This window comes from Prionailurus bengalensis, chromosome B2 (genome assembly GCF_016509475.1).
Source record: "Prionailurus bengalensis isolate Pbe53 chromosome B2, Fcat_Pben_1.1_paternal_pri, whole genome shotgun sequence".
Lineage (NCBI taxonomy): Eukaryota > Metazoa > Chordata > Mammalia > Carnivora > Felidae > Prionailurus > Prionailurus bengalensis.
The window spans coordinates 123,665,617-123,737,705 of NC_057349.1; the positions used below are offsets into that span (position 1 = coordinate 123,665,617).

The following is a 72,089-nucleotide window of genomic DNA, read 5'->3' on the forward strand; positions in this document are numbered from 1 at the left end:
ATTTTCCAAGAGCAACTCACATTGCTTTCAATAACATAGATTGAAAATGAAGTTGTGGGGCACCTGGGTGGCTCAGTCGGTTGGGCATCCAACTTCGGCTCAGGTCATGATCTCGAGGTCTGTGAGTTTGAGCCCCGCGTCGGGCTCTGTGCTGACAGCTCAGAGCCTGGAGCCTGTTTCCGATTCTGTGTCTCCCTCTCTCTCTGCTCCTCCCCTGTTCATGCTCTGTCTCTCTCTGTCTCAAAAATAAATAAACGTTAAAAATAAAAAAAAAAAAGAAAATGAAGTTGCTAAAAGTAAAAATGTTGATGATTTAATAAATATATTTGCAGAAATGAGCCAGAAGAGTCTTACAATCAATCAAGCTATCACACTAATGAAGCCTTAATTATTATATTATAAAGATTATGACACCAAAGATATTTTCTTCAGTTTGTAAGTTTATACTGTTACCTATGTATCACAATTACCCCTACTTATGGACTGAATTGTATCCCCCTGCCAAATCCATATGTTGAAGTCCTAACCTATGTGACTCTATTTGGAGACAGGGCCATTAAAGAGGTAATTAAGGTTAAGTAGGGTGATGAGGGCTGGGCTCTAATCCTGTAAGACTAGTATCCTTATGAGAAGACACTAGACATCTCTCTCACTCTGTGTGTGTGTGGGTGTGCGTGTGCATGTGTGCATGCAGAAGAAAGGTTATGTGAGACATGGCAAGAAGGCAGCTGTGTGCCAGCCAGGAAGAGGTATCTTATCAGAAACCCTGACAGCACCTTGATCATACTTAAGACTTCTAGCCTCCACAGCTGTGAGAAAATAAATTTCTGGGTTGCATAAGCAACCCAGTCTGTAGAGTTCTGTTAAGGCAGCCTGAGATAATATGCCCGTATACATTTTATAAATAATAAAATATTTTAAAGGAAAAGCCTTCATATTTTAGTACCTTTAATGGCATTTTCCCCTTGCTTTCGAACAAAGGGCTCCACATTTTCATTTTGCACTGGGTCCTGAATTATACAGCTGGCTTTTCTCTGAGTTGAAGTCACACTTTGTGCATCTCCCAAGGGTTTCAAAATGGTTCTTCTCTCTGCTTCCTCTCTCCCCACATCAGCTTCTCCTGGTCGCATATAGCCCAACAAGGCCATTTTCATCCTGACTATATGACCTTTTGTCAAGTGTTCAACAATAACCCATTAATTCTGCCTCAGAGCCCTGACTCTCCATTTCTGAGAGAAAGAATATAATTGGCTTAGCCCAATTTATGGATTGTTTGGTCTCGTATTGGTTGTCCATCTGTTCCAACTGGCTGGGGCCACGCACACGTACCTGGCTGGCCTGGCCTACATTTGCAGGGTCTAGGTGGCCGGCAATTTCAAAGGAAGTGCTGTGGGCTGGGCTTGTGTTCTCAATTGAGGCAATTAAAATGCTTACATGGAGGCTAACCTGGCCTCACTTCCAGGCTTAACTTATTTTTCCAAGGGTGTTCAGAATCTCCACTCCTAAACATAACCAACCACAGTTTATAAAGGAAAAGCAGAAACCAGTACTGTGTTCTGAGAAGTATTTCAGGGTTGCGTGGCTCAGCTCTCATTGACAAAAAACACATTAAGAGTAGGATTAGATAGAGGGGCACCTGGGTGGCCCCACTGGTTAAGCATCTGCCTTGCACTCAGGTCATGATCTCCCAGTTTGTGAGTTTGAGCCCCATGTTAGGCTCTGGGCTGACAACTCGGAGCCTGGAGCCTGCTTCAGAGTCTGTGTCTCCCTCTCTCTCTGCCCCTCCCCTGCTCATGTTCTCCCTAGATAAATAAACATTAAAAAAAAACAAATTAAAAAAAAAGAATAGAATTAGGTGGAGATTTTCAACAGAATAATGCAATGTCCATGCATTTGAGGATCCTCTAAATTTATTTAACATGGATTTTTTTTGCTAACTCATTTCACATTAAACTGTGTGTAAAAAAATTAAACAGAAAATGTATAAATAAAGGTAGCAACATAAAATATTTTCCAGTGAGATAAATTTTAATAACATTTTCTGGCAAGATTCATATTTATCATTTAAAAGATGTGGTAAAATCACAGGGCACCTGGGTGGCTCAGTTGGTGAAGTGTCAACTCTTAATCTTAGCTCGGGTCATGAGCTCACGACGGTTTGTGGGATTGAGTCCCGCGTGGGGCTCTGTGCTGACAGGGTGGAGCCTGCTTGGGATTCTCTGTTTCCCTCTCTCTCTGCCCCTTCCCTGCTTGTGCACATGCTCTCAAGATAAATAAGCATTAAAAATTTGCAGTAAAACCAAGAGTTTCTATACATTTCCAGAAGCAAACCTGAAAGATTCTGTTGAAATCAAAGGACAAATTAAAATCACTGATTACAGGGGCGCCTGGGTGGCGCAGTCGGTTAAGCGTCCGACTTCAGCCAGGTCACGATCTCGCGGTCCGTGAGTTCGAGCCCCGCATCAGGCTCTGGGCTGATGGCTCGGAGCCTGGAGCCTGTTTCCGATTCTGTGTCTCCCTCTCTCTCTGCCCCTCCCCCGTTCATGCTCTGTCTCTCTCTGTCCCCAAAATAAATAAACTTTGAAAAAAAAAAATCACTGATTACAAAATATTTGAATATAGCAGCACCTTAGTTACTTGGAATTCAGGCTTATGTACAGCTCCTACGATCTGGAACACAGCGATGGAACAAAGTTCCCCGAAGTGTTGAGACAGCTCTTGCAAAACCAGTGCACGGAAGCTCATTTGCTTTAATTGCAGAAGAGGGACCCAGGCAGAGCCTTTTCACCTTACTTTATACGATTCTGAATAACTTTGACGGTCTGGTTTGGCAGACCACAGCAGAGTAAAACAACAATTTTTTAGGGGAGAAGAAATGAGTGAACGAAAGGCAGATCTGCTGCCCAAACACAAAGTGTTTATTGACATCAGAGAGGAAACTGAAAAGGAGAAACTGTAAAATGTGTCGTGTGGAGACATTCGGTACACACGTATTTGACCTACCATTCTTGCATACATTTAATGAGCACGCATTTAATAATGCCTGTTGTTAGCCTTTTGCTACGCTAGGTGCCCAGGACACAGAGATTGAAATCTCGGCGCCTGCCCTCAAGGGTTTATAATCTAGCGGAAAGGTTGACAGATATAAAGGCAGTGATGATACAGTATGGAGAATGGTTAAGGGCTAGATAGAACTGAAGCCTGGGTGACGGGCCAGAACGCGTTTAAAATATTACAGGCACGACGCAATGAAGCCCTAATTGAGACAGCAGCAGTGGAAATGCAGAAATGTGTACGATGTGAAAGATCAAGAAGGTAGACTTTCCAGGTCAGGATGACTGATTGGATCTGAGGGATGAGGGAGAAGGAAACGTCAGGGATGTCTCTCAGATTTCTGGCTGCTCCAGTCTCTCTAGGGGGCTTCCTCTTATTAGGGCTGACATTTTAAAAGAAGACTTGGGAGGGGCGCCTGGGTGGCTCAGTCGGTTAAGCATCCGGCTTTGGCTCGGGTCATGATGTCACGGTTTGTGGGTTCGAGCCCGCCATTGGGCTCTGTGCTGACAGTTCAGAGCCCGGAGCCTGTTTCAGATTCTGTGTCTCCCTCTCTCTATGCCCCTCCCCAACTCATGTTCTGTCTCCCTCTGTCTCAAAAATAAATAAACATTTAAAAAATAAAAAAAAAAAAATAAAAGAAGACTTGGGAGTCACTGGCAAAAGGTCAGAGAAGTGTGAAATCCATTTAGCAGTGATTTTTTTCTGTTGGGGAATAAAACACCCCATTCTAAATGAACGGTATGCAGAGAAGTCCTTGTAAGTTCCTTGAGGGCAGGGCACATGCCATTTATCCTTGTATCCCCAGTGCCCAAATATGGTGGATGCTTAATGGTAATTTATTTATTTGACTTATAGAAACCAATTAAAATCACTTTGACCTTTTCTAATCATCTCCCTTGAGGGAGTCGGATAAGACTGAGGAAATTTATAGAGGTCTTTTGTCCTTGAGCAGATAGCTATTGGCTTCAGACGTATTTCTTCTCTTTCAAACAGAATTTTTCTTAAGGGAATCGAAAGGTCCATGTTGTCTCATTGGATCAGATCTTCTGAAGATCCTGACAAGCAGCCTTTCCATCTCCTCAGGTTTCCCGAGGCTTTTACAAAAATCTCGGACACTAGTTGGCTCCCTGACACTGACACTGTGAGGTACAGAGGGGGGCAGGCCGTGGCATCTCAGGGAACTGGGGGTGGCCTTGTGTACTCCCAGGCACTGTATGCTTACAGGTTTAGGGACGGGTGTGCAGAAGCCTGTCATTCCCTAAAAGAAAGGAGGCCTTATTCAGCCGACCTCAGAGACCGAAAGGTCCCCTGGAACCTTCCTTACCCCCAGAAGTTTCCCCAGGGGTTTCTGTTCAGAAAAGAAGCTCATCTCTGAGAGGCAACTTTGGAAACAATGAAGTCAAGATGCACTTAAAAGAGAAGCTCAGAATTGGGTCAGATTAGGATGAAGGGAAGAAATACTCCAGATGCATTATGAAGCTTCTCTGAAAAGAACTGTTTTCATGAGTTTAATCACTGACATCTACTGAAGCAATGTTATTTTTTCATTTGAATGTTTAATTTTGAAAGCTAAGCTTGAGAAATAGAAGCATTTTATCCTTTATCAAATAGCTGTGAGTCACGGCTGATATGTCTGAAAAAATCAGCTATAAAATCTCAGTTGGCTTTGAAGCAGGAACAAAAACAAAATAAAACAAGAATCAAATCGCACAAGGGAACCCAGCTTCCAAAAACACTCCCAAGAATGCTCACCCGTGCCTATGGAATATAACATTCTATCAGATGCCAAATGTGTGAATTTACATAGATGTTGTCATTATAAAATCTGTGGTTGGATGAGCATCGTGCCTCAAGGGCACTGGTATTTAAACGAAAGCCACACTGGGCAGTGGGTGTTCTCGGTCCAGTTTTGTGTCCCTTGGTTGCAGAAGGCATGTTTTTAAAAATTTCTTTTGAATCTTCCTAAAGCAGCCATGATTTTCTGCAAGCCTGAAAGTTGTTCCGTGTTACTGGCTAGTTGCCTAGAAAGCCTCCTTGGAGGTGAGCCTTTCCCATTCCAGCCACCTCTTTGTGGGGAGATCATTCTGGATGCATTTAGCTGGAGGGGAGCCACCAAGGAAAAGGTGCACAGCCTAGCTCCCGGGGTGGGGCAGAGGGAGGCCATGGAGGGACAGGGCGCTCATCACCCCAGCCAGGGGGCAGGCAACCGGGAGAAGACGTGGTCAGCCCAAAGCCAGCCCTGGGAGCAGGTGTGGCCTGGAAATAGGCAGGCAGAGGAGGTGGGTGGGGGGCGGCAGGATACGGGTGGGCAGCCCCGAACCTAGTGACTAACCCCATTCCATTTCTGAATGCGAGGCCACGGTCACTGCTCACGCACTCTCCTGTTAGGAACCATCCTTGCCCTCAGCAGAGGGTGATGAAGACATGACAGGCTTTCCTCTGGGAAGCCCGTGGGATCAGAACGAGCCATTTTTGGATACAAATGTCAGTGGCTTTGCCTGCGGCAGTTCACGGAAGACATAATTGCTGTGAGCTGCCTCCCTCCACCCCTCTTCCTGCACTCAGCCACCCACCTCCCCTGAAGCTGATCACAGACTCCAGGGAGCAGAGGGAAGGGCAGGCGGTAGAGGCTGCTCCTTCTGGTTCTTTCCCACTCCCTCAGCGGGAGGCTCTGACGTTTCCAGAATTCAGACCCCAGAGCTGAGCGGGACTCTAGTGGGCAGAGGGGAGACCGTCTCCCATGGATGTGAAGGCCGCGCGGGCAGTTCTGGAAGTGAGGGCAGTGTGTGAACCAAACCCCAGAGCCTTCTCTGTCAACCACGTGCTGAGTTTATGCATTCTGAGGGAAATTCTGGGCTTCTCTGAAATGTGGCCAGGGGAAGAGAAGGCGTCTCCAAGTTTAATTCTTGGGTGCTGCCTTCTATACCTCCTTTGGAAATACAGACTCAACGCAGAGAGATTTATGTTTACCAACTACCCCCATCAGATATGTGGGGTCTTTACTAAATCCTCATAAACTTTGTAACTTTAATAATTCGTTTCTAGCATATCTACCACCTAGCCTCAACTGGTATTTAACAGGCAGACTTCTTGAAGGGCAGGACACTGGCTTATGCAGTTGTATATTCTTAATAATTTCAGATTCTGTACAAACCGAACGTGGCTTTTGTAAGTGAGCATCGTTCTATTAAAATACTGAGCATTAAAATACTCAGAAAATTCATCCCACTGACAACTAGAGTTTACTTTGATCCTTGTGGGTTTTTTTTTTTTTTTTTTTTTTTTAAGGCTTTATGCCCAGCATGGAGCCCAATTACAGGGCTTGAACTCATGGCCCTGAGATCAAGAGTCCCATGCTTAACAGACTGAGCCACCCAGGCACCCTTACTTTGTTGTTGTTGTTTTAAATAATTTAAAGCATAAGTGTTCACAAGGTTGTAAATGCTTCTTTTTTGTGACTGAGTTGAAGAGCTATCATAATTCTATGGTCATAGACTCTACTATTGCCTAATTTTAGGCTAGTCCACAGCTCAGGGGACTACTCACCTTCAGCAGTATTCATCTGGTTTTATTCCCTTATTTCAAATACAAATACGTTTTTGACTGTTCCTGTCTGATCTTATATACTGTGCCTGTACTCATAACATGAGTGGAAAGATACCATTAATTTAATTTTCATCATTCCATCCTAATTACTTTTTCTATGAGGCTTTGGTCTTTAAAATTCAATAGCCTACAGGCCTCTCTGTTCCTGAGGGTGGTGCTGATAACAGAGAAAGTAAATGTGCTCCTAATAAAATTTCCACACTTTTCTTTTTAAAGTGTCACAAGTAATACATGTCCATGATGAAAATGAAGAAGCATGTAAGCAGAAAGAAAAACTATGCACTTATATGTATTTATAAATATAAATTTTTAAGGATGTCCATGTATATTTGTAAAAATGTGATGCTTTTCATCACTTTTTAATATTTTCCTGTTTAACATGAACACGTGTCTATTCTAACGGCTGCCCAATTTTGTCTTGTATGGATGTAATACAACTAATTTAATTAATCTCTTATTGTTGGAGATTCAAATTATTTAAAAAAATTTGCTATGGCAGGGGCGCCTGGGTGGCTCAGTCGGTTAAGCGTCCGACTTCGGCTCAGGTCTCGATCTCGCGGTCCGTGAGTTCGAGCCCCGCGTCGGGCTCTGGGCTGATGGCTCAGAGCCTGGAGCCTGTTTCCGATTCTGTGTCTCCCTCTCTCTCTGCCCCTCCCCCGTTCATGCTCTGTCTCTCTCTGTCTCAAAAATAAATAAACGTTAAAAAAAAATTTTTAAAAAATTTGCTATGGTAATGAACATCGTGTTGCTACATTCTTGTGCATTTGCTCGAGTATTTTTGGAGGATAAATGGACCCTAATTTTCTTTTTGATCGTACTCCCCTCATGGCCTTAACTTGTCCCCTTTCAATGGGACCTGATTGTGCCAACACAGAAGATGGTACTGCCTCTACTGGATTCTTCATATTAGTTCCTTGACCTTGATTCTTCATTTTAGTTGCTTTATCTCCAGAAATGTCTCATTTTGGGTTTTTTATTCCTTTGCTAGAGATTATATGGAGCTTGGTCAAAGTTACAGTTAAAATTTCTCTGTTGCCTCCTGTCTCTCAACATTGTTCCTCTGCTCTCTATTTCTTTTAAGTTTACTTATTTTCGAAAAGAGGGAGAGAGAGAAAGAGTATGAACGAGGGAAGGGCAGAGAGAGAGGGAGAGAGAGAATCCCAAGCAGGCCCCGTGCTGCCAGTGTGGAGCCCTGTGTGTGGCTCGAACCCACGGACCGTGAGATCATAACCTGAGCTGAAACCAAGAGTCAGATGCTTAACTGACTCTTGCCACCCAGGTGACCCCCTCTGCTCTCTCTAAGTGCCCGCATTTCCCGAGATTCTATCCTTGGTTTCCCTTTGCAGCCCACACACCTCCTCAGCCAATTCTTCCCCTCATTCTAATTTGTGAGAAGGGTTAATTCTTGAGTTCTAGCCTTTCCCCCAATTCTTCAACATATACTCCCAACCACCACCTTGGCATCTCCATATGTACAGGTATCTTAAAGTTAGTATTCCCCAGACTAAACTCATGCTTTACTCCAAAATCCTAGCAAAACAAAAACAAATACAAAATAAAAAATAAAAGCAGCCCCTCCCCTCTAAAACCCAAACAACTCACTTTCTCCTTCCATGCTCTCTCTTTTAAAGTAAAGGTGCCCCTTATTCACCATCACACAGTCATCCAGATTCAGTCAATTGGCATTTATTGGTTGCATCAAATCATGTCACTCTCCTGCATAAAACTCTCTAGCGGCTTCCCACTGTCATTAAAATGTTCCCCAAACTCCTTACGGCCACCACAAGGCTCCTGGTCTTTACCTGCCCCCACCCTCATCTCCTTCCAGGCCCCTCCAGGTTCACTACACCCTGGCTGCCTTCTTTTTGACCTTCCCTTCCAAGTGCAAGTGTTTGTACATCTCAGAGACTTAGCACTTGCCCTCCCCTCAGCCAAGAACTCTTTTCTGTATTGTGCCATTCGTGTTATAACTAAAAGCTTATTGCTAAACCCAAGATCACCTATTCTATGTTTTCTTCCGGAGGTTTTATAGTTTTGCATTTTTAAAGTTAGGTCCATGATCCATTTTAATTTTTGTGAAGATCTCTGTCTAGAATCTTTTTTTTTTTTTGCATACAAATATCTAATTGTTTCAATGCCATTTGTTGAATATATTATCCTTTCTCCATTGATCACTTTTATGTCTTGATCAAAGATCCGTTGATATATTTGAATGGGTCTTTTTTTGGGCACTAATTCATATAATTCTTTAAAAAAAATTTTTTTTAATGTTTATTTATTTTTGCGACAGAGAGAGACAGAGCATGAGCAGGGGAGGGGCAGAGAGAGAGGGAGACACAGAATCTGAAGCAGGCTCCAGGCTCAGAGCTGTCAGCACAGAGCCCAACACTGGGCTCGAACTCATGAACTGGGAGATCATGACCTGAACCGAAGTTGGACGCTTAACCGGCTGAGCCACCCAGGCGCCCCACTAATTCATATAATTCTTAAGATTCATATGTCCCATCAGGAAATATTTATTGAGCAACTATTATATGATAGACACTGTTGTAGGTGCTGGAAGCATATCAGTAAAAATTAAATAAATAAATAAATAAATATCCTAGCATTAAAAAAATCCCTGCCTTCATGGAGTTTGTATTCTAGAAGTCAAGTAATATATAACATATGAGAATATTTTTATTTTATTTATTTAATTTTTTAAGTTTTTTATTTCATTATTTATTTTTAAGTTTGTTTATTTTGAGAGAGAGTGACAGAGCAAGAGAGAGAAAGAGAGAGAGCATGTGCCTGTGGGAAAGGGCAGAGACAGAGAGAGGAGGAGAGAGAATCCCAAGCAGTCTCCACACCATCAGCATGGAGTCCACTGAGGGCTCAGTCCACAAACCCATGAGATCATGACCTGAGCTGAAATCAAGAGTCAGACACTCAACTGACTGAGCCCCCGACGGGCCCCCGAGAATAGTTTTAGTTATTCACATTTCTTTCCCAAGTAAGTACAGCACGCGCTTAAATGCCTGTATCTCCGTTTATATTTCTCAAAGCATTTGTTCATCACAAATTTGAGCTAAGTGCTGCTCCCTGTGCAAGGTGCTGGGTATTTGCAGATGTGCCCTTCCCTCCCGCCTCTCATTCCGTGCTCATTTCTTCTATCTGTTGGAAAAGCACAATGCAGTTAACCCTTGAACAACCCCAGCGTTAGGGGCACCAGCTCCCTGCACAGTTGAAAATCCAAGTACAACTTTTGATCCTCCCAAAATGTAACTGCTAATAGCCTACCATTGATTAGAGGCCTTACCAATAACATAAGCAGTTGATGAACACGTATTTTGAATGTTCTATGCATTGTATACTGTATTCTTACAACAAAGTAAGCTAGAGGAAAGAAAATGTTATTAATATCACAAGGAAAATACATTTACACTACTGTACTCTATTTACTGAAAAAAATATGAATCTAAGTGGACTCATACAGTTCAGACCTGTGTTGTTCAAGGGTCAAATGTAATATAATTTTTAGATTTAGGCATATCTGAGATGTCGAGTGCAGTAAGACATGAAATACAGGCTGAATTATACTTCACGGCTCACTGTGATATTTCCAGCACAGAAACTCCATTCCAATGTTAATGGCCTTGGGGTTTTCTGGATAACTGGGATGAGAACAGATACTATTTATTCAGATTGAAGGGTCATATAGACAATGTCTTCAAAATGTGAATTGCTCTTTCTTGATCACTTATTTGTACTTCACGGATATATATCTGTCCTAGTAATATCTAGTCCTCGTCCAGGAGTCAGAAAGAGATTTACAGAAACAAGTTGCCTTCTAAGCCTTGTTTGTGTATAATAATCTTCTGACAACCCAAAAACCTAAGAAAAAAAAAATAATGAAAGAGGCTTGCTAAGCAGGAGAGCAGTGAAAAGGGAAAATTAAAAAAAAGATGACATTTCTAGGCTCAACCTAATTTGGGGGAAAAGTGAAGGCTCAGAACCGTCTGTCTGGCTGAGAATTTCTAAGCTCCTAAGTATCACATTGAAGGAAAGCTTGGTTCCCCTTAGCTACACAAAAAAGGCACGTGTATGGCGATTTTTGGAAAAGAATGAGTTACTAGCTAGTGAACTACTTAGAAGAAAAAGGAGAAAAGAAATGGAGCAAATAAAGATGATTCTAAATATTGTTTTTTCATAGTAGATATTTGGAAGGTGGAAGAGACCTTAGAGACCATCTCTTCCAAACCCTTAGTTCCACGGAGGAATTCCCTCTGCAGAAGTCTTAGCAGCAACGAGCCTGTGTTGGAACGTTTCCTGTAACAGGGAACTTAGTGCTTCATCTGGTCAAGAATTAAGAGCTGCCCATTAATTATGGAAAGCAGTGAACTGAGTTCTAACTTGTAGCAACTCCCAGACAGGTGTTTTAATTCCATTCTCTGAAGCCACAAATGCATGTCTAATGTCCTCATTCATAGGAGGTCCTTTGCATATGGCAGCAATCTAGGCTTCACTAAGTTCTGGATTCCCCCCACCCTTCCCCTTATGTCCTGCCTACTATGCCCCACCCTTCCCCTTATGTCCTTCCCCTTATGTCCTGCCTACTATGAGATGTTTTCTGTTGGTTAAAGACTTTGTTAAAACACGATGCTCGGAATGAACATATGTTCCAGAATTTTGAGGGTTTAAACGATGGAGGTTTCTAAGAAGAAAGATCAACAAATGTCTTTATTGTACTTCTGTTAAATTTTGGGGGGGAGTAAAGTTAAATGTTTAAAGTTTATCATTATGCCTGAATTAAAGGTGTTCCACTTATAGGTGTTGTTGAGCCTCTGACTCATGACCTCAGGGTGGAGAGTTCAAGCCCTGCACTGGGTTTGAAGATTACAGGAAAACAACAACAACAACAAACAGTCTGTAACTTCACAAATCTATCACTTTGGAAGCTGGTGGCAACAAGCTGGCAGGAAATATGGGACTTAGGAAAAGCAAACACACTCTATTTGCTAATGATCACTAAACATTTGTAACCAAGGTAAGCTTATTACAGAAAGGAGGAGTTAGCTCAAGTGTAAGGGCAGAGCATTTAAAAATCCTAACCTTCTTTCTTGCATGCTAAAATAAGTTAACAGAGATCAACTATTAGCTGCTACAGAAGGAAGGGAATTGTTCACACTATGTGATTTTTGTCAGAGTGACTGCTTGACTGCCTGCCTGTCCGAGATTTTATTACTTATTAACTCATGATTCCCAGTGAGTAGGAGAAGGCGCTTGGATTTCTAAGGTTTGTGTGAGGCTGGTGTCCTCATTTTTCTGCCAGGGCTCTGGTATTCGCTCTTTGAATAATGGCAGTTCTCAGCAAAGCCAAGGTTTTCCACGCATGCCCTTCACTGTGCACACCCAATTAACGAACGGTTAATTTCTGGTTTCAGATTTTGGACATAATCAAAACGTTGGATACTGAGAAGCTTGGTAAACAGAATATGACCGTACGTGTACTTGTTTCTGACTTCCAAGGGAGGACGTCTAACAGCTCTCAGCTTCCAAATGCCTGGACCAATGGCACAAAGCTGACACTGATTATGGAACCCATGAGAATGCACAAAATTCAGGAACGCTGGGGGTCTGTTATTGGTTTTTTTTTTTTAAACAAAATATTCATACATTAGTGTTTGTGGAACATATATACTCAGTTTAAAGGAGAATAACCAAAGAAATACCCAGTTTCTTCCCATGTTTAAAGAGAACATTGGGGCGCCTGGGTGGCTCAGTCGGTTAAGCGTCCGACTTCGGCTCAGGTCACGATCTCACGGTCCGTGAGTTCGAGCCCCGTGTCGGGCTCTGGGCTGATGGCTCAGAGCCTGGAGCCTGCTTCTGATTCTGTGCCTCCCTCTCTCTCTGCCCCTCCCCTGTTCATGCTCTGTCTCTCTCTGTCTCAAAAATAAATAAACGTTAAAAAAAAAAATTAAAAAAAAAAAAGAGAACATTGAACCAATTCCACCAAAGCTCTGTGAGCCCCATGTGCACCCCCAGTCCGCGGGGGAACTGTGGTCCTGCACTTCCACGTTAATCATTTCCTTGCCTTGCTTTTCTTTTCTTTTCTTTTCTTTTCTTTTCTTTTCTTTCCTTTCTTCCTTCCATCCTCCCTTCCTTCCTTCCTTTCTTTTTTTTAAGCCCTACCCCAACCTGGGGTTTGAACTCCCCTCCCTGAGATCAAGAGTCGCAGGCTTTCCCTGCTGAGCCAGCCAGGCTCACCCCGTCTTTGCCTTTCTTTATATACTTTTTACCACATATATATGAATAGTGTTTAATTTTGTAAGTTTTGGGACTTTATGTAGATGGATTTATCCTCTGTATAGTCTTCTAGGAATCACTGTTTTTTTTTTTTAATTTTTTTTTTTAACATTTATTTATTTTTGAGACAGAGAGAGAGCATGAACAGGGGAGGGTCAGAGAGAGAGGGAGACACAGAATCTGAAACAGGCTCCAGGCTCTGAACTGTCAGCCCAGAGCCCGACACGGGGCTCGAACCCACCGACCGCGAGATCATGACCTGAGCCGAAGTCAGACGCTTAACCGACTGAGCCACCCAGGCGCCCCTAGGAATCACTGTTTTTGTTCAACATGTTTGTGAGAATCATTCATGTTTCATGCATAGGTATACTTGATTCCTTTTCATTGCTTTCTCCTGATGATAAATATTAGTGTTTCTTCAAGGTTTCTTTTTTTTTTCTTCAATGAATAATACTTCTATGCAAATTTTTGCATACGTCTCCTGGCGCTCTGTCCATTGCTGACATTTATCAAGCACTTATTTTTGCGTCAGGCACTGTTCCAAGCACTTTCAATGTATTGATTTATTTAAACCTTCCACAACCCTATGTGGTAGGTATAATTATTATCCTCATTTCACAGATGAGGGAATTTGGTCCAAAGAGGTTAAGTAACCTGCCTGAGGTGAGAAGCCTGAGAAGAGACAGGGCTGGACTTTGGACCGAGCTTCTTAGCTACAGAGTCTATCCTAGTCAGTACAACATCCTGATCCTTGTGCTAATCAATCACTCAGGTAATTTGAAAAATTCTAGGGTTTTGTTTTGTTTTTGTTTTCATTTGTTCACGTGTATCTTTGTTAGTCAAATTGTTAGTAAGATGAGTCCATTGTTAGTCAATTTTGTTAGTAAATTCTTTTAGAAGCACAAAGTCAACGAATTTAATAAAGACCCCATGCCTCCCTTTTGGGGGTTGGGATTAAAATTCTCATTGTTTCTCTCCCCCTGAAGTATCTGCATTTTGAATCAATTTCAGAATGGGGAAGAATGTACTTCACGAAAAGAAAGATTACTATGTAAACTATCTTCACTGTATGAGGCTTTGAAGACCAGTGGCTAATTTATATGTCCCACAGATATCAGTTTCAGTGGCAGGCAAATGGTGGATGGTATTTATTCCCATCAGTGTTCATTATCTCAATGGCCTGCGTATGAAAACATAAACATGAGCCATGTGTACGTCTTCTGAGTTGGTGGGAAGCCTCCAAGTACCACCTAATCCAGAAAATAACAGGTTGAGAATTCAAAAGAAATCTGCTGAGGAAGTAAGGGAGAAAATACATTTGCTTCCAAATTTAGCAAAGAGTCAGAGACAGGTCTTAGAAACATGGACAGTCATTCCTGAGGACAGAAGGAGCCTCCCTCTACCTGCACAAAGACAGCATAACACAACAGCCCTCACCTCTTTCTGAAGCCTCGGATGTAGCAATATGAACCTTAACCTGGCATCTTTACTGGCATTCAGAAAGGAAAATCAACTGGAAAATCTGTTGCAGGCTAAAACTAGCAAAGCAAGAAAGAAATCTCGCAGCTTCTACAGGTAAAGGAGACTGGAGAAATATCAGTGAGAAACATGCGTGTTTATCCAGGCTTAATAGTGCAAGCAAGGTTGTCTTCAACCACTTTCACCGAAGGTCCTGAAGACTTCAGGAAGAGAGTGGTAGGAGCCAAGCGCAGAGGAGCCCAATACCTCAAAGGGCAGATAAATGACCACCTAATAATCAACCAGCCGCTCTGCAGAGGTAGTGATTTTCAGGAAATGACATTTTGGAAAGGTTCAGTTATCTCTAAAGGACTCACGGCACTTTGCTCTTAACAACTCCAATTTTTGGTTGCTGTTTGAGTAAAACAATTTTAAAGCGTTAAATTTAGAAAAAAGAGTTCACAATCTGCCATTTCAACAGTTTCTAGTTTGATTAAGACTGATGCTTCATAAAGGTAATCCAAGCATAGTTAAAATAAGATTGTTATATTTTTTGAGTGAAAAGAGCAAGTTATAAAAGAGTTCAATATGATCCCTCTTTTTGGGAAAAGCATATACCTATAAACATGGAGAGTATCTGGAAAATTCTACACCAAGATTCATCAACCTAGGCACTATTGACATTCTGTACAAGAGAACTCTCTGCTCCAGGGGACTCCCCTGTGCATGGGAGGAAAGTTAGCAGTATTCCCGGCTTCTCCCCTGCCCCTGACATTAACAGCACCTTCCCCCTGAGTCCTGAGGATCAAAAATGTCTCCAGCCATTGCCAAATGTCCCCTGGGGGGTGAAATCATTCCCAGGTGAGCGTCATTTCTCTACCTTAATGTGTTTACAGCAGTTAGACCCGGGATGGTAGATCATAGGTAACTTTTATCCTTCTCCCCTTTATTTCTAGTGACTGCACACTGAATATGTGTATTTATCTTCTATAGTGAAAAATAAGAACTACCATTAAAATACCTTTCACCATGGCACTCTTTGGTAAAAAAATTACGGGCACATGCTTTGGAGCAAGGTCTTTGGAAAAAAAGAAAAAAAAAGACATAAAGCTAGAAGATTTATGGAAGATTTCATGAAGGGAACCACAAAGAAAATAGAGAAAAACAGTTCTTCCAAGAATTCTTCTGCAAAAATTCATCTCCAGACAGGAGGGTGGTAATGTGTGGGCCAGAAAGAATTTGATTTGTGATCTGGGTATACTGATTCACGCTGATGGAGCTCTTTCTTCAATGTTCTCATTAGATTTACCATGCTGGACAGACTTGCGCTCTGGGCTGTACAACTCGTTTTTCTCTGCATTAATTTCCTTGAGTTGAGCTCAGCCCGGGAGCACCAGATCTTTCCCATGTTGTCAGCTGAGGGGTAAGTGTCCCTCTTCACGTCCTTCCTTCCCATACACATGATGTGGCACTAGATTTCACTCACTTTGTAGCAGGTGTATTTTCATTCACCCAATTTAGAATTTATGGCGTGCGGAAATAGAGCCTCTAGTTGTTTTCACGAGGAAAACTTACCCAATGTGGAAGAGGTAGAAGCAACACAATTTTTAAAATGCTCACTACTTCTGACACGCTTAGGATGGCAAGAGATGGTGTAAACGCTACTCAGAATTAGATTCCCTTTTATAAAACCATTGACGATTTCACTCTGAAGGCATAAAGGAGGGAGCAAGTTAATGATTGTGCTTTTAGGTAAGAAAAACAGGGTGAGGCAAACTTTGCCTTGGAGTTGAAATAGTCATGTCTAAATGGCCTTTCTGGAGCCGAGCACACGCTCTGGCAGTTAACAGTAAGTACACAGTGCTCCCTACACACCAGACACTGTTCTAGGTGCTTCTATGGTCCCCTCTTTTCATCTCAAAACAGCCCTAAGGGAGTTGTTATCCTGATTTCATAGACGAGGACACTGTAGGACACAGCAGGTACTCAAATAAATCTTCTGTGAATAAAACCAATAAGCCAAGCCATCATCAATCACTTTGTTCTTTTTCTGCTTTTAATAACGACTCATTCTTTCCTACTCCTGAAACTCTTTTACAGTTAGTGTTAGAAATTTGGTCTTCAAAACCAGCAGAATCATGTCTACAGGGGTTGAGAGGAACAGGACACTCTAGTTAATAGGATTATGGTCTAAATTAAATCATGAGCTCAGAAACTGTTTGGATTTGTGGGCAATCTCAAAAGACCACGACTCCAGAACTCACCTCTCCTCCCAGGGTTGTCTGCCTGTGCCAAAAATATAAATAGGCAAATATGGATGATACCTGTTTTCCTGCGAGAGCATCAGTGGATTAGGAGTTCATGATTAAAACAAATATTTATTAAGGTAAAATAATATGATATTGCTGTTCCTCAGGTCAAAAACTGTCAAATGTCTATAATTTTATATGGTTCAACTTCAGAGATTCTGTCATATTTTAATGCATTGGCTGCAGAGTTTAATTTTCTAGGTGAATGGTAAAGGAGAGGAAACTGGTTACTGGAAATTAACTAGGTTGGTAGTGTTTTATAGTATATTTTATTTTTCTTACAGTAAATTGTGTCAAATTTTAATACGTTCTCCTTTACATATTTATTTAACTTCTTTCTTTTGTATATCCTTGTTTGTTTATTGATTTTAAAATTATGTAGATAGGGGATAGTCATTCATACATATTCCAAGGAACCTTTGAGGCATTGCTCATTCAAATAGAATATTTCATATTATAATAGTAACGTAGTGTTTCAGCTGCTAAACATGTTTCAATTTATAGACTACGTAAATATCTTTTTAAGGGCACATTTCCAAGGGCACCTGGGTGACTTAATTGGTTAAGTGCTCAACTCTTGACCTCAACTCAGGTCGTAATCTCAGGGTCATGAGTTCAAGCCCTGCGCTGGGCTCTGCACTAGATGTGAAACCTGATTAAAAAAAAAAAAAGAAAGAAAAAGAATAAAAAAGAAAAAGAGAAAAGGCACATTTCTAGAAATTCTATCACAAAAGGTGGCATTTTCTTTCAGGTTAGTCCCCTACTAAAAAGTGCCTATTAAGTTACTGAGAGGACATTTTCTGACTACAAAATCATAACAATTTATCTTTACTCTCCAGGAGTTCTCACAAAATATGAATATGGCCACTTAAAGTAGCCGAAAGCGTGTAATTTCAAGGTCTGTGCCTGATTTGCTCACTCTGAACTCAGATTATTACGACTGAATAGGGGGTTGGTGTCCTTAAATGTGACCAACTGACCACCAACTTAGTGGTATTTGTATGTTTTCAGTACTTCCTCGCTCTGACAATAATCCAAATTCTAAAAGAAGAGTCATATTTATAAAATGAATGGTCTTCATGAGATATTTTTCTACAGTGCTATATGCTTGTCAAGTGCCCGGAAAAATAATTGCAGAAGGAGGCTTGTTACACAATAATAAACAGAGAGGCCATACATAGCACACTCACCTGCAGGAATTCTTTATCCGATTTGGCAAACATTTTTGAATGCACACAAAAAATGAGCCGGCCACTGCATTCCAGATACCGGCCCCCCCATCACTATAAGAGACCCCCATGCATGACCCAACTCCCTTATGAGGCAGGATGAAACCAGTCCTGTGAGAGCAGAGAAGAAATAAGTACTTCTCACTGACAAATCTGAGTCACATTTCTTTTAGCCCGCATACTTTATTTTTCAGTCCCTTATACGTTTGCACCCATGTGCCTTGTAACAGTAGGGGTGTGGCAAAGGGAAGTTTGGGTGTCAGTCTTCCATCTGCACATAGAGTCCCCATTCCTCCATAAATTTCAGGAGGTCGGTTTCGTTGTCTTCCGACGGCTTGTCTGGAGCCTGCTCCTCATACAGTCTAGACAAAAGGCCCTCCTCCACGAGCTCCTTGGACTCAGGCTGCTTGCCTCCCTCTGAGCCATGTTCAAAGCCAGGGAAGGACGGTATGCACAGCCTGCCGGTCCGAGGGTCCCAATCCACCAGTGTGGTCGACGGCTCTTCCTCTCGCTCCTCTTCTGTGCCCACGTGCTCCTGCAGCAACTGGTCCAGGTGTCGGAGCTGAGGGGCATACGAATACAGTGGTGCCTGGGGGCTCACATCTGCCAAAGCAGCCTGTTGCTCAAAGAACGTTCCTTGTAGGGACACCTTTTCCTGCAAATTGAGCTCAGGGCCGCCAGGCCCCACACAAACGTCTGCAGCTCTGACATCATATTCGTATTCAACAACTGCCTTCTCGGTGGGTATTGCTCTGCCTGGTGACCCTTGCTGGGTTAGGGAAGTGCCCTGGGTGCTTTCCCCAGAGTCACAGGAAATGTCCACCAGATGTGAAGCATACCCTAAGTGTTTCACCTCCATTTCCGCCTGACGCGGCCGCTGGTCCCCGCCGGGCTCATCCCCGTCCGACCCGTCGTCGCTTTTTTCCACTACGTGTCTCATATCCTTATGAGAAATTTTAGAATCCTCCAAAATATTGAGGGTGATAAAATTAATCACAATTTTTTCAGCAGGTACAAAGAATCTTTTGTCAAATTCATTTCCATAAATCAAAATCTATAAAGAGAGAAGAGAATGGTTTTCACCTTTTCACTTGAGAAAGACATGAAAAACAGCTGTTAAGTAGAACTTATACTGTCATCAGATAGTTTTAAAGACCTATTCTTACCCACTCATGGAAGTGAAAGTTATTCTTGGAATAAACAGAAAGCCTCATCCATGGAGGCAAGAGACCCAAGACACGAAAAAGGCATTGGAAGTGAAAAGTGGCTCCCTGGGTGAGTGTTTATCCGTCCCAAGGATCAGGGTGAGGGAGTTCAGGGGAATTATTTAATTTCTTGAGTCTCAGTTGTTAATTCTGTAAAATCTGGATTTCTGCCACGTGAGAAGTGGTGAGGACCGAGTGAGCTAGTTTTGAAACTGCTTTGTTAATTATGGGTGATGACGTATTTCTTAGTTAGCTATGGTTCCCCAGGTTACCAGCCCTGTGTTGGATATACTCCGGACATGAGATGTGGGCGGGCATGAAAACTGCATGTAAAAAAAGAAATACGCACATGAGTAGGGATGGTTTTACTCATTCCCCGGATACCACTCTAATCACGGTATAATGAAGCCAAAAAGGGAAATTCATCTGCCTGTTTATGGCAGATAGAGAAGCTCTAAATCGTGTCAGGGAAACTGGTTTGAGATTAAAATTGTGCTGGGGCTATGTGGAAGGTGACTGTTTAGATGGCAAGTCACGAATTATGTGACAATCCTCATTGTCCACCCCATGAAGTGATTCCATTCAACACTACAAAATATGACATTCAGGGGCGCCTGGGTGGCTCAGTGGGTTGAGCATCCAACTCTTGATTTTGGCTCAGGTCATGATCCCAGGGTTGTGGGATTGAGCCCCATGTTGGGCTCTGCACTGAGCTTGGAGCCTGCTTAAGGTCCCCCACCTCTCTCCCTCTGCCCTTCCCCGACTCCCTTGAATGCAAGCGCGCGCACTCTCTCTCTCTTAAAAAAAAAGACAAAATACGACATTCAGCCTCATTCCTTTACAAAATTTTGGTTCCAGAAAGCCACTTGTGATCAATTCTCTTATGAATTTTCCTCCCAGGAAGGGTCTCCCTGTGCCATTAGGAAGCTAGCTCTAAAGCCTAAAAGCAGGCAGAATAATAGAAACGTTTAAATGCCAAACTAACAGCTTGCATTGCGTACATGGATGCATTGTGCATATGTGAACATATATTTTAATAACAGGCAAAGAACCCATTTTCTCATTGAAATATGCCCAGCCCTTCAGAACCCTTCAGTGCGCAGTCCAGAAGCATAAGGGTTACTCCTTCTTCTTCTATTTTCTTGCTCTCCTTGCTGTGAATGATTGTCCTGGCCGTTTTCCTCCTATGTTTTCCACTCCATGCCTGTCTCTGGCCCTACATCCCACCCTCCTCTTTTAGACTCTCCCCTTGGCTCCCCTGGACAACTGCCACAGTCTCCTAGCTGCTCTTCTTGTTTCCAGTCTTACTCCCTCCAAAGCTGTCTGAGACCCACCATCCAGTTGGGTCTAGAACCCGATATTGACCATGAAGCTTCCTACTCAAAACCCCACAGAGATTTCTCCTTGCCAGCAGAATGTAAAATCGAAGCCCCTTAGAATAACATCCCGATTCTCCTGCCCCCCGGCCCTAACACCCCCTCTCCACTTTCGCTTCTGTAGCTCCTCATCAGCAACCGTACGGTTCAGCAAGACCATGTGGTTTTCCAAACATCTGCTCACCTTGGTCCCTGCTGGTTTCTCTGCCAGCAGTAAGTGCCCTCTTACTCCCCTTTCATAACCAAGGCAGGGCATAAAGCTTCTTCTGGACCCAATGTGGGGTTCAGTGCCCTGCCTGTGTCCCCAGAGTCCTCAGTGCCTGCTTTCATCTTAACCTTCACATATCATTTTGAAGTTCGAGTCCTCAACTGAACTTGAACGTCTGGAAGGGCATAGATCGTGACTTAATTTATTTGTGTACCTCAAGACCCGGTCTAATCTGCTCATTAAACCTAAAATCTTTGTCAAAGCTGAGGAATCTTTCTCTTTCGTTATGTTAGTGAGTTAACCTAGTGCCAAAGTGTTTCTTTTTTAATTAATTAACTCTTTAAACTCACCCTGCTTATCAAAGGAATGTGTCTGTTCTAGAGCCTCATTTTCTACTCTGCTGAAAGTGAGTGGTTATAATGACTCCCGTCACACTGAGCACTCACCAAATTTGCTGGGTGTTTCTCTTTGCCAACATGGATATATCTGTACATGGAGTAGCCCATCACAGAAAAAATAAACACGGCAACAGATATGGGCAAAACATACCAGAAGATGATTTTAACCTTCAATGCTGATGTTTGATCTGTAAAAAAAAGAAGAGGGATAGATAGTTGTGATGCGGTATGGTGGGAAAACATTGGCAATGTCATGAGGCTTTGCGCCGGTTACTTACACTTAGGAATTCAGTCTTATTTATTAATTGAGAAGCTTGAACTAAACGTGATAAGGGGTTTCAGAATTCTTACTCTTTGACAATAGCTGGTCTTAGGGAATCATCTGGACTTACGGATGCCTTAACAACCCCATCAGCCGACATTCCAACATTTTATGTCTGGCTATGAGATCGATGCTGGGTCTTATATATCTGAAGCTAAGTGTGTCTAACATTCAGACAACTCATACACTTTAAGCCAACCCACAAAACCCTCTTGATAGGATCCCATTAAGCTGCCCCACTTTTCCATGTACTCATTGGACTCAATCTTTTCCATAGACTCAGCAGAAGACAGGAATGTATGGCATCGCCTTGTGTGTTATTAATAGAACCATCCTCGAGTGGGTTGGCTAGACTTTCTGGGTAGGGAGCTTGGGATATGTGTAGGGAGGTGGCTGAGCTGCTGTGTGTGAGGATGGGCAGTTACTCCTTTCCAGGTCCTGTTGCACTGTCGGTTCATGATGGATGAAAGTCCAGAGGGGACTGGAAAGACCTGGTGAATAGCTTTTGAGAAAGCAGTCCTGGCCCACCATCAATCAGACTATACAGTTGTGAATAGGGCTTATTGTGACTCACTTATATTTGTTGCACTCCTGTAGAATACTAGAAGTTGTGATGGATATTTTTCTGTCCCCAGTTGGCTAATCCATGGTACCCAGCTCTTTGGTGAGATATTCTAGATGTTTCTGTGAAGGCATTTTTAGGTGTTATTAGCATTTAAATTAATAGACTTGAGTAAAGCAGATTAATGTAAAGATGAAATCTTTATCATGTGGGTGGGCCTTATCCAATCAGTTGAAGGCTTTAATAGAAAAAGTAGTGACCACCTCAAGAAAGAGAGAATTCTTTCAGCAGATTACCTTCAGACAAGAAGCATAACATCAACTCTTTCTTGGCTATCCAGCCTGCTGGATTGCCCAACATATTTTGAGCTTATCTGCCTCTACAATCATGTGAGCCAACTCCCTAAAGTAAATGTCTCCATATATATATATATATATATGAGAGAGAGAAAGAGAGATGGGTTCTGATTAATAAAATCAGAGTGTCATAGGAGCTCTCTAATCTATACAGATGTTTGGATACTCTTGATGCCTAGGCCTGAGACAAAGTAGCAAAGTCACAATCCAGTTAAATACCTAGTTAAAGATTGGAAATAGAAGTGTCATGGACAATGAGGGTGGTTGACAATAGCCAGTGGGAAAAGTCCAGGACCAGGTGTCCAAATGCAGGCTCTTCCACCCCAAACAATTCCTGACGAGCACATCTGTCCTCAGGTTCCACACAGAAAGGTGCCAACAGCACAGCGCAGATGTTCAGGTAGCCAAGCGTTACCTGCCCCTACATCAGACTACAATTCAGTCTAGCCCTCTTAATGCCACCTCTGGTCTCGGGACTGAACTTGCCCTAACTGAAAACCGCCATGACGACATTGACGGATGGCACTTAGTAGGTAACAGCACATGTTTGCCACAAAAAAACTAATAAAATGTGTCTATATTTTAGGGATTGGGGGACTGTGGAGAGCAGAAATATTTTTCAAAGAACAGTCCCCAAAGAGGTAGTATGGCTGGGATACCATGGAAAGGTCGGAACCTGAAATGATGCCTCCTTATTTTGTGACCTTTCTCAGACTAGTGAGACAGGTGGTTCCACCTGTTCCCGGGAAGGATTTAATTGAACCTGTACTTGGAGCTGCTCTCAATCTGCCAAGTGCTCAAACGATCTCCACTGGAAATGCATCCCTACCTCCTGGCCACTGATCAAGCTCTTCGTAAACGGAGCGCTTTTTCCAAATACAAAGATGATCTCTTCAATCTGCTTTGTTTTGCCTTTTGCTTGCTTAGCATTTCCGTTTTATTGGCCACACGGCAGAGCCCCCTTCATTTTAAAGGGGAAGGTATGGTAAGGATAGAGATTCAAAAATAAAGCCTTTCACTTTTGATACGTACTCACAAAATCCCCTTTTTATTCCTTGGGACAGTTTCATCTTGCAATGCGGGCGGTGGGAGGGAGGATGGAAGCGGGGCTCCTGTCACCATTGTGATCCCAGAGCTGGCGATGGGACCGGGTTGGGGGAAGAGGTGTGGCACTTGTCGTAGGCCAGCATGTTTGGAAGGAGGAAATGGAAGAATAATGGGTGAAGAGCCATTCGATGAGGGTAAACTTGAGGGTTTATTTTCAACGTTCAGGCTTTGAGTTCAAGCTCCTCACAACTGTGGGGAACAGGTAGACAAACACCACGCTCTGAACTCTGTGTCTCCTAACGGGAATGAGAATCTTCAGGCAAGTTCAGAAAACAGGAGGAGAAGACAAGAGGAAGGAGAGAGAGGCGATGGCGGGGGGAGTAACTGCTGATCTGCTGACCCCCAGACCCTCCTGCAGCCAGTGAGTGACATCTGAATACAACTTGCAGAGCCTGTCATCTGCATTCCCGAGGGAGAGCAACAACTGCTGTCTTCAAGTATTTCTAGGATGACGTTTTGTTTCTAGCAGTGCAATTTGATGTTGAAGACCACAGAACTTCTATTGACAAAAGTGATTACAATGAAAAAAGAATAGACGTGCGTAAAAATTCTCAATTGTTATTTTCCCACGGAAGAGGTTTGTTGGCATTGGACACCAAGGGACGGGTGCTGACAGTTCCCCAGGGGGAGCAAACACACCCTTCACGTTGGCCAAGTTCAATGGCCAAGTTTCAATTCCAGGCTGCGCCACGCATTTCTGGTGATGGTTGTGTCTGCCTCTGCCTCAACTTGTTTCTGGTAGACATGGGTTTGTCAAAATCTTGTTTAGAACCGCCATCCTTCTACTTTGATCAGATCTCCTTCGCAGACCAGCTGAGATTTTTTTAAGCTTACCTTTCTGCGTACGGACACACTGCTTCTCAGAAGGCTGAGCAAGGCGAGGGGGCCCTGGGACAAAGGTCTCCACACGCACGCAGTACAGGGTGTCTGGCTCCAGCCAGCTGAGCACCAGCGTGCGGTTGGTCACACACTGGGACCACTAGGGCAGAGGATTGCAAACAGCAGTTAGTGCCACAGAATCCCAGCACCATCCCAGGCAGATAGCTCTAGAAGGAAATAAAACGCTAAGATACCCCTAAATCCTTTGTAATCACTACAACAGTTTTAAAACATCCCTTTCCTTGAGCTCGGCAGAGCATGATCAGGAAATGGACCCATTCTGGGAACAATTCTAAATAATAACACATGGATGGATTTCTTAATCTGCCTTGTCCCATGTTCTCGCTGACATCTTTTTTCCTGCGTGGAATGTGACCGACAGATGTTATGCAAGTAAAAGCTCTCCATCAAAGTGACGTGGACAGTGGTTCTCCATCTAATAGCAACATCAGATCCCATTAACAGAGACTCTGTAAGGGAAACCTGAAGGGAGTTCTCGAGTTTTCTACGTATTGGCTTCAACTGCTTCTTGTATGGCATCTCTTTTGAATATCGTATCTTCTCAGGTTCACATGCGTCAGGCTGCCTGTTCCAGCACTAGCTGCAAAAAGTAATGCCGATGATATGTCCCCATTCCAGGCTTACCGTTCTATTAGACTTAGCATTATATACGGACACGTTGTACTTCAGGTTAGAGTAAATTTGTTGCATGGAAATAGAACTTTCTTCTGGATTTCTCTTCCACTTCTCTGGAGCCGTCAGAACAATAGAAATGGATTTCTCATCTGTAGATAAAGCAACTTCTGGCGGGCCAATTTGTGCTTAAAGGGGAGGGGAGAGAGGGAATGATCATGTTCAGAGGTAGAAATCACCATGGATAAAAACTACAATATAATCCTACGGGGATGAAAGCCCTACAGCCCACCTCTTAGTTGAGATGCCTCAGAATGCTCTAAGGTGGGCCCAAGTTACGCTACATCTTGAAACGATCCTTTCACGCACCCTGACACAATATTAAAACAGAACATTCAAGTGTTGTATTTACCTAGTTCCTAGTCACATGGGTAAACAGATGGAAAATAGAATTAAAAGTGTTTATGGCACTCCTATGACATCAAATGAAAAGTTGGTGATAAATTGCATTAATACGAACTGTAAGTGGTGAAAATCAGACATGGAGGAATGAACCACTATTAAAAGACCTCTGAAGAAGCACCTGGGGGGCTCAGTCAGTTGATGTCTTGATTTTGGCTCAGGTCACGATCTCATAATTTGTGAGACAGAGCCCTGTATTAGGCTCAGCACTGACAGCGGGGAGCCTGCTTGGGATTCTCTCTCTCCCTCTCCCTCTGCCCCTCCCCCACCCATTCTCTCTCCTCTCTCTCTCTTTCTCTCTCTCAAAATAAATAAATAAACTTAAAAAAAGACCTTTGAAGATGTGATTGGAATGACCTATAACAAAGATTCCCAAACTTTTACCACAAAGGTCCATACAGGAAATGTTTTAGGCTTTACAAGCCATGTGACCTTTGTTGCAATTATTACTTATATAAATGTAAAAATCATTCTAAGCTCTTGGTCTGTAGAAAACTGGAGAGGTGGTAGTGCTTCATTTGCCCTCATAGTTTGCTGATTTCTGATCAGAGGACGGGCTCTGGCCCCAGGACTCGAGGGACACTTATAAATTTCATGATGTCAGCTCTGAGTGGGTCCTCTACACCCGAGTCAGCCACAGGATAGGAGATGGGAAAATTTAAAAAGCAAATATCAGGATGCTGCTGCCTTAATTCTGAGTTACACCTACAAATTACATCATCACACTACCAAGTGTCTAACAAAAAGAGACTTAGTTTGGTAATCAGAGCACCTTGAATCAATCTTGTGGACTTAATGCCATGGTTTATAAACCCACAGCAATTAAAAAAAAAACCTGTCAGTTCCTCAAATTTCATAGTCCCCACTAAATAACCAAACAAAATTGAACTTGGATAATATTGGCATCTAGTGTTAATTTTGGACCTGGGAGAGATCCTAGTGATGACTCAACCAAGCTTCTCATTCTATAGATGAAACTGCGATCCAGTGAGATGAAGCCCCTTGGGCTGGTCATTCTTGGAGCTGAGGGACAGAATGAGAACAGAGCCATGCAGAGCACTGGTCTCAGGCGAGGCTGTCCATGAGTCTAAGACTGTATACTCGACGGTCAGATGAACTTGATATTATACGTGTTTATAGACAATTGTGTTACTTACTCTCTAAGAATGGATAGAATCGTCCGGTTTCTGCCCATTTGGAACAATTCGTTTCCCAAATGGCCTTAACTTTGGCATAATATTGATGTTCATAATCGGAAGTTTCCACAGAGAGATCACAGCAGGTCCTATTGATATTTCTACATTCGGATTTATTCAGCCATTTTTTTTGCCCATATCTGCTGAGAAAGAAACTGAATTAATAACGAAGTGCCCTCTGTGCTTTACAATAGAGAAAAAAAAAACAGTCCTTATGCAAAACTGAATGGAAGTTAAGGCCTTCTCTGCAGAACAACAAATGTGCCTGTCATTGAGATAAAAAGGAATCCACATTTGCTGCTGGCAATTTTTTTCATGAGCTGTCAGGAACATGAGTCAGAGTTTCTGCAAACACCTTTCTTTTCTGTGAATTATAATGTGGATCGTACATTTTGAAAGCATGTATTTTATTATTATTCTTGGGCTACAGTAAAAATTCTACGTATTGTGTGATCAATTCTTCTAGTAATTATCCACGTAAGTTTTTAGTCCGCCATGCCTACAAAGGTCAATTTGATGGGTTGTTTTAAGAAAAATTAGTCATTTTTTTTCTTGGAAGAAAAATTACCTTGACATTCTCATAAAACTTAAAAATCGACTTGCTATCAAGGGTTCTAGGGAAAATTCACTAGGTAGAAGTGTATGCCACAGTAATTACAGTGATGATGATGACAGTGACTAGGCTGTTTATATTATTTCTCCTTTCCTTTGTTGAAAACACAAAACCCATAGCAAGGAGGGAGGGGGAAATACTTTTAGAACTTTTCAGGTGGGGGAGACTGAGGGATAGAGAGATTAAGTGACACCGGATGAGCCAGTGTGAGAGACCGGGTTGCATGGGAGGCAATGAAGGGATTAATGCAGGTGTGTTGGGGTTCTAGAAAGCTAACTGGTGTAGCATGGAGAATGCAGTGGGTTAGGAGTGGCAGCCTGGGGAGCAGCTGAGAGGATACTGCAGTGGTCCAGGTGGAAGATGTAGGTGGCTTGGACAAGGAGAGTGGTGGCAGAAGAAATGACAGGAGAAAAGGAAGAAATGTTGGGAGCCAAGACTTGGTAATTGAGGTGAGCAGGTGAGAGATGAGGGAGATAACGATGTTCAGGATGATGTTTCTTTTCTGTCTGGGACAGTGGTCATGTTTGCCAAGATAAGCAATGCCAAAGAATGGGTTTGGGAAATGTGGAGGACAGATGGGAGGAAGGAAAGGTAACAAGTTGTGTTTCTGCCATGTTGAACTTCAGGTATGTGAAAGCCATCCAGATGCAGATGCCCAGTAGGCCCTGGGGCTCAGCAAAGGGGTGGGAGTGGGAGGCAGTGATTTTGAAACCAATGGCACAAAACTGCTCATTGAAGGCACAGGCGCGAATGAAATTTTCATGGAGACAAAGCAAAGCCTAGGATAAAATTCCAGGCTCATCAGGGTTTAAAGGTTGGATACAAAGTACCGTTGGAAATAGCAGCTAAAGAGGCAGAAGGAGAAAGAGAGATCACAGAAGTCAAGACAAGAGTATGTCTTGAGAACAAGGAAATGTCAACTTTATTAAGTGTTGACAAAGTTTAAGGGTATCCTCTCTTTTCAGAATATGGCAACAGATTCGTGAAAGCAAATGTCTCCTGTTTCATAAAGTACCATACATTCCAGAAGGCACTAGAAATACAGGTAAGATCCTGTTGACCAACTTCTCCATCAAGTGGTTACCATTGCCTAAGGGCTTTCAAAACTTTTTGTGGCTGTGAGCCACAAAAACAAATCTGTTTTATGGGGCACCTGGATGGCTCAGTCGCTTAAACATCTGACTCTTGATTTCAGCTCAGGTCATGATCTGACAGTTCATGGGATTGTGTCCTGCGTCCGGCCCTGTGCTGACAGTGCGGAGCCTGCTTGGGATTCTCTCTCTCCCTCTCTCTCTGCCCCTCCCCTGCAGGTGCACACTCTTTCTCTCTTGCTTTCTGAAAATAAATAAAGAAATATTAAAAAAAATTTTTACACTGGGACACGGCTCCCATAAACACACATATATTTAACATACTAAAAACAAAGGTTTTATAAGATAATATTTAAACTTGACTACATGCCATGAATTCCGTTATTTTCCACTCCAATCCTGTTCACGCCATTCCAGTCCCTTCTATTAAAAAAAATGCTAGTTATATCCCTCAAAATTGATTTCATGGTCCATCAACAAGTCTTGACTTATGTGTGGTTTGAAAAATACTGCCATCACTGATTTGATGCTATCTCCTCAAACTTCCTTATTCTGCCAAGGGCAGGGCAACTTCCCATGACAGAGGTGGGTGGAGGAGAAAATATTCTTTCCCAGATTCTGGACAGTATGCTTTGTAAGTCTTACAAACTGATAGACCTCAACTATTCAATGAGTACTCCAGTAATGATGTTTATGCAGGGCAGAAAGTCCTCTGGAGCCCTCAGTGGTCTCTGACTGGTTTCTAGTAATGGCAGTAAGTGCTTATTAAGTGCTGGGACCCATGCTTAGGATTTGCATGCTTTATCTCATTTAATTATCCTAATGACCCTAGCAGGTAGGTGCCATTATTTTCACCCTCTTGTACAGATGAGGAAACTGAGGCCCATGGAGACAAATTCATACGACTAATAACAGGCATATCTGGGATTTGAACCACTCTTCCCTAATGCCAAAGCTCGTGCTTTTAGAACTACACGATATTTTTTCGGCATTAAATTCTTTTGGCAGATATAATTTAAACTTTTGTTAAAATTTCATCTTTTACTTGGAAACAAGCTTCACTCCAAAGGGTAAAAAGCATAATATGTAACTTGCCCAAGGATACCTGGGTAGGTTCATAGGCTAGCTACAAACCACGGACTGTTGACCGTGCTGCTGCGCTTGGGAGCCTTGTCGGTGACATATGCTACTCTGTATTCCTGTCATCTCACACGTGCACAGGCATGTAAGGCCTCTAACATGGCAAGTTTCTTTTAAAATACTCACTTCTGGAAGTTGTACCATCTAAACTATTTGCTCTCCCAGAGCAGTGATGACTCTGCCTCTTTTCTCGTTATCCTTTTCTGAATCAAAGGAACATGTAAAGGACAGAGCAAGCTCTTTGCTCCACCTAATAGAAAAGGAGGCCAGGGCATAGTCAAGAGCCATTTCTCTTTGCAGGATGATGTCTTCTTTGCTAAAACACCAGCTTCCAGAGAAACTCTTTGAACATGAAAGTGAGATTCTGGATAAACGAGGTCGTTGTGAATAGCAGCTGAAATATTTCACCGCCTTTAGTGGCCAGAATTTTTTTTTTCAAAGACAAAAATGGCTTTCTTTCTTTTCAAATGTGGTATTTTTTAACTCAATCAGAAAAATATAATCAAGAGAGAGAAAGAAATCACCCTAAAACCTATTAGGCCAAAAGCAGTTGGCATACCTGATTCTGGACGTCTCACGCTTCCCTATACACACGGGAATGATTATATGACTGCACATAACTAGAGGCAATAACTAGATTATACCACACATATCGTTTTAATCAAAGCTGTAAATTTAACTTGATTTGAACTTGAATAGAAAAAAATTGAAGCGAAGGTAAAGGAATTGCTGTGGTTCATGTGTTTCATCACCACAAGAGACACTAGTTCCTAAAAGATATTTTAAAATAAGAAAATAGTTTATGAAAAATGTTGGGAGTTTAGTTATTAAGATGATGAAATATTTTCAGTTTAGATCACATTTAATGGCTTCCTGCTATGAAAGTCTGTACATTTAAAGTTTTCCCCTACCTCCTCAAGTTCCATAAGCACATTTCCCATCACTGTTTACTCTTAGCTCTTCACTCAGATGGTTTCGGTGTGTTTACCACTCTTTTCACAGTGACAAATAATGTTGTCAGTACTAAATTCTTCATCCAGGTTCATCTTTATCTCTGTCGGACAGATATCATCTTTAGTGAGTGTTTTTCTCCCCCTCAAGAAGGTCTCAAGGGAGTACCATCCTGAGATCTCTCACTTGCTTGAAAATACATCTGGTGAACTTGACAAGAATCCCAGATCACATCTATTTCTCCCTTAGAAGATGTATCGCTGTCTTCTGTTGAGTTTTGCCAGACAGAAATCACCCCACTCCCCCTGTTCCGTCCCACTTGTGTCCTGCCCTTGCTATGATCATCATAAAGTACTTCATTTTCTTAAAGTTCAATAACCTCACCAGGATATGTCTTCCAATGCTTTTATTACCTTTTCCTAGACAGAGCATGCATTTATGATGTGTAATTCCAGACAGTAATTATCACTTTTCAATTATTACTATCAGCTATAGGTTTTTCATCTCTGTAACATTTTTATTTTCCATCTTTTCCCTAAGTTCTGCCCACTTGCCTTAAAAAAAATCTTCCTTTTGTTTTAGAATCTCTTCTTTGTTTGCTTTTTCCTTCCTCCTTTCCCTTCTCCCTTCCCTTCCCTTCCCTTCCTTTCCCTTCCCTCCCCTTCCTTCCTTTTTCCTCCCTCCCTCCCTTTCTCTATCCTCCTTCCTTCCTCCCTCTCTTCCTTCCTTCCTTCCTTCTTCCCTCCCTCCTTCCCTTTCTCTATCTTCCTTCCTTCCTTCCTTCCTTTCTGACTTACCATCAGAGATCATGTTATGTATGATTCAAACTATGAACACTTATTTGTCTGAATTTTTCTCCTTTTTCCATAAGAAAGCTTTTCAGGATCTTTTCACTGTTGTCATCTCCCTCCCCCTCTCCCTCTCTGTCTCCCTCTCCTCTTCCTCTTCCTCCTCTTCCTTCTTTTTGTCTTTCTCCTTTGCCAATAATTATGGAGAAATGCTGTGCCAGGTTCTGTGGGACTATTACTCTTTGAACAGGGCCAGCTATTGACTGAATATTAAGTGAATGGGTATAGGAGTGTGGGAAGTCAGACACCTGTTCTCTAAATCAGATCATTCCCTTTGCTGGAGAGCCTGCTCACCCTCAAGTTTTGGAATTACAGGAGGCTGATGTGCCCCATGGCACATCAGTAAGTCACGGTCCCCCTAGGCTGCCTCCCAGCCATCGTCACCTCCCCTCCCTTCTGCACCCACCTCACTAGGGTGACTGGGCCTACACAGTGGATATGTCATTTGAATCCCTTTCAGCTCCTCTGTCTCTGACATTCTGTGGCACTAACTGGGGCTCATGGGGACACTTCCTCAATTTCTGGTGGTGGAAATCCTTAGATTCCACATCCTAAGACTGTTACGTAAGCCTCTTAGTACTATGACATTGATTCTTGTATAAAATTATTTTCTACTGTTGAAGTTCAAGAAGATTAGACACTGTCAGTGTCTGTGGTTGTTTTCCTTCAGATTTCACTTATTCCTTCAGTATTTGGCTTATATCCTTCATAGTTTATGGCTTGGGTTGGCCATTTCCTCTGTTTCTTTGAAGATGGGCATAGTCTATCTGTTTTGCATTCTTTCTCGCTTTCAATGACTTTTGAGGGAGGGATACGATGTGAAAATGTCCGTTGCACTACTATTTTTAATAGGAAGAGCTAGTGGCACAGAATTCTGTACTCAGTTTCACTTAAAATTGTCTGTTAGTAACCGTAAGTTTAGACATTTCAGAGATGATGGGTTTCCTTGTTTGCTCAGCTGCAGAATAACATTTTGACCAACTTCTTTCCTCCATTTAAGTAATTTTCCCTCACCTGAGCACCCAATGCTTCTGTCTCCACAAAGAAGTGTTTTTCTTTATTAAAAATTTTTTTTTAATGTTTATTAATTTTTCACAGATAGAGAGAGAGAGCATGAGCGGGGGAGGGGCAGCGAGAGAGGGAAACGCAGAATCCGAAGCGGGCTCCAGGCTCTGAGCTGTCAGCACAGAGCCCGACGCGGGGCTTGAACTCACGGACCGCGAGATCATGACCTGAGCCGAAGTCGGACGCTCAACCGACTGAGCCACCCAGGCGCCCCAAAGAAGTGTTTACCTAATTTAATCTAGCAGAACGTCCCAAGAGAATTTAGTATGAAATATCTAAAACTTTTCTTTTTTCCAAATGCTTACTTAATACAACAGACGGTTTATCTTTGCACCATTAATAGGTGTCTGAGTCTTATGTGTATAAACTATCAAAAAGGAAAAGAACTAACTTACATGAAATACTGCACAGTGTAAGTAAGTTCAGCTTCTTGTAGACCCTCTGGCGGACTCCACTGTAGGATATTCCTCATGTTTATGGAAAAGAAGGTGATATTCGTAGGCTTAGGTAAACCACCAGAGACGCAGGGAACTGCAAGAGGAGAGAAGATCTGAGGTCTTAATGGAGAAAAAAGAAAACAAAGTCCCTGTAGTAGATGGTCTTCAGACATGGCCCCCACAAGCCACACCTTCTGGGCCTCGTGTCCTGTGTATTTCCTCCCAAACCTGAGCTGACCCCATGGCTCACTTCAACCAACAGAACGTGACGGAAATAAGTCCAGGACTGAGGCTTAAGAAGGTCTGGCAGCTTCTACCTTTGCCCTTTGGAACGTCCTGAGCTGCCATGTAAAAAGCTGGGCTACTCTGCTGGAGAAATCACGTGACGAGGCCACACAAAGACGGAAACATTCAGTGGTCCCAGCTGGGCCCACCTTTCCAACCAGGGGGCCAGAAGGAAGCCACCACGGACGTTCTAGCCCCATCTGCCGTAGACTGAAGCTGCATGAGAGACTCCAAATAAGACCAGCAGAAGAACCAGTTAACCCTCAGATTTGTGAGAAATAATAAACTGATTGTTTTAAACTACTGAATTTTGGGGTGGTTTGTTGTGCACCAGCAGATAACTGAAATAATTCATTTGTTAGATACAGAAAGAAAACTTGGGATGGATGGCCCTGCCAGGTTCGAGTTTTGGAGGTTGGCGTTAGGGGCAGCTTTGCTAAAGTATGGAATAAAGCCATAATTAGAAAATAAAGCAGTGAAAGAAGACAATGCATTTAATTAAATGCTGGTATTTTCACATAACTGTGCTCTAAGAAAACTATGCTAGAGGATTCCCTTGTAGAAGTTCTTTGTAGAGAAATTGTAAAGAATTGAGTCACTCCCAACAAGTTAGAAAAGGACGAAAGGCAAGTGGAGGGTAGTTTCTTATAAAAGGATAGTTTTCCATAGGACAAATAAAACGAGGATGATCCTGGAATTAAAATAAATTAAAAAGATCACTGGTAACCGGTAAGAATCGAAATATTAATTTAAAATATTGGAGAGGCTCCTGGGTGGCTCAGTAAGTTAAGCGTCTGACTCTTGATTTCGACTCAGGTTGTGACCTCACATTTCGTGAGATTGAGCTTCGCGCTGGGCTCTGCACTGACCCTGTTTGTACGCACTCTCTCGCTCTCTCAAAATAAATAAACAAATTTTAAAAATTCAATAAAATAAGATATTGAAGAGATCACAAAGTCCTGGGTAATAAACAATCAGATTTTATAAACAACATATCTTATTAGAAATACACATTTTAGTCATGGAACTTGGAGAGTAACAAATTTTGACCCTTCAATCCAACCTTAGGAAATGAAATTTAGCCTACTCACCAAAGACTGGTCAATTCTTAGCTAAAGTCTCATAATTCTTGTGTAAATTTGCTGGGACTAATTTGGAGAAGGAAATTAGCTTTATCCTGAGGGTAATCATTGGTTAAGATTAGGACTATGCAACATATTATAACTCCACAAACCAAATGAAAAGAAAAAAAAATTCTTCAGAGTCAAATTTTGTCATAGAACCCGGTTTCTAAGCCAAAATAAGCTCTTTAACCGTGCAGCAGAGTAACCAAAATATAGGTGGTTGAGTATGTGTTTGGGTGTATGTGCATATGCTATATACACATATATGCACAATGGCTCCTACTTTTCACCCTGATCATTTTTTAAAATATCTGTTTTATTTTTAAGAAGAAAGTTAAATACTCAAAGAGAAGCCCTATCAGCTGATTACTGTGTGGGTTTGAGTCTGGTAGGAGTAGAGAGGATCTCAAAAAACACAGCCTACTCAATGTCGTCTTTGATTTCTAACCTTTTAACTCTTTGGAACCACTGTGTTTCAACTGGTATTGGCTTTTTTTCCCTGGAGATTATAGGCCGTGAATAATTATCAGTGATTTCGTACTGCTCTGTGCTATCAATAGGTTCTGATTTTTAATCAGATTTTGGGGGATGAAACAGAGAATATGGAGAGGCAGTACCAGGAAATATAGTACTTTTCAACCTTTCGGAAGTGAGGAACACTTTTAACATAAAAAGCTTCAAAGGGTCTTTTCAGATCTAAAACCTACAGTTCTATATGTTTATATGACACATACATGTGAAGAGTGGTTAGCATCTTGTAAGAACTAAAATTAAAATAGACCGTGTGTTATAATATCACAGATGGAAAATATTACCAAATCGTGACTTCACGAAACTAACTGATAAGAAACTACAGTATTTGGTTTGTGGCAACTTGAGTTTGGAGATATAAAACACAAGTTATACTAGATATTATAGTCTAGGCACATGTCTCTGTGTTTAATCTATACGAATCTTTATCTTCAACAACACTGATTTCTGTTCATCTTTATTTTTAAATTTATTTTTAAGTTTTTTTTAATGCTTATTTATTTTAGAGAGACACACACACAGGGTGCAAACAGGGGAGGGGCAGAGAGAGAGGGAGACACAGAATGCGAAGCAGGCTCAGCACAGAGCCTGACGTGGGGCTCAAACTCATGAACCGTGAGATCATGCCCTGAACTGAAGTTGGACACAACCGACTGAGACATGTTCAGGTGTTCATCCTTAAGTGAAAATAAACAATTGACAGAATTCTCAAGATTTCTAAGACCTACTTTAAAAATTTTTAAGAAATAACCTGGAATAAAAAAAAATGGATTGCTCATTCCAATTAACGTAACTTAATTTTCTCGGTCACTGTCACGGGGGAATCAAAGCATGAAAAAGGAGGTCACGTTCTGGTATCCCCCCATCTCTGTCATACCGGGACACAAAATATTCCTTGTTATGACATGGTCTGCAAGTTTCTGAACCATTTTTTATCAGAGTAAACTAAGCCATGTAATCATCTTTCTTAACATCTTGACTGTCTGCCTTTATTTCCAGAAATGGATATTTATCAGTTTTGGGGGGAGGGTTGATAGTGATTTATTTACCTGTATCATTTATAATATTTGTTAATTGTGGAATTTTAATGATTTATCTTTGGTCAACGGAAATAGATATTTCTTGCTATGGTGAGGTTTGACCTTTCCGCAAAGAAGAGTTATAAGGACAGCTTGCTCCCTTGGATTAGTTCTGGTTGCAGTAGGACATGAGAGGTCTTTAGGCATGATTAACAATTATGTTGATAGTGAGATCCATTCATGACAGGCTAAGAGATTTTATTTTAATAGTAGATATAGTATGTGAATAAAACTCAATTTGCATAAGACTTTAAAAATTTTTTAATGTTTATTTTTGAGAGAGAGAGAGAGATAGAGTGTGAGCAGGGGAGGAACAGAGAGAGAGGAAGACACAGAATCTGAAGTAGGCTCCAGGCTCTGAGCTGTCAGCATAGAGCCTGACACGGGGCTTGGACCCATGAACCGTGAGATCATGACCTGAGCCGAAGTCAGGCACTCAACCGACTGAGTGACCCAGGTGGCCCTGCATAAGACTTTAAAAAATATAATAAATATGAAAGCCTTTATATGTCATAGTATTTAGTTGAAGTGAGCAAATAGCTAGCATATAATGAAAATAGTAGCTAACATTTATTGAATCCTTACCATGTAGCCGACACAATTCTATGCGCTTTATACAACCAAATCATACATTTCTCATAGCAGCTCTATGGAAGGCACCCTTATTATCATCTCCATAATACAGATGAGGAAACTGAGGCACAGAGAAATTAAGTTGCACAAGTTCACCTAGCTAGTAAGTGGAAGAGTTGGGTTTAGAACCCATACTCTTAACCCCCTCACTCACCTGCTACCTCTTTGCAAATTAATCCTTATCTGAATTTAAACAAAGAGAAGACTGATGAGAAAACACATATTATCTTATGTTTCATATATAAAATAATTTAAGTTTTAATAAATATTTGATATTTACGTAGTCAGTAAATTTCTTTAGATCCCACCACACCTTGTAGTAGGAAACCCTTTTCCTTTTCCTTTCAGAGTATTTTCTTTTATTTCTGCCCATATCTGATCCTGCAGAATGCAAATAGGAATTCTATTTTTTTTAATGTTTATTTATTTTTGCAAGAGAGAGAGAGAGAGAGAGAAAGAGAGAGACAGCGTGCAAGCGGGGTAGGGGCCGAGAGAGAGGGAGACACAGAATCCGAAGCCGGCTCCAGGCTCTGAGCTGTCAGCACAGAGCCCGACACGGGGCTTGAACTCATGAACAGGAATATCATGACCTGAGCCAAAGTCAGATGCTTAACCGACTGAGCCACCCAGGCGCCCCAGGAACTCTATTTCTGCTTTGACACAATCCCCGGACAACGTATGGTGACCAGAAAAACAGATTTTTAGAAGGCTGTGTTTGAGTCTATTCTCGTGTCTTTTTAGTTGTTGAGTACATCCCGTCTATCAATTTGAAACCACAGTAACACTTAAAGATGTAGAAATATGTGTATCTTCCTTTGGCCTTGGGCTTTAGCTCTTTGTCTCCTATACAGAATATACTGTAGTCAATCCCCCTTATATTGATGAGAAATTTCGGTTCAGTCGTCATTTTATTTATTCATTCAACTAATATTTGTTAGGTGCTATTACAAGTTGAATTGTGTTCTCCCCAAAAAAGATATACTGAAGTTCTTAGTAGTTAAGTAGTTAGCTTAAGCAGTTAAGTAGTTAAGGCGAGATCATACTGGAGTAGAGAGGACTCCTAATCCAATATGACTGGTGTCCTTACAAGAGCATATGAAGACACAGCGACACAGGGAGAACGCTCTTTGCAAATGGAGGACTGGAGTGATGCTCTACCAGCCAAGCAATGCCTGGGACTACCAGGAGTTGAAAGAAGCAAAGAAGCAATGTCCTCTAGAGGCTTCCGAGGGAGCACAACCCTGCCAACACCTTGGTTTTGTAATTCTACCTCCAGAACCGTAAGAATAAACGGTGTTTTAAGCCATGCTGCGGTACTCTGTTAAGGAAGCCCCAGGAAATGAATACAGGGGCTACTATGTAGATACCTCGTGGTGAATACAGATGTGCTCCTGACTAGAGTTCCCAGACTAGAAAGAAGAGGGACAATGTTAACAATGTACTCGTCGCCGAATGAACAAACATGTACTCGTAAATTTGGTGATCAGGCTATGAAAGGGAACAAGGTTGGAGCAGTGGGTCACAGAACCTACTCAGATAGGGTCTTAGGAGCCAGCTTGGGCTGGGAGGGCAGGCAAAGGCCCCTGAGATAGGAAAAATGTCATCCCAAAAGACAGCTCCTTGGAACGATCAAAAGACCAGTGTGTTTGAGGGGTGCCTGAGTAGCTCAGTCAGTTAAGCTACTGACTCTTGGTTTCCGCTCCAGTCGCCATCTCATGGTTCGTGAGTTTGAGCCCCACGTGGGGCTCTGCACTGACAGTGCGACCCTGCTTGGGATCTTCCGTGTCTCTTTCTTTTTGCCTCTCCCCCTGCTCATAGTCTCCCAAAAATAAATAAATAAACATTAAAAAGAAAAAGACCGGTGTGTTTGGGGAAAAAAGTGAGGAAGAGGAGAGTGTGGCCAAGAAGAAGCTTTAGTACAAAGGCGCTAGAGTCCCCATCTCTGCGAGGCCTGGGAAGGAATCTGGATTACATTTGAAATTCAGTGGGAAAGAATTAAAGCCTTTTCACTAGGGGATGCTCTGAGCCTATTTACCTTTCAAATAGATTACTTCATTACTGGGGGGAGAAAAGATCCGATGGGGGCAAGAACAGAACCGGAGGGACCAGCAAGACCATCATTACAGCAGTCTTAGTGAGGAAGGATGGGCTTGCCCCCAGATGCTGGCTGTAGATATGGAGATGGGGGGGGGGGGCAGCTCGCAGCCCTGTTTTCAAAGTAGAAACAACAGGACCTCCTGATGAAGCGAAGCTACAAGAGTCTCATCAGCAACAGTATTACTATGTTATGAAAGCTAAGTTAACAAATGAGGATTTATCAAGGAATACTTGCCTTTTATCTATTTTGATGATGCAAAGTATAGAATAGAACAGAATAGAATAGAATAGAAGTAGCATTTAATTTTTTTTTAACATTTATTTATTATTGAGAGAGAGAGACAGAGCATGAGCGGGGGAGTGGCAGACAGAGAGGGAGACACAGAATCCAAAGCAGGCTCCAGGCTGTGAGCTATCAGCCCAGAGCCCGACACGGGGCTCAAACCCACGAACCGTGAGATCATGACCTGAGCCGAAGTCGGACGCTTAACCGACAGAGCCACCCAGGAGCCCCTAGAATCAGCATTTTTTAAAGAAGAAATGGCACACTTTAACGAAAATGATTGATAACTAGTGTTTTCTTGGGGTTTTTAAATCTTTGTGAAGGTTTTAGGTACTATGTTTGTTTCAAGTTTGGAAAACCTAAAGAAGACACCCCTGAGTAAACATTTAAATTGCCATAAGTCATTTTTCTACTCTGCCAGTACTGATAAGATAATTTATCCAACACTGAAGTGAAAATACGTCACACCCACACTAATATCAGGAGTCATGTGCCAGCTTATGGGTAACAAAAGCATTTTTTTTCCACATAGATTTATGGCCTGTAAGTACAGGTCCGATTCCCTGACATTCCATCCATTTCACATCCTAAATCATAAAGCTGTTGGACTGGCACACGGAGTTTTCCAATACCTTGTATAGATACAGGTCTCAGGTGTAGTGCAGTGGTATGTAACATTTTCTAGTGGCCTCAAAGCTAATCCTACGTCCCTGCAAGAGTGTTGCAGTTTTAACTATATGCCTGACAGTAAAAGATATTTCCATCTTGCTGCACTGTGGGAAAAGCCTATGCATAAATTAGTGCCTGATGAACACCCACCAAAAGTGGTGAGGTTTTCAGAGTGAACTCACGAAGGGTCAGGGTAATCAGGCTCAGGGTTACCCAAACCTCTGTCTTTGGGGGTTGAGGCGTTATGACTTTCTTATCATAGACTGTATGTTCATTCAGCAGTGAGCAAAACAACCAGGCTGTAAGAGGCTCAACAAAGGCATCCACCTCTGGTGAGTTCCCCTTTGGGGCCATTCAAGTTTCTCAAGCCTATGACTAACCAGGGGACCTCAGCACAGAGGACACCCGGCCCAGCCTTGCCCAGAGACAGTCTCCAGTTCCCAGTCCCCTCTCTCCTTCTGAAGCTGGAGCACAGCGAAGGAATCACCATGCTCTGAGCTGTTGGACACTGGACTCCATGACTTACAGTCTTTGTAGACCCAGTGCCTGGTGAATGAATGCTTTTGAACTGAACTAAGCAGGGGCTGATGGGACTCACATAAATCCTGGAGACGGGGCAGGACCCAGAAGCACATGTGCACTGAATGGGGATGGAACACCCTGAACTGCCAAATCTTGGTGGTGGTACCTTGAAACCGCCTTGGTAAACCTACATTGTACCCAGGGAATCATCACCAGCAGCAGACACTCCACAGATGATTTTTCTTAATGTTTAGCTTTATTTTTGAGGGAGAGAGAGCAAGAGCGAGAGAGCAGGGGAGGGGCAGAGAGAGGGGGAGGCACAGAATCCGAAGCAGGCTCCAGGCTCTGAGCTGTCAGCACAGAGCCCGACGCGGGGCTCGAACTCACGGACCGTGAGATCATGCTGAGCCCAAGTCGGATGTTTAACTGACCGAGCCACTCAGGAGCCCTTCAACAGATCCTTTTGAATGAAGGAACAGTCGCCCATGCATGACAAGTGGCTGCTACCTATTGTATCTTTTGAAATAGGAAAATACCTTAATATGTTTGTATCAATCCTTTCTGTGGGGAGTGAGGGTGAAAGAGGTAAGAAAAAGCACCAGAGGGCGATTAACTAATTTCGGGAAGCAAAAGCTGTAAATAACTCATCCTGAACACACCAAGTGAGAGCCAAACAGCATTGCTGCTTTTATGCACTGGTGCAATCCCTTAGATATTGTTCTAACGTCACCATGCCGAAAGGACAAGCAGATTTTCTTTTGTCTCAAGTTGTAAATCATCTCTCCTGAAAATTGTTAACTCCTCTCTCTTCTCCTCCTTAATTATATATCAAGTGTTCTTAAAAATCAGTCATCTAACAACAGCCCTTAAAATGCGAGTCAGGAACTACGTACCTAAGAAAAGATACGCAGCTGTCTATAAAGGCGAGAGCATGGTTCGGTGTTAACATTAGTTCCTGTAAACTTGATGATTTTCCCTTAACCGCCATCTCCACTGTTATTTCTCTACTGTATCTTTGCCCACTCTCTGCCACATGTGTGTGCTCCCTCACTTTTCTCTCTAATAATAGTGTACGTTATATAGGGTGGTCGCTGGCCCTCTCTCTCTCTGGCTTCTAGTAATTGATTATGTGAGTTGGTCAGAGAGAAGTTCTAAGGGCAAGAGTTCTAGAGCTACACTGGGGTCCACTCCCTTCTCTACCACTTACCAGTCGTGCATCCCCAAGTTCGTTATTTATGTCTGCACCTCAATTTCCTCTTTCTAAAACAAAATAATACTATCTGCTTCATAGGCTTGATGGGATGATTAAATAAGATTCTTTCCAGAGCGCCTGGTTGGCTCAGTCAGTTAAGTGTCCGACTTCAGCTCAGGGCATGATCTCACGGTTCATAAGTTCAAACCCCAGGTTGGGCTCTGTGCTGACAGCTCAGAGCCTGGAGCCTGCTTCAGATTCTGTGTCTCCCTCTCTCTCTGCCCCTCCCTGCTCACATTCTGTCTCTCTTTCTCAAAAATAAATAAACGCTAAAAAAAAAAAAATAAGATTCTTTCCATAGACCTCTTGGAACAGTGCCCGGCACAAAGAAAGAGCTCAATCATTATTAGCTCAGTGTTGTCCTCGATAGTTACTATTCTCACTTTACAGCTGAATAGACAGAGCCCCAGAGAGGCTGAATGATTTGGCCATGGTTATTCAGCCATTTGCAGGGATCCTTGGTTGAGTTCAAGAGTTCTGACCATGACTGGGCTCCTATAGTAGGCCACTTGCCTACTGCCTTTCAGAAATGATCCTGAGAACACAGTTGGCAGGAAGAAGGGGATTGTATGATCATTATAGATTTTGCACGTCGTAGATGATTGCTTCTAAGGAGAGATATAAGAAATTCAATGAGGAAAACCCAAGTATTTCTTCTTCATTGAAGCTTTTCCTGGTGAAACTGTACATAGTCATATCATTCATTCAACATGTTTACTAGGTACCTACCGTGTGCTAGAAAGAGTGCTGACAGGTGCTAGGGCAGTAGAGGAGAGAAACACACAGAAGGCCCTGCTCTCAAAGAGCAGATAGGATCTGAATCTGGGACATGATCCATCAATATATGCTTTCCCTGCCAGGTATGTGAACATTTATGTGGATGAGTGATGCATAAGTCATACAGAAAAAACGGTGTTATTTCTTTATGGCCACACCTCAATAAATAAATTTATGTGCTTAAACATGTTTTTGACTATTGCTGTCGGTTCTTGATAGCAAGGAGGCGTTTAAGGTCGAGATGACTTCTTAAAATAAGGAGATTGGAGTTGACCCATCAAAGACAGTGTGCATCTTCCATGTAGTTCCTGTGGGAGGGTTTATAATTATTGCCAGGGTACTGCTCAGCTCGTGGCATTTAGGGCACACTTCCTTTCAGCTATAATTGTTTTCAAAGATAACTTACAAACATACGAATATTTCCATCTCTTTTTTTTTATAATCACACCTTGTTTTTGCAAAACCATAACCTGACTTCTCATCTTGATTACCCAAGTTTGTTGGAAATGGCTTGGAACGCGTTTGAAAATTAAATCCCATCTCCAAGATGAAGGTTTGCCACTTAATGGGTTATTCTGACCAATGCATGCAGGCTCTACCCGGAACTCTGAAAAGAGGAGCTTAAGAAATACATTGTTGTGAGATATTTTGTACATTGCCTTCTAAAATGCCTATTTTGAAGACACCATTAACTTGAATATGTCAGCCCTGCTGTTAGAAAACCAGTTGCACTAAATTATATCACCTCTCATATAAATGTCTTCCTTTCGTTTTTAGAAATTAGCCTTTTAAGGACAGGAACTTGATTTTCTCCACATTTTGTGATCTCTCTAAAGTAGCTGGATTTGTAATAATGAACATCATAGTATCTGGAAAAGTAAGGTAGATTCAAATGTGGGTTGGAGTCTATACTACTGATAACTTGCCTCAGAAAGGAAATGAAAGAAAAGAGTCAAAGGCAAACCATTTGGGACCACTAAGGTATTAGAAAGAATAGCTACTGGGAATTCCAAGTTGAATCAGCAGGTATTCATTAACTATCATCGACTTTATTGTTCAAATCATTTTCACAACTAGTATTTCTTTATATTCTCACGGAAGCCATTCTTTCGTCAATACCTCCATCACTTGAAATTTTCAGAGGGAAAATCACCAAGCTAAAAATGGGGGGAAAAACATGGAAAAAGTAAGAGAGTTTCAAAAATAATTAGTGGAAATTTGGAAGTAGTTATTAGTATTTGCTTCTGTTCACTGTAGACTGGAATTTTGAGGGAAATGAGGCTGATGAGTGTGGTCCCCATTGTGATCTCAGATTTTCCCGCTGAACAAGACAAGGATAGAAGCAGACAGTAGCCATCAAAAACAGTCAGGTAAATTTTTTTCACTAGGCTAGCTCTCCTCTCTAGTGACAGGTAGATGCTTTGATATTTTCGAGAATGACTAGAGTAGGGTTGAATTACGCCTCGAAGTTGTGTAACTATATGCAATAAAATGAACAGACGTTGCACGTGCTGCTTAGGCCACACTGAAGATCAGCTCTTTTAGGTCCTTAACTGCCCACAAGATGTAAAAAAAAAAAAAAAAAAAAGAACACTGGTGATGAGAAAAGCAGAGCAACCATGAAGAGGCCGCGCACAAGGAAGAACCAAAGGCACTGTTGGCACTCACAGCCTTGGAACTTGTCCATGAACAACTGAGTGGATCAATTAAGACACTGCCTTTGCTCACTAAAGCTAACAGGGCCTTCAAAGGACTGTGTTGATTAAGGAAGTGGGAAATAGCACCGAGGACAGAAGCCCCAGCTTGCAAAACCACAGCTGTAACAATTGTGCCTTTTGATAATTGTTTGTGGTTTGATTCAGTATTGCAAAGAGCCCCACAGACCACAGTGACTTGAGGCTGCCAATGACCTTGAAGTCAGGCCGTCCTACAGCTATGAAGCTTCCTACTCCTGCCCACTTTTTGTTTGTTGATGTGTAGTTTTATCAAAAAAAAAAAAAAGAACTGAAAAGTATATAAGAAAGAACTGTAGGTGTGGAAAAAAGAATATTAACTATCTGGTAATTTATAGACTGACTATGCTTAGAGCAGGATTTAGCTTTTTGGGTTTCTGAGTGAATATAAAAGTTATGTTAACACTATACTGTTGTCTATTAAGTGTTCAATAGAAATAGAAATGTACACAACTTAATTAAAAATATTTTATTGCTAAAAAATGCTAACCATCCTCTAAGCTTTCAGCAAGTCACAACCACTGATCACAGATCACTGAGAACTATAAGAAATATAACAATAACTAAAAAGCTTGAAATATTGCAAGAATTATTAAAATGTGATACAGAGACACAAAATGAACAAATGTGGCTGGGAAAATGCACTGATAGACTTACCTGCTCGACACAGGGTTGACAGAAATCTTCAATTTGTAAAAGCTGGACTATCTACAAAGTGCAATAAAATTAGATATGCCTGTATTTTCCTGCTAAAATCTTAAATGAAACAGACCTTAATTTATATTGAATGATATTATTTTATATAATATGGATGCCAGCCTACCTAGAACTATTTATTGAATTTTGTTTTTCCTAAAAGCATTAAAAATTTTTTTTAAAAATGTTTATTTATTTTTGAGAGAGACAGAGACACAGCATGAGTGGGGGAGGCAGAGAGAGCGGGAGATACCGAATTTGAAGCAGTCTCCAGGCTCTGAGCCATCAGCACAGAGTCTGATGTGGGGCTTGAACTCATGAACTGTGAGATCATGACCTGAGCCAAAGTCAGATGCCCAACTCACAGCCACCCAGGGGCCCCTAAAAGTGTTTGAAGTATTTGTTCATAGTAAGACATTTACTTTGAAATCTCATTGCTTTTCTAATGTATCTTTTCTCAAGTAGGGCAAATGTGAATTGATATATATATAAAATTATATATATATATATATATATATATATATATATATATATAACCAGCAACTCTTGTAAGTCTCAGTTTAAAGGACCCTTTTTATAGGAAGCCCTGCCTGACTTCTAGACTCAATTGGTTACCTTGTTCTGTGTTTTTTAAAGTTTTGTGTTTTTTTTTTTTTTGAGAGAGAGAGAGACAGAGAGAGGGAGAGAGAGAGAGAGAGAGAGAGAGAGAGAGAGAGAGAATGAATCCCAATCAGGCTCCATGCTGTTAGCACAGAGCCTGAAGAGGGGCTTGAACTCACAAACCGTGAGATCACTGCCTAGGCCGAAATCAAGAGTCAGACGCTTAACCCATTGAGCCACCCAGGCACCCCTGTGCTTGTAAAGAGCTTGGTTTTATTTGAGAGAGAGAGGGAACAGGAGGGGCAGAGAGAGAGGGAGAGAGAGAATCCCCAGCAGGCTCTGCACTGTCAGCACAGAGCCTGATGCAGGGCTCAAACTCACAAACCTCAAGATCGTGACCTGCGCCAAAACCGAGAGTTGGATGCTTAACAGACTGAGCCACCCAGATGCCCCTGGCATTTATACCTTAATGTAATTACCTGTCTGAGACCAAAAGCTCTGTGAAGAAAGAGACCTTGTTTTCTTGTTCACCTCAGTGCCTAGACTTCTTCCTGATATATATGAATGAATGACATTGCATGAATAACAAGTGTTCAAAAGAAAATTATTTAAAAATCACAGTGTGTCAAGTTATATACTAATTCCTGAAAACTCCAAATGGATGCATGGGCTGTTAAGGTAATTCTTCTTCATTAAATCTGATCACCTCAACTACCTTATCCCCCTAAGTTATTTGCTCCTGAGCTGAATGCAATATTCTATTTTGCACTTAGAAATTAGGAGCTAATTTTTAATAACAAAGTAGAGTATTTAGTAGATAATTTAGTGGGCCTTTTGAAACACATATATTTTAATCAAAATTGGAGGAGGAGGTCTGGCTTGGAATTAGATGGATAGTTAACCTGAAATATGAAAATGGTCCTTGTTGGATCAAGGGTGAGGATTTTGTAGTTGAAGTGCCCCTCAGAGAAGCTGGAGGTGGAGATCTCAGGAGAGTGAGTCCCTCTGCTGAAGAAACTTAAACTTCACTGTCTTTATTACATACCTATTGATGGCTTTCCCTTTTTATTTTTATTGAGGTATAATTGACCTATAACATTATCTTCGTTTTAGGTTTACAAAATAAAAATTCAACATTTGTGTATATTACAAGATAGTGGCTCTCTCTTATGTTCATGTTATGGAACATACAAGAGAAGACCTCGTCTCTGCCTTCAACACTCTCAGGGGAGGCTTCCAGGCATGACGCTCCCAGGAAAGTTGTCCTTCGGCAGTGGCCATGTTGAAGAGGAGAGCCACTGCATGGGGATGAAAAGGTCGCTTTTCTCCACTCTAGAAGCCAAGCCCACGGATCCTGCCCTATGAGCCTGTGCTCACTGCCCTGTGAGCCTGTGAGGGTATGAATTCAACTGTGCCTCCCAAAAAAAGTATGTTGAAATCCTAACCCCCAGTACCTCATAAAGTAACCGTAATTAGGTATAGGGTCCTTGTAGAGATGATCAGTTAGAAAGAGGTCATTAGGGTGGGCCCTAATCCAATATTGCTGGCATCCTTATAAAAAGGGGAAGTTTGGACACAAAGAGAGAAGGTTATGTGAAGAGACAGAGCGCCATGTGAAGGCAGAGAATTGGAAGGATGTTCAACAAGCCAAGGAAGGCCAAAGATGGCCAGCAACCACCAGAGGCTAGGAGAGGGGTCTGGAACAGATGTTCCCTCATGGCTCTCAGAAGGAGAGCTGCCCATATCTTGATTTCAGACTTCTAACTTCCAGAAACATGAGATAATAAATTTACATTATTTTAGGCCACCAATTGGTAGTATTTTGTTATGGCGGCCTTAGAAAACTAATCCAGGAGGGGTCATTTGCTCGCTTCTATCATTCCTCAAAAATGAACACGATGCTTATTGAGGAGAATGATAAATTCCTTAAGGGCTGCCGAACCTCTAGAAAGTAAAGATGAGGGGACTGACGTAGGAGATCATTTAAATGGGGGAATGATGGAAACAAATGTTTTAGCTAGGACGACGCGGTCACCAAAAAAACCCCTCTTATCACCAAAATACAAATGTAACTGTATGGGCTGGAACTCTGAGGAGGCTGAATGCATAGTATACATGTTGACAATCTGGAAGTATAAGGACAACTTACTGACAAATCTGTACACGAAAAATTATGCTATTTCTCTGTGACTGGACGTAAAGCTGGCATTTGGGAAAGGAGCGTGTGTCTGTGCGGAAGCCGTTTTGTGGCTCAATGTGCAACGCGGTGACCATCACAGGCAAAAAACAGAACCAGAGTCGAATAGATAATCAGCAAAAATTTTCTTTCCAGGAAAAGGTATCCAAAGACCCCCATCACAGACCTCACAAGCTCTAGATGAAACATTACGCCATATTTCCATCCTCTATACTCTGAGAAGCCAACAGAAAGGAAACCACTTTCGCAAAGCGAGATTGTCTTAATATGAAAGTCTGAGTTTACGTGAGGGGTCAGAGTCTGTGTCTCCTAGGAGAGGAGAACAGAGAAAACGAGGGCACCTTATAGGCATCAGGAACCCTGTGTTCACCAAGAACCTGAAGCTGAGTTATTTAAGAACAAACACGCCAGGTGTAGGGCTTCGGATGTAGTAGACCAGCCATGTCATCACGATCTACGCGGAGGCAGCCTGGGAGCTTGCAGACAAACTGGAACACACACATACTAGAAAGACCAGGAGAGAGAGGCCGGCATGACATAACGGGGAAGGTGGTTAGCGGAGAGGAAAGAAGACCCAGATGGCTACATTCAGTTACCTGCACAGCTCGTCCCGCATGGCCTTCGCAGCATACAGCGAGCACCAGGAATGGGTGGAGGTCAAAGAGATTAAGAATTTAGCTCATTATATGGAAGAACATTTTCACGGTAGGAAGTCTGCGATGACAGCACATCCCGCCTTGGGTGCCATGCAGTGAGTTGCCCGTAATGACAGGTACTCAAATAGCAGACAGGCAATGACCCGGAAGTAAAGCCACCAAGGAGATTCACTGGAGAAGCAGCTGGATGGGACTTGAATGTCCTGTCACCCCCAGGTTTCTACACCCAAAGGAATTCTGAAGCTAAAGCAGAGGAAGGATTTAATTTTAATGTCTCCAGCCAGCAATTTTTTCCTAAAGTTTTCTTGTCCTCCAATTTTATAAGTAATTGACACATCCTGGAATTGGTTATAGTGATTTAATTCATTTTTCTGGTATCAGCATTTGTGTCAGATAATCATAAATGTGGACCGAGAACAATTAAGAATGCTGTCAGAATATCACAATCATAGCATGAGTGTAATGTTAATAAGATGGATAAAATGATTTCACTCGTTAAAATCTGATTATTCAGATTCTAAGATGTCTTTTTCTTTTTTTTTTAAATAATCATGGAAGCGAATATGTCAGTAATACCTGGTAAGGCTGTGCAAAGAAGAAAAAGATGCAAATAGAAAATCATTTTAAAAATAACATGTGGGGCGCCTGGGTGGCGCAGTCGGTTAAGTGTCCGACTTCAGCCAGGTCACGATCTCACAGTCCGTGAGTTCGAGCCCCAGGTCAGGCTCTGGGCTGATGGCTCAGAGCCTGGAGCCTGTTTCCGATTCTGTGTCTCCCTCTCTCTCTGCCCCTCCCCCGTTCATGCTCTGTCTCTCTCTGTCCCAAAAATAAATAAACGTTGAAAAAAAAATTAAAAATAACATGTATGTAACGAAAGGTGCTTTTAAGCAAAAAATGCAAATTTACTGAGTAGTATTTTGTGAAAAGTACTATGCCGAGCACTAGCAAAGGCAACACACAGATAGGCAGTTTTATTTATTTAAAATATTAAAATAGGGGCACCTGGGTGGCGTAGTTGGCTAAGCACCAGACTCTTGATCTCAGCTCAGGTCATAATCTCATAGTTTGTGAGTTTGAACCCCACACTGGGCTCTGGCTGATGGTGTGGAGCCTGCTTGGGATTCTGTCTCTCCTTCTCTCTGCCCCTCATCTGCTTGTGCATGCTCTCTCTCTCTCAAAATAAAGACACCTTAAAAAATTAAAAAATAAATAAAATAAAATGTGATAAAAATAGCATAATGTTTTATGTTGAAATGCTTATGCTAACGTATTTACTTTATAATACTAATAATTCCATCTACCTATTCCTTTGTCCAGAGTTTATGTTTCAATGGAAAATGTATGTCCTACCCATGGCTCTGACAGCCAGAGCTATACGAAAAGTTACACTCAGAACTGTCACGCCCCCCTCATCCCTACCCCCTTGTTCCTATACCACACCACCTGCCAGAGGTAACAAATCTCTTTACTTATTCTCTGGAGTGTGAATACTGCCTTTCTTGAATTTATTCTACAGGAAGATCAATACATAGTTATAGGCAGTGGGTGCACACATTTTGAAGACTGAGGCTGATGATGTCTACAGCTACATGCTTGGATCTGAGGCACATGATATTCTCCAGACAGGCTGGGGATGAGCCTCAGCTGATAAATGTGGAAGCCATGCAAAGATACAAGAAATTGCCTCATGTCTGCTCCAACGTAACAGTAACTGCAGTGAGAATCCCTGCAGACACCATCTTAACCAAGTGATCAAGGTCAACACCACCACCAAGAAGACATTGATATCATAAATCCTTGGCTATGATGCACTGAGAAAGACAACACAATTTGCTCAAGAGGAATAACCTCACTCTCAACATGAAGAGACATCAGATGAACCCAAATGGAGGGACATGTTAAGGAAAAGATGGCACTCCAAAGTGTCACGGGCATGAGGAACTGTTATAGATTGGAGGACACAAAGGGGACAATGACAGCTAAATGTAAAGCGGGATTCTGGAACAGAAAAAGAGCCTCAATGGAAACATTGTTGAAATGTGAGCATGGTCTACGGTTCAGTGAATGTATTATACCAAAGTTAATGTCCAGGTTCCAAACATTGTACAATGGTTATGTAAGATGCTAAACTCGGGAGAAACTGGGTAAGGGATTTATGGAAACTCTTCTGTTTCTGGAACTTTTTTTGTAAGTCTCAAATTATTTCAAAAGGAAAAGCTAAAAAAAAAATAATGAAGGGAATTTTGTTAGTTCACCGGAATCGTTTGTGTGTGTACAAATAACTTCTCAGTGAAACAGAATACCCAAATGCTGCTGTGTTGATATCAGAGAAGAGACACTTCAACAAATACCTTCACCATGCTAATTATAGTATATTAGTCTAATAAGCATAGATAGGTGTAGTAGTAATATTTAGACTGTAATCCAAAAGCTCCAAAACTAAAGTTAGGCTCATTTGTTCACAGACATAATAAACTCCATATTTTTTTCTTTCTTCGGGGATTTAGGGGAGATCTCCTTGATGAAGGCATATTGAAGGTGAGATGCCAAGTGTGAGCAACCAGTTAGCTGGGGCTAGAGTGGGTAGGAGCACTCTAGCAGAGGGAACTACAAGTATCTTATTTCTCTGAGATGAAAAGTGGTTTGGCTTTGTTCTAGAAACTGGAAAAAGGCCAGCAGAGCAGGAAGTAAGCGGTGTGAGGTAAGGCTGAGAATCTGGGAGAAGTGGTCCACAAAAAACATTGTGGGGGAGGTCAGAATTATTCTACAGCAATCGGGGCACCTGGGTGGCTCAGTTGGTTAAGCGTCCAACTGTGGCTCAGGTCATGGTCTCCGGGTTCATGGGTTTGAGCCCCGCGTCAGGCTCTGTGTTGACAGCTTGGAGCCTGGAGCTTGCTTTGGATTCTGTGTCTCTCTCTCTCTTGGCCTCTCCCCTGCTCACCCACTATCTCAAAAATAAATAAACATTAAACAATTAAAAAAAAACAAACAAAAAAACCCCAAATCATTCTACAGCAATGGATGCCCCCGAAGGGCTTGAGGAGAGGGGATACGGGACCTTGGAAAGTTATTTTCTCCTGCTCTCTCTTACTGGCTTTGAATGCTTTTTATATAATGCTGACTACAGTTCTTTATGTTCACTGAAGAATAAGTATGGGAATGGGCTGCCAGGGCAGAGTTTGAAACGTACAGGAATAAACTTCCTGGTGAAACTTCTGTCCCTGGAGAGTTTAGAGAGTGAAACTGAGCGTGTGTCACACTTGCATCACAGATGTTCTGAATTCCATTAAAAGCTTACCTGAAATGAAATATAACTATTTTCCCAGAGTGTTGATGTCTTTTTCTCTCACTCTGAGTGTTTGGTATTATACAGTCTGACCCAAAGCCTGAGTTGGGTGAATGAATTTTTGTGCCAAAAAGTTCAAAAACTTAAAGTATTCACCTGCCCAAGAGTGGCAATGTCATCCAACCCTTAGAAAGCTCACATTGTTTGGTGCATATTGTGGTTGATCCATCAGGATAGAGGTCACTCGCTATTAAGAGGTAGGTATGGTATCTAAGTAGCTTCTAACCTGCTTTTTCCAGCGGTCCTTAGGGTACCTGAGGACCCAGAAGAAAATAGCACCTGGGTCTCGTGGATCAGAGAAGAGTTTCATCTGGGCTTTGTCAAGCCGAGAATATTACTGCCTTCTGTTGTTAAGTCCCCAACCCAATTATGGAGCACACTTTATGTCCGTCTTTGATTACAGAAACAAACAAATTCCTATCTGTTAGTTTAAGCCTCAATATTGGCGTAAGTCAGGAGCAGTCTCATCCCGTTGAGCCTATGTAGGAAATAACTAGAAAATAATACAATACAAAATCATATGATAATATATTATAAATAAGTTTATAAACACAAAATAAAATAACCATAATTTTAAAAAATAACCATAATTTTTGATAAATTTAGGATTTAGACGAGAAACGCTTAGGGGTATAAAATCTATTGTTGAAACATATTACGTTTTGGAATTGTATTGAACTTCTTGCATGTTTACTGAAGCGCAGTTGACACACAATGTTACATTAGTTGCAGGTGTAGACACAGTGATCCCACAAGTCTATAGTTATGCTATGCTCACATGTATAGCTGCTGTCACTGTACAGTGTTATTATAATACCACTGACTCTATTCCCTGTGTGGTACCTTCTATCCCTGTGATGTATTCATTCCATAACTGGAAGACTGTATCTCCCCCTACCCTTCACCCATTTTGCCCATTTCCCAGCCCCCCTCCCTCTGGCAACCATCAGTTTGGTCTCACAATTTATGAGTCTGTTTCTGCTTTTCGTTTGTTTCCTCATTTGTTTTATTTTTTTCAGATTCCACACACAAGTTAAATCCTATGGTATTTGTCTTTCTCTACCTGACTTGTTTCACTTAGTGTAATACTCTCTAGGTCCACTCATGTTGTTGCAAAGGGCAAGCTCCTATTTTTAAAAATTTTCTGTTTTTATTTATTTTTGATAAATAAAATAAATAAATAAAATTCTTTTTTTTGAGTGTGTGTGTATGTGTGTGTGTGTGTGTGTGTGTATGTGTGTGTGTGGGAGAGAGAGAGAGAGAGAGAGAGAGCACAAGTGGGTGAGGGGCAGAGAGAGAGAGGGAGACACAGAATCTGAAGCAGGCTCCAGGCTCTGAGCTGTCAGCACAGAGCCCAATGAGGGACTTGAACTCGTGACCCACAAGATTATGACCTGAGCTGAAGTCCAACGCTTAACCTGCTGAGCCACCCAGGAGTCCCTAGATCCTATTCTTTTTAATGTCTGAGTAATATTCCCATGTGTGGTGTATGTATGTGTGCATCACACCTTTATCCATTCACCTACCATGGACACTTGGGTTGCTTCCGTAATAACTGTATTGCACATAACTTTTTATTTGACTATTAAGAACACTGCACTTTCACGGACAACTTTCTGCATTCACCGTTGTTCAGCTCTGGGTTAACAGTAAAAGTTAAAAGCCTGAACCACGTCTCTACAAAGTACAGTATCCTGGGAAGCTTTGCTGGTTTTAATTAAAAAAAAAAAAATCCCAGATATCTTGCTTTAAAAAAAGTCTTTTTCTTATATATCAGAAAAGCAGAAGAAAGAAAGAAATCAGGTTAATGAATCATCCTGGCTTACTGGATCCCACTTGGTAGAATTTAAACTTAAAAACACAGCAAAACACATTTCGCTTACCTTATGTCAACCATAGAAGTTTTGTGATTTCCGAAACATCAAAGAGCACTTACCTGTACACGGTCCTAACCACAAAGGGGGAAAAAAAATGACGTGCTCAGGAGAAGTGATCTTACTTTAGAAACACTGCCGCTTTCTAGACCCTGTTCTTTCCGAGCAGACCCTTCCGGGGAGTCCGGTATAAAGCGCCGTGGTCACCGCCGGCCCCGGGGTTGGCCCCTGTTAAAGGGCGGCAGGTCGGTGCGGGCGAGGGCGCTGCGCGGGTCACCGGCGCCCAATGCAGGCTCCGAGCTGTGGGTTCCACTCAGAGCCACCACTGTCACACTTCCTCCGCCTCCCTGCCACCCGCGCAATGGAAAGTGTGAAACGCTCGGTCCTGCAAACTTGACTCAGAAGCAGGCGCGCGGCGGGCTGCGGCGAGTTTCTCCGGGGGCTCGCCGCGCAGACCCCCAGGCCGAGCCAGCGCGACACCCGGCCGGCGGACGAGCCGGTCGGCGCTGCGCCGTCTGCGGAACCCGCCCGGGAACATCCGCGTCCCGCAAGGGGCTGGCCCCGCCGCCACGGACCTACCTGCGCATCCCGACGGCGCGGCCGCAAACAGCAGCAGCGGCGGCAGCAGCAGCCGCAGGGCCGCGCGCCCGGGCGCCTGGACCCCTCTGGCCGCCGCCCTCGCCGGGGGTCGGCGGGCCCACATGGGCGGCGGGGCTGGGTCACATCCCCGCGGGCGTCCCGCAGCCTCCCGCGGCCCCCTCGAGCCGCGGCCTCCGTCGGAGCCCGGCACCCACCGCTCGGGCTGCGCGCGGCGCTCACGGTGGCCCGGCGCCCAGGGAGGCGGTGCCGCGGCCGCGCCCCACCCGCGTCCCGCCCCAGCCCAGCCGCCAGCGCGATCTCCAGTCCCCAGGCACGCAGCGCCGAGAGCCTGACCGAGCATCCAGGGCCCCAACCAGCGAGGGCACTGGTGCAGGGAGGACCTCACTCCGGGGAGGAGAGTGAGGGCGGCGCAGGGAAGAGGGGTTCTGGTGTTCGGGCCTGACTGTGACATTCCTCTGAATGTGAACTGTGGGAGTTCAGTACCGGAAGAATGAGATGGACGTTCATCTCTCAACATACCGCCAGGCACTCGGCCATGCATTGTATTTGATTTCACGCAGTCCCCACCACCCGCAACTAGGTACTGTCCCATTGTACAGAAGAGGAAAGGGAAGGACGACGTATCTGCTTGAATGAAGTCTCCAGGCTTGTCAGCAGTGGCCTGCAGATGCCCACACAGGCCGGGTTCTAGGTTCCAGGCTCTTCATAACGGGATGGTGGGGGGTTGAAATTAAGAAATGTGTGCAGGGGCGCCGGGGATGGCCCAGTCCGTTAAGCCTCACAATCTGGATTTTCACTCAGGTCCTGAGCTCAGGGTTGGTGACATGGAACACCCTGCGGACTCTGCTGACAGTGCGGGGCCTGCTTGGGATTCTCTCTCTGCACCCGCACCCCGACCCCCACCCTTCCCCTGCTCTCGCTCTCGGAAAATAAATAAATAAAACATTAAAAAAAAAAAAAAAGAATGTGTTAAAATAGTTGAAGTAGTATAAAGAAAACCTGAGAGCCAGTCTCAGCTCTGGTCCTTAAGAGGAAGTTGTAAACGCTGGGAGATGTACCCAGATGTACCAAATTAGATCCCTAAATTTAGATCAACTACCTCCATCCTAGAAAAAAGAATCTAAAGTAATTGAAAAGAAAGAAGTCTTTCTGCTGGGAGGAAGTGAGAGGTCGGCCAGGATTTTCAGAGTTCTCTAAATATGTTACTTCCTTCTCCCCGAAAGACTTGGAAACAGAGGCTAACAAAATCCAGGTCAGATCATCCCTTTGGCTGGGACTTCGGCCATGTGATGCAGAAGCTGGGACTCCACCTAAACGTTTGTCAGCCAGGTCCTTTAGGCTCCACCAATAGGGGGCGCTGGAGGCATGCTGGCAGCCAGGGGAGGAGCCAAGGGGCTGGGCTTCCTATTGGCTGTTATTGTCCACACTGCCCACCGTGTCCCTTCACCCCGGCAGGAGCTTCTGGTTCCACACTCCCAGAATCAGCCTCATTCTGCCCCCACGGAGATTCCAGCAATGGGCTGATGGTGCCCATTCTCAGAAGCCAGAGCTCCAGTTTCCGGGGTTCCTTTTCCAGGATGTAACCCCCACATCTTCCCTTTGTTCTTTCTGCCCTGGGTGCTGAAGTTGCTTTTGTAGTTACTTTCACTGCCTCAATCTGAGAATCCCCCCTTTTACATTTTTAGTTCTCCAATATCTGTTTCATCAATTCTACAGAGCACATTTTTTTTTTTTTCTGTTAAAATAACTGGTATGGTTTCTAATCTCCTGGCTTGGGTCTTACTGATTCAGTAAGATTTAGGAAGGACCGAACACTTTAGGAAGGACTCCATGCGAGCAGGACATCATCAGCATTGTTGTGAGTTGCTGTTGTTCTTATTATCCACAAATTATATTAGTAGAGCTTCATTCTTATTTTAAGTCTTGTGAGTTAATGTGACATGTATTTGCCACAAAAGTATTTGGGGCCAAATGATTTTTGGTATCTACGGTTTAGGACTTGTATGCATTTCTGTTCAAATATGAATCGTTTGTGGCCCTAAAGGGGCTAATGCAGAAAGGTACTAGCCCTTCCCTTCTTAACTTGAGCAGTAACATTTCGTTGTTTCTCCACTAGGAAGTGGAAATGAGTAGGGGTCCTTCCCCCTCATAAGCGGGCTACCCTTTGTTTGTGAACCAACAGCCTTCTGTACATCCGCCTTCCCTCTGGCCCTTCTCAGGTTCCCCTTTGCACTTAGCCGCATGTCGGAATCTCACTGGTTTCCTACCTGTTATCAAATTCACCACTCAGTTGATGCCTGTGGTTTTTGTATGATGAATGTGACCTAAAAAATTGCTGAGTGTTCAGTTGATGTCTCCCATGCATTAAATTAAAGAGTGTAGTCATGACTCCTTTTGTTTTTACCCATGACCTGGAACTCAACTTAGGGAGTTTCCTTTGTACCTTCAAATTCTTACCCTCTTACCCACCCTGTGAAAATCAGGAAGAGACCGTCCAGTACCCTCCCAGTCGAAATCTTCCCAGTCAAAATAAATCCTAGTATATCCTTCAGATGATTTTTGAAATGACTCAACACATCCAAACTGGTATTTTCTTCTACTCATGAAGATTACAACCTTTCTGGGTTTTTTTTCCCTTTGGTGCTTTATTTCTTTTATTAAGTTTTTTATTTTAATCCCAGTATAGTTAATACACAGTGTTATATTAGTTTCAGGTGTACAATATAGTAATTCAACAATTCATTGCATTACTCAGTGCTCATCATGGTAGGTGTGCTTTTAATCCCCACCCCCCACCCACCCCCACCTCCCCCACCTCCCCTTTGGTAACCATCAGTTTGTTCTCTATAGTTAAGAGTCTGTTTCTTGGTTTGTCTCTTTCTTTTCTCCTTTACTCATTTGTCTTGCTTCTTAAATTACACATATGGGTGAAATCATATGTCATTTGTCTTTGACTGACTTATTTTGCTTAGCATTATACCCTCTAGATCCATTCATGTTGTTGCAAATGGCAAGATTTCATTCTTTTTTTTTATGGCTGAATAATATTCCAGTGTGTGTGTGTGTGTGTGTGTGTGTGTGTGTGTGTGTGCCACATTTTTTTCATCCATTAATCTATCAATGGGCACTTGGACTGCTTCCATAATTTGGCTATTGTAAATAATGCTAATAAACATAGAGGCCCATGTATACTTTTTTTAATTCAATTTTTTTAAAATTTTTTTTCAACGTTTTTTTATTTATTTTTTGGACAGAGAGAGACAGAGCATGAACGGGGGAGGGGCAGAGAGAGAAGGAGACACAGAATCGGAAACAGGTTCCAGGCTCTGAGCCATCAGCCCAGAGCCCGACGCGGGGCTCGAACCCATGGACTGCGAGATCGTGACCTGGCTGAAGTCAGATGCTTAACCGACCGCGCCACCCAGGCGCCCCTAATTCAATTTTTTTAATGTTTATTTTTGAGAGAGAGAGCACACGAGAGAAACAGAGACAGAGCGTAAACAGGGGAGGGGCAGAGAGAGAGGGACACACAGAATCAGAAGCAGGCTCCAGGCTCTGCGCTGTCAGAACAGAGCCCGATGTGGGGCTTGAACTCATGAACCATGAGATCATGACCTGAGCCGAAGTCGGACGCTTAATTGACTGACTCACCCAGGTACCCCTGCTTGTATCCCTTTGAATTAGTGTTTTTGTATTTTGGGGACAAATACCCAGTAGTGTGATTACTGGATCGTAGGGTAGTTCTATTTTTAACTTTTTTGAGGAAGCTCCATACTGTCTTCCACGGTGGCTGCACCAGTTTGCATTCCCACCAACAGTGCACAAGGTTCCTTTTACTCCACGTCCTCGCCAACACTTGTTGCTTCTTGTGTTTTTGATTTTAGCCTCTCTGGCAGTGTGAGGTGATAGCTCACTGTAGTTTTGCTTTGCATTTCTCTGCTGTTGCATGATGTTGAACATCTCTTCAGGTGTCTGTTGGCCACCTGTGTGTCTTCTCTGGAGAAATATCTAGATGACAATCCTTCTTGCCATGATTTACCACCTACCGAGATCTTAATTTTGTGGAGTCTGATGTATGGGATTTTAGGCTTTCTGATCAGCACGGCTATAAATCAATACCCTGCACCCTCAACCCTAGTACTAATACCACAAACAAAAATACAAACTTTTTCTATTCCAGTTGAACTCCTAAATAGTTTCCAGGGATGATACATCATCAGCACTATCAGCACCATTAGGTGAAGTTATTGAATTCTTACCTTGAGCTAGGCAGTATGCTAAGAATTTTACACTTACCACCTTACAACAATGCTAGGAGTTAGTCACATTACCCTGAATTACAAAATGAGGAAACATGCTTGGACAGGTTGTTCACTTAATAAACGACAGAACTGGGATCTGAAGCCTGGTTGATCTAATTTCAAAGTCTGTGTTTGTAATGACTTCCTTATATGCCTCTGCACTTAAGAAAATAAGGCAAATACATTTACCAGGTGAACTGCAAAATAACACACATACGAAGATGTATACTTACTAATTTATGGAAAATGCAGCATTGGTGTGATTTCCATATTGTAAACTACATTGTGAATGGAAACAGATGCCCGTTTTTTGAACACTCAAGTATGGCCAGGGGCAGGTCCAGAACGTACTAAGAATCCAAAAGTAAACCTGAAGGTTAGAGGGCAGGCCATTTTGGGGGGAAAGGAGGAAAGGAGAGAGTCCGGGGGAGATAGTAAGCATCCAGGACTAAGGAGATTTCTGAAATCCTTTTAGTCTACTCTGCTGTTCTCTGTGGATATTTGGGACCCCTGACAATGTTTACATTATGCTGTCTGCTCAAATCTAAATAATATCAAATAGTTAAAATCTTAAAAAATCCTATCTCATCAGATCTTCCTCCAATTCTTTCAAAAAAATTTTTTAGAAGTGGTCCACACATTAAAATTTTTTGTAGTTGGGGGCGCCTGGGTGGCGCAGTCGGTTAAGCGTCCGACTTCAGCCAGGTCACGATCTCACGGTCTGTGAGTTCGAGCCCCGCATCAGGCTCTGGGCTGATGGCTCAGAGCCTGGAGCCTGTTTCAGATTCTGTGTCTCCCTCTCTCTCTGCCCCTCCCCCGTTCATGCTCTGTCTCTCTCTGTCCCAAAAATAAATAAACGTTGAAAAAAAAATTAAAAAAAAATTTTTTTTGTAGTTGTTAAGTATAATACACATACAGAAAAATGCACCAAGACAGATGTTACAGTTCAGTGAGTTATCACTAAGGGAATACGTGGTAAGCATCACCCAAGTCAAAAAATAGAACAATGGTAACTCTACATGGGCTGTCCTCTTAACCCTTCTCTTCTCCCCAAAATAATTCAGTGTGCATTCCATTGTATCTGGCTTCTCTTACTCAACATTATGCTGAGAATTATCTGTTACTGCCTGTAGCTTTAGTGCAACACTATAAAGTTATCCATTATGTAACTATACTATAATTTATTTATGCATTTTATTTTGATGACATTTAGATTGTTTCCAGTTTGCAGCTATTGGCAATAGTGCTTCTTGGAACATATTTTTTTTTTTCTGGAACATTCTTATTTGTGTCTCTTGCCTAGGTGTACATATTTCTGGCAGGTACATACCCAGAAGTGTAATTACCAAATCATAAGACAGACATAATTTCTGCTTAAGTAAATAATGCTAAGCCTGTTTTCCAAAGTGGTTATAACAATTTACACTGCCATCAGCAGCAAATGACATTGAGAACTTTTTCATAAGTTTATTAGCCATTTTGGATGTACTCTGTGTCAAGGATCTGCTCCTGTTTCTTACCTATTTTTTTATATCATCTCTTTTATGTTATTTTTGTTTGGAGAAATTTGTTACATATTCTGAATATTAAGCCTTTGGCAGTTATATAAATATTTCTCCCCTTATTGTGGTTTGCTTTTTTACTCTCTCAATAGAGTAATAAAAGTCCTTAAATGTAATATAGTACAATTTACCAATGATTTCTCTTATGGTCATTGTTTTTTGTGTCCTGTTTAAAAAATGTTATTCCACCCTAAGATCATGAAGATTTTCTTCTAAGTTCTTTTCTTTTTTTTTTTTAATATTTTTTTCAACGTTTATTTATTTTTTGGGGGACAGAGAGAGACAGAGCATGAACGGGGGAGGGTCAGAGAGAGAAGGTGACACAGAATCGGAAACAGGCTCCAGGCTCTGAGCCATCAGCCCAGAGCCCGACGCGGGGCTCGAACTCACGGACCGCGAGATCGTGACCTGGCTGAAGTCGGACGCTTAACCGACTGCGCCACCCAGGCGCCCCTCTAAGTTCTTTTCTGAAAGCTTTATTGCTTTATTTTTCACATGTAAAATTATGATCTGCCTCGAATTGATTTTTATATATGATTTAAACTAGGGGTTCAAATTTTATTTTCTATATGAGTCTGACTGTCCCGGCACCATTTACTGAAAAATCATCCTTTCCCTAAAGCATCATCTTCTTCATAAACTAAATGTCGTTCATTAACGCATCTGTTTATAGACTCTGTTCAATTGGTCTCTGTCTATTATTTTGCCAAATCCTACACTACTTTAATTATTTTATTTTTTTCCCTTTCAGTCCCTCTACTTTGTTCTTATTTGAGTACCTTGCCTATTTTTGCCCGTTGTATTTCCACGGAAATTTTAGAATCACTTGTTAATTCCCACAACTGGAATTTTTAAAGTTTTTTTTTTTTAATTAAAATCATAACACACATAAAAGAAGGTGCTTAAAGCACACTAATCTTAACTTTTCATACATGCACAACCATGTTACTAACCTGAGATCAAAATCTAGAGTATTTTCAGCACTCCAGAAGATTCCCTCCTGCTGCTTCTCATATACCTCCCAAAAGGAACTCACTGTTTTGACTCTCATTACCATCTGATTAGTTTTGACTGTTCTTGACCTTGTTATTAGGAGAACCATACAGTATGTATTCTTCTGTGTCTGGCTTTTTTTTGTTCAACATAATGTCTTTGAGATTCTTTCATGTTGTCCCATGTATGAGTAGTTTTGTTTTGTTTTGTTTTGTTTTTGATTGCTAGGAGTGTTCCATGATAAGTTGTTAATGTCTGTTCATTTTTATGCCAAAAGCAAATACCAGGTTTCCAGGGCAGAGATCAGAGTTATTAGTATTACCTACAGCAATAACTGCGTCTGTTCCCTCACTCCATTCCTCTCTCTCTCTTCTGGGGAGACGTGGTGAGAGCTAGGTGGGTTCTGTGCATGCACTACAGGAGAGGAAACCCAATATTATTATAATCTGGAAGCTTAGATTGACGACACACTGCTTAGCTGCTGTCCTGTCTTTCTGAGAGAGGGAGAGAAACTCTTTGTCTCTAAGGTTAACAAATACTTTGGAGAGTAAATGAATTCTTTCAGGAAGGCAAAGGGGAAAGTCCCTACCTTGGACCGCAAACATTTGGCTCTGGAGGAGGTAAGTTTTATCATCTTCTGAATGAGAACATATGGCTCCAGGTCTAACCCCCTTGCAATTGTAAGGAGCAGATGAGTCAAGGAAGAGGAGACATTCTATGGTGTGCCTTTTTCCTTTGCTTAAGAAGACAGACTGTCCAGAAGTTGAAAATATTCATGGATCACTGTTTCCCTGACATTTCGTTATATGAATTTACCACATTTGATTTGTCCATTCTTCTGTTGATGGGCCTTTGGGTTATTGCTTGTTATTGGGTTGTAAGAGTCCTTTATGTATTGTGGATATCAGATATGTATGTTGCAAATATTTTCTCCCAGTTCATGGCTTGCCTTTTAGTTTTTACAATCATGCCTGCAAGAGCAAAATTTGTAATTTTGAGAAAGTCTATTTTTTCAATCTTTTCCTTTATGGTTGTGTTTTGGTGTCTCATCTTCAGAAATCTTTGTGTATTCCAAAGTTGAAAATGTTTTCTAGAAATTTTGTAGTTTTACCTTGTACAATTAAATCCACAATACACTGTAAGTTAGTTTTTATGGATGCTATCAGGAAAAAGTAGAGATTAATTCTTTATCTCAGGCAGCTGTCCTTTATTTCTGTTCTATTTGTTGAAAAGATTTTCAGTCCACGTGAAATTGCTTTGGTCACTTTTTTTGGGAAATCTGTTGACCATATGTGTATGGGTCTATTTCTGGATCTCTATTCTTCTCATTGGTCTATTTGTTTATTTTGAGACGAATACCACATTAAAAAAAATAAACTTTTTTGTTTTTATTTATGGACTTTTGTACAGAAAGTTTGCAAAGGCAGTACAAGAAATTTGCATACTTCTCACCCAGTTACATTACCACAGTAAATTTTCTAAACTAAGCAAGTCACACTGGCATATTACTGTTCAGTAAACTTCAGACTGTATTTGGATTTCTCTGATTTTTTTTCCATTGCTGTTCCAGGACCCAATGTAGGGTACCATGTTGACATGTTTCCTCAGTCTCCTCTGGTCTGTGATACTTTCTCAATTTTTCTGTGTTTTGCATGACCATGGCGGTCTTAAGGAGTACTCGCCACGTATCCTGTAGAGTGAAAAAATATCTATGGGTAAATATTAATGTGAGAGTTTAGCAGGGTTTCTAGACATGAATTCAATTTCCAAAAAACAATTGCATGTCTACACACCAACTAGTAGAATGTATAAAATTCTAATGAGTGACATCGAAGAATATTTTTCTAGACAGAGAAATGTAGATTGTGGTTATGGGTTGAGAAATCAATATCTGTTAAAATTAGGTCATAGATACAATGCAATACCAACGAAAATTTTAACAGATTTTTGTGAAAGGTGATTATAAAAGTCTTGACAAGGTGATTATAAAATTCATGTCAAATCTCAAAGGTCCAGAATTAGTAAAGACATCTTTCCAAAAGTTCAGATGGGAGGACTTGCCCTTTCACGTGTGAAGAGTTATTATAAAGGTACAGTGAGGGGCGCCTGGGTGGCGCAGTCGGTTAAGCATCCGACTTCAGCCAGGTCACGATCTCGCGGTCCGTGAGTTCGAGCCCCGCGTCGGGCTCTGGGCTGATGGCTCGGAGCCTGGAGCCTGTTTCCGATTCTGTGTCTCCCTCTCTCTCTGCCCCTCCCCCGTTCATGCTCTGTCTCTCTCTGTCCCAAAAATAAATAAACGTTGAAAAAAAAAAAATTAAAAAAAAAAAAAGGTACAGTGAGATCATGCGGTAGAATAAAGGATCAATGAAACAGTCTATGGAGTCCAGCACTTACACACATTTGATAAAAGAGAATATTTTAGATGAGTGGGGAAAGAATGGGATTTTCAGCGGATGGTTCTGGGAAAATTGGTATCAGCAGGTTTGTTTCTTCTGAGAGGGGGAGTAAGGGGGAATCTGTTCCAGGCATCTCCCCTAAGCTTCTGGTGGTTTGCTGGTAATCCTTGGTGTTCCATGGCTTGTAGATACATGACCCCAATCTGTTAACCTTGTGCCACATCACCTACAAAAATAATTTGAGGTGGATTAAAGAAAGAGCTGTTATAGGTTAAATGATGTCCCCTCCCCAGTTGTCAGAAAATGAACTAATTTGGAAATAAGGTTGTTGCAGATGTGAATTAGTTAAGTTCAGATGAGGTCATACGGGAGGAGGATGTGTCTTTAATCCAATATAACCGACGTCCTTATAAAAAGGAGAAATTTGGATGCAAACATGCACACAGGGAGAAGGCCATATGAACATAAAGGCACAGATTGGGGTCACGCATCTACAAGCCATAGAACGCCAGAGGTTACCAGTAAACCACCAGAAGTTTAGGGGAGATGCCTGGAAGAGATTCCCCCTCATTCCCCCTCTCAGAAGAAACAAACCTGCTGATACCTTGATTTTAGACTTCTAGCTTCTGGAACCAAGAGATAATAAATTGATGTCATTTAACCCACCTTTGTGACGGCAGCACTAACAAACCAATCCAAGAGCTGTGAAGGCAAAGCCAAAAAAGATTTTAGAAGACAGTATAGTAGAGTATCTATATCAACTTAGAGGAGGAAAGCATTTCTTAAGCATAGAAAGCATTAACTATAAACAAAAAAATTGATGTTTGACTACATTAAAATTAAGAATTTCTGCTCATCAAAAGGCAATGAAAGAGAGTTAAGAGACAAGCTACAAATTGTAAGACTATATATGCACCATATGTAGCATAATGTATCATATATATTATATAGAATATATATTATATATACATATATTCTGTATACATATATAATACATATACATATTATATATAATATACATGTATGTATACAGAATATATGTATATATATTTCTGGATACTAAACAATTTTCATTTAATTTCAAAGAACACTCTTCACTAAGAGATTTGTGATGTTGTTTTGGTCATTTCTTTTCTATTCTGAGGTTCAGAATTACTGTGGAAAATGGAACACTAGTCCTAGAAGAAACAATGGCTTCCGGTAGGGTTTATAAACACCCACAGAAGTTATGTTCATCAGTACCATACCGAATGGTGGCAATAAAGAAGATGAAAATTCTTGAAAATATTGAATGACCTTGGCATTTATGATCACCAGAAAGTTCTCAATGCAACAACTGTTGGTATAATAAGTCCAGCCGGTGGTTGCACCTGCTGGGAATGCTAATTAGCTAGAGTATGTTAAAAGAAACCAAAGACTCCTCTTTTCTGGTATGGAAAGACAAAGCACAACACTAATAATTTGCTTTAGTCCAAATCCAGAGGTAGTCTGGCTTTACTTGGTAGTAGCATAGTTCCCTCTGCTGGGTAATTTAGGGAATTCAGATCTGAAGACTTTTTTAGGTTGGCACATAGCTCATTGCAGAGTTTTTATTTCAAAAGGAGAGACCAAGATAATACTGAAGAAGAATGAAACTGGACAAGTTACACCAAGATATCAAAGCTTACTGCAAAGCTCTAAATTAGTAACTTAGAATTCATTAAAATTAACAACTGCTGTTCATCAAAAATACTGTTAGAGAGTGAAAGAGCACAAGCAGAAGATATTTGCAACGTATATGCATGTGGAAAGAATGCAGAAAATGTGAATAACCCCTACAGACCGATGAGAAAAAGGTAGACCACCCAATATAAAAAGGGGCAAAAGTTTTAACAGGTACTTTAACAAAAAAAAAAGCGATTAAAATGACAACAGGCCTTTGAACATCAGCCTCATCAGTCATCAGGGCAACACAAACTAAAAGTGCAACGGGATACTAATACCTTCCCAATATGATGGTTAAATGATACCCAGCGTTGGTGAAAAGTTAGAGCAACCAGGACTCTCATATATTGTTGGTGCAAGTGTTAAATTGGTACAGCTACCTTGGAAAACTGTTTAGCAAAACTGCTTCTAAAAAGGACCGGGTTCAGGGATAGATGATCTGTGTAGTCGCACGGGGCCTGAAGCTCAGCAGAGCTCTATTGCATGGTTTAATGCCCTGCTGGCCACATCTTGAAATTCTGAATGATTTTCTCTTTAAACGTGTTTTTGTCTGTTTGTGTTTTGTTTTGTTTTGTTTTGTTTTGTTTTGTTTTGTTTTTGGTAAGTGAAGTCTTGTCGCGAGTAGGGACCATGCACCTGAGCAGGGAGGTAGCTATAGCCTGTGGGTCTGCCATTGTTCTTTGCTGCCTCAGTCACCTACAGCATAACACCATGCCCGCGAGCACCAAATTCTGTGCAGCCCACGCCTGAGCGGTCACTCAAAGGAGTACAGGGTGCATGGGTGCTGCTGACATCCCCAAGGAGCCTCGTTTCCACCAGAACCAGAACTTGCCCTGAATGTAGAAAGAAGGCAGTGCTGTTTTCAGAAACATGAAAAACCAAAGAATCCTGTCATATCCTTTCTTACTGATGTCACTTCCCTGCATTAGCCAAACACATATGCTAGAAATAAGAACATGGGAGGAAAGGAAAAGATAGGGCAACCTACAGTTCTTTATCCTTTTAGTCCTTCTTTCTCACCAGTAGGCGGAGGGTAGGAAGTGTTGGTATAATGTGCACATACCAAGAAACAAAATAAAAATATCAGATTTAGGGGGTGCCTGCCTGGGTGGCTCAGTCGGTTAAGCTTCTGACTTCGGCTCAGGTCATGGTTCGTGGGTTCGAGCCCCAGCATCAGGTTCTGTGCTGACTGCTCAGAACCTGGAGCCTGCTTTGCATTCTGTGTCTCCCCCTCTCTCTGCCCCTCCCTGCTCACGCTCTGTCTGTCTCGTTCTCTCTAGCTTGAAAATAAATAAACATTAAAAAAAATCTGATTTACAAAATGGAAGAACATAAGGGAAGGAAAACAAAAATAATATAAAAACAGGGACAAAACATAAGAGACTCTTAAATATAGATCACAAACTGAGAGTTTCTGGAGGGTTCGTGGGTAGGGGGATGGGCTAAATGGGCAAGGGGCATTAAGGAAGGCACTTGTTGGGATGAGCACTGGGTGTTATATGTAGGGGATGAATCACTGGAATCTACTCCTGAAATCATTATTGCACTATATGTTAACTAACTTGGATGTAAATTAAAAAAAAAATATATCTGATTTAGTTCAATGCAGCATTTTCAGTGTTCTGTTAAGAATGGAATCCATATGCACCTACAACTACAAAATACAAACTGTGTAATTGTAGTGATTCTCATACAGATGAAATGCTTTTAAATTTGCATTTAAAACTGCCAATGAACAGTATAACGGGGAATGGTGAAATCCATGCTAATATCTGAACGTTTTAATTTTTCTTTACTTAAAGTGACATTAAATGGCAAAGAAAAGAACACAACAAGTTGAGAGAGATCGTGGAAAAGAGGAAAGAGTTTTATGTTTTAGTACCTTGGATGGCACTTTCCCCTTACCTTTTAAGCAAGAAGCCTTGCATTTTCATTTTGCACTGAGCCCTGCAGATTATGTAGCTGGCCCAGTTTATGAATCAGTAATTTTAATCCTGGAGACGTACTCAACAAAAATGAATGCTTACTTTTGCCAAAAGACACGTATGAAAATGTTAGTAACAGATTTATTCATAATAACCCCAACTGAAAAATAACCCAAAAGTTTACCAACAGTAGAACATATCAACCGTATATGTATATATCTATACTAGAATACTAGCATGCTAACAATACTGGCAATAATACTAGCAATGAAAACAGATTATTGCAACAAACAGCAATATGAGTGAATCTGACAGATGTGATGTTGAACAAAAGAAGTCAGACATAAAAAGAGTATATACTCTGTGATTTCATTTATGAGTTCAAAAAACAGACTAAACTAAATACATGCATAATGACGGGCAGAATAATGATTACCTTTTGGGGGTTGTGAGAGGGAGGGAAAAAGAGAGACTTCTGAGGAGCTGGGAATGTTTTCTATGTTAACCTGGATGGTAGTTAAATTTATGCGTATGTAACATATGTAAAAATTAAGCCAGTTGAACCCTTAAAGATATGTATAAATCACGCCTCAAAAAGAGGGAAAAGGAATAAATTATCTTTCTCAAAATTGTGTCCTTATTATATACCATGATAATTGTGAAACTTTCTGCGTTGCGTGCGTGTGAGAGAGAGAGATACAGAGAGACAGACAGACAGAGGTAATGCCCTTAGCTACCACTGGGTGGCCTATTGTTCCTGTTCCTGTTGAGTGCACTTGGGTAAGAGACCTAAGGAAGCATGTATCTGTCTACATTCCCGACTGTTTGCCTTTTCATTGACATAAACTGTTTGTAAGTAGTGGCATTTTGTTATTATAGGGCACTATTTTGTTTTAGGTCTGAATTCCTGATTCGAAGATCGCCTGTAATTAACTTTTGCACTCTTCTGTCTAAAGTGTGCAAGTTGAGTTTAGGCTCATAGCTTAGGCGTTCATGTATAATTGCTTTCCTGTATAATTATTTTTATTATACTGATGATCTCATTTTCTTTAAAAAGTTTATTTATGGGGCGCCTGCGTGGCTCAGTCGGTTGAGCGTCCGACTTCGTCTCAGGTCATGATCTCAGGGTTGGTGAGTTCAAGCCCCGCGTCGGGCTCTGTGCAGACAGCTCGCAGTCTGGACCCTACTTCAGATTCTGTGTCTCCCTTTCTCTCTCTGCCCCTCCCCAGCTTGTACTCTGTCTCTCCCTCTCTCAAAAATAAATAAACATTAAAAAACATTTTTTTTAATGTTTATTTATTTATACTTGAGAGAGAGAGAGCATGAGTGGGGAAGGGGCAGAGAGGGAGACAGAGAATCCCAAGCAGGCTCTGAACTGTCAGCACAGAGCCCAATGAGGGGCTTGAACTCATGATCCAGGAGATCATGACCTGAGCTGAGGTCGGATGCTTAGCCAACTGAGCCACGCAGGCTCCCTGTGATGATCCCATTTTTAATTTTCTCTAGAATCTTGATTTCATATGACAGTTATTTTTATCACTTGCTTTTTTCTATGTTTGGAATGTTCCTCCTCTGACATACACATTATCTGACCCTTAATTTCAGGGTGCTGCTCAAATGTGCTCAGAGAGACCTTGTATGATCACCATGCCAAATAACACCAATCCCCTTGTCAGATTCTATGTTCTTACCTTGTTTCTCTTGTTTCTTTTCCCTCCTCCTTCCTTCCTTCCTTCCCCCCTCCCTCCCTCCCTCCTTCTTCTTCTCTTTCTTTCTTTCTTTCTTTCAGCACTTAAGATGACTTGAAATGTCTATATATGTATGTATATTACTGTCTTGTCTTCTCCGGTAAGAATGTAACCTCCAAGAGGGTGAGAATTCTTCTGTTGCTCACTGCTTGGCACCTAGTAGGTACATGATGACCATCTGTTGAAGGAATGACAAAGCTTGGTCTCAAAACCAAGAACAAATATAATTTTGGAATTTTGCATTTTCTCATCTGTTGAACATTAACATCTCTTAAATTTTTGATGCAATTTAAAACATTGCAACTCTGGAGAGATGAATGATTAGGCCGAAAGAAAAACCCAGAAATGAGGAAAGATAAATATGATTGGTAGAACCCGGTTGGTCTGAAATGGGAATCTTCCTGGAGTTTCAGAGGGTTCCGAGGTTGGAAGGACAAAGCAGAAGTGAGCATCTAGGGAGAAGAGTGAGCCTCATCCTCGTGTGCACCGCACGCACGTCAGAAATGCACCCCGCTTGCCACTGGATGTCACTGTTGGCTCACGCTCTGGAGTGGGGTGTCCTCCCTAGTCCCTCTGTGCGTGAATATGTAATGTGTTAGTTTACAACCGTGACAGAGGGCGCAGCCTCACCTGTGCAGGCTTCCTCAATATGGGACCACTTACTGTTCCTCCATAAAATTGATGTTCGGTTCTGAGCGGCACAGAAAGGTGTAGAAGACGTGAGGGATCTCGAGGGCGGCTCTCCACTCGGGTCTCAGCCTTACAGCCAGGCTCAGGAGCAGGAATGCAGCTGCCAGGAGGAACAGAAGTGCCGTTTATCTTTCATTCAAGAGTGACTGACTCTTCTACAGGCCCAGACTTGGAAGCAAGGACAAGGAGTTATTTGGGTTTCACAACTGGTTTAGATTACATTCGAAGATAACTCTAAGATCCTTCCATTAAAACAAAACAAAACAGGAAATGACAAGTCGGGCTTAATGAGTAGGTTATGTCAGAACACGACAGTTGCTCTCACTTTGAAAGAACTTAACAGCTCGAGGTTACAGCCTGACTCAAAAGTGTATCTTCAGCCCGTCCCATTAAGCTGTTCGACCGAAGACATTACCTGTTTGCCTCCCATACTTATCCACACATAGAAACAATAAAGTAGGCAAGTTGCTACAGCCTTCTGACCCACTGCTTCCCTCCTGCCCCTTTAAGCCTATACTCATATTTATCCTTCATATCAAGGTATAAATATAGGCATTTGCTACACCCCCATTAGGAGTATTTCCTTTAAAACTCACTTATTCAATCTTTCAACAACTATTTATTGAGTACCACCTTCTAAGACTGAGCACTGTTTTAAGAGCTGGGGACACAGCAGTGACAAAGGACATTAAGTCTCTGTTAACAGTGGAGCCCACCTTCTAGTGTCTAAACGGAGATTAAAATCTTAAACTAAAGGGAAATGGCCCAGGTTGTTTCTGTTGACGTCAACCAGTAAGTGGAGATGCGTTGGCCTTCCCATCACCCGAGAGGGTGGTTTGACAGCTCGGTGAGTGAAGAAGGCTCTAGAGAGAATCACCGCATCCCAGCATGGGCCACTCCATCTACCTTCACGAGTGCACGGACTCACTGCACAGGCCTCTTCACAATGGGGGATCACTTACTGTTCCTGCACAAAATTGACTTTGGGTTCTTGAGCAGTGCAGACGGCCTTTCCTCCTGTACATTTTCGTTCTCTCCAATCGGTTCACAAATAGCAGAAGAGATTTTTCTTTTTTTAAGGCAAATCTATTCTTGTAGCTTTCTTGCTTCAAACCCTTCAGTGGTTTATCATCACTCTTAAGATAACAACAGTCTCTATTGGGCTGTGACTTGTCCCCTGCCTTTGCCTCCAGCCTCATCTGGTTCCTTTCTTCCCCTGTTTCATTTCCACTCTAGAGATTTATTGGCCACTCTCAGTTCCCCTCAGTGCCAGGCACGTTTCTGTACCAAAAGTTCTGTAGATGCTATTTCCTTTGTCTGGAAGGCTCTTTTGTAACCATTCTTCCCCCTCACACACATACCCCTTAGTGTTGTCTTGAACTCCAGTCACTTCTGCAGTGAAGTCTGTCTCCCTCGATGAATCAGGTTTCCCCTATTCCGTAGTCCTGATAACAGGGATGCCCACTGCACCTGTCAGATGCCTGAGCCTGTGCACTGCCTTTCCTGTCATCCTATCCCAGTTCACCATCGCTGAACCCTTTGACGGTTGACCCATACAATGTACCAGGGTATCAGTTTTCTACTTACCACCCTCGGTGGGGTCCTCATTGCCAGCTGGCCAGTGGGCAATCTATCTCCAAAATCCCATATCAGAGTCTACTTCCCCGAAACCGTTGCTGTGACCAAGTGTCTTTAGTTGGGTCCTCTGGAAAGAGCTCTGAAATGGAGACTTATGGTTGGTTGTTTATTGGTGAATGCACCAAGGATCGACACTGGTGATGGACTGAGGAAAGCAGTCTGGGTAAAGTGGGGGTGAGGTGTGATGTAGTTGTAACAGAAGCTTCAGCCAGCCCCATCAGGGGCTCTGGAGCCGGGAGGGCCCTTTACGGTTGTCGCAATTGAAGCAAGGGGCTGCCGGGCTTTGTAACTCTACCTCCGTGAGTCACTGGGGGGGGGGGGGGGGCAGCTGCTCCAGAGGGAAGCATAAACGTGGGTAAGGGAGCTTCTTTCAGCCAAGAACAGTTCCCTGGGAAGGACACACCTATGACAGCCAACACCTCTGGCAGCAGAAAAAGGAATATCTCCGTCTGAAGTGTAGATCTGGTTGGTACAGTGTGATGTCCATTCTGGCAACGTAGCCAGGCTTTTCACACATGGGGCTTTAAGAAATCATTGATGGGCTCTTTCATTTCTGTGAAACACAAACCTGCTTCCCTGAGCTGATCCTACTTTGTTACTCTCTTTGCTTTTAGAGTCTATCTTCGTTGACATATTATCTCTGCCTTTTATTGTTTTGAACCTAGAGCACAAGTTTCCCTGGTAGAAAAGGAAAACTTGACTGGAAAGCTTTCTATATACCAGACACAGTGCTGCGTACTTTAGGTATGTCTTCTTTTCAAACACTAAGCTTTATTAGTGTTTTCTCCCAAACTCTGTTGAACCCTTAACTACCTCTTTGTTTCCCCATTTTATTTCTGAGATTTTCGTAAAGGTGTTCTAAAATTTCACTTTGAAATGAAAACTTCTAGTGGTAGTGTATATACTAGACGCAGTAATAAGATGAAAACTAGCCAAAAAGTGGCAAAAGGTATTTTACCATTATATTTAATATATTATGAATTCCTTCATCATTTTTTTAAGTTGCTAAAACTGATGCATCCTTACTACTTAACATGAACTTTGCCATAGCAAGAACTTTTAATATCTGCCTTATACGTTTTTGTATGTATATTATCTGCAGATTTCTGCAAACGATAATTGCAAACAGGAATGGGTTTTTAAATGAATGATTCCACAGCTCTCCAGAAGCATGCTAAATCCTATACCGTGCATTCTATAATTCTGAATGGGACATTTATTTCTAGCCCCTTGTAGTCCCAACTGTGTAGTGAAAATTGAAATGTATATCACCTGGATTGCCATAATATTCTTTTGTCTATTGACCTAATATTTTTAAAAACTTTGGATCATTATATGTATTTTTTCTTTTTCATTTTTAGAAAGAGAAAGCACATGCAAGCAGAAAG

General features: G+C 42.0%; 1 protein-coding gene across 3 annotated transcripts; it reads right to left on the reverse strand.

The window, feature by feature from the left end:
* Window positions 1-18,099: 18,099 nt before the first annotated feature.
* Window positions 18,100-53,846, reverse strand: IL20RA (interleukin 20 receptor subunit alpha). Of its 3 annotated transcripts, none has more exons than XM_043593103.1 (7): window positions 53,724-53,846; window positions 32,749-32,884; window positions 26,607-26,785; window positions 25,000-25,139; window positions 24,310-24,454; window positions 21,177-21,316; window positions 18,100-18,995 (listed from the first exon to the last, which is right to left on the reverse strand). In XM_043593103.1, the coding sequence occupies exons 2-7, from the start codon at window positions 32,823-32,825 to the stop codon at window positions 18,201-18,203; spliced, it is 1,476 nt and encodes a 491-aa protein (XP_043449038.1). In that variant the 5' UTR covers window positions 32,826-32,884; window positions 53,724-53,846; the 3' UTR covers window positions 18,100-18,200. The 3 variants fall into 3 exon arrangements, with proteins under 3 accessions (XP_043449038.1, XP_043449037.1, XP_043449039.1); XM_043593102.1 differs by having other exon boundaries at window positions 25,000-25,175; window positions 53,724-53,845; XM_043593104.1 differs by lacking the exon at window positions 53,724-53,846 and adding an exon at window positions 53,207-53,427 and having other exon boundaries at window positions 25,000-25,175.
* Window positions 53,847-72,089: the final 18,243 nt, after the last annotated feature.

Bases quoted from the DNA above. Each gene is read 5' to 3' on its own strand.
- IL20RA (XM_043593102.1), bottom strand. From the start codon at position 32,825: ATGAGGAATATCCTACAGTGGAGTCCGCCAGAGGGTCTACAAGAAGCT. The intron at 21,317-24,309 runs GTAAGCTTAAAA...TTTTTTTTACAG, and splicing joins GTGTGTCCGTACGCAGAAAG to ATCAAACATCAGCATTGAAG. The intron at 18,996-21,176 runs GTGAGTGCTCAG...CTCTCTTTATAG, and splicing joins AGAAACACCCAGCAAATTTG to ATTTTGATTTATGGAAATGA.